The sequence below is a fragment of the Thamnophis elegans genome, chromosome 8 (genome assembly GCF_009769535.1).
Source record: "Thamnophis elegans isolate rThaEle1 chromosome 8, rThaEle1.pri, whole genome shotgun sequence".
NCBI lineage: Eukaryota > Metazoa > Chordata > Lepidosauria > Squamata > Colubridae > Thamnophis > Thamnophis elegans.
Genome location: NC_045548.1, coordinates 34,186,541 through 34,255,416, shown reverse-complemented (window position 1 = coordinate 34,255,416; position 68,876 = coordinate 34,186,541). Strand labels below are relative to the sequence as shown.

The 68,876-nt window shown below is 40.3% G+C and overlaps 1 protein-coding gene across 1 annotated transcript; it reads right to left on the bottom strand.

The window, feature by feature from the left end:
- Positions 1 to 29,285: 29,285 nt before the first annotated feature.
- On the bottom strand, positions 29,286 to 64,650 carry DSG2 (desmoglein 2). Its single transcript, XM_032222546.1, has 15 exons — positions 64,448 to 64,650; positions 56,752 to 56,787; positions 55,768 to 55,896; positions 54,150 to 54,311; positions 53,813 to 53,957; positions 52,863 to 53,029; positions 50,341 to 50,475; positions 50,063 to 50,248; positions 42,297 to 42,559; positions 40,675 to 40,817; positions 38,626 to 38,853; positions 37,334 to 37,561; positions 35,552 to 35,691; positions 34,268 to 34,600; positions 29,286 to 31,137 (listed from the first exon to the last, which is right to left on the bottom strand). Exons 1-15 carry the CDS (start codon positions 64,478 to 64,480, stop codon positions 30,178 to 30,180), a joined length of 3,288 nt encoding a protein of 1,095 aa, XP_032078437.1. The 5' UTR covers positions 64,481 to 64,650; the 3' UTR covers positions 29,286 to 30,177.
- Between the last annotated feature and the right edge of the window lie 4,226 nt (positions 64,651 to 68,876).

The window sequence follows — 68,876 nt, the reverse complement described above, 5'->3', positions numbered from 1 at the left end:
TCCCTATGATCACGGATATCTCTTCTAAATTAGAAATTTGTTTCTTGCCCCAGTATTTTTAACAATAGATTGGGTACAGATGCAATAGATATATAAGGATCCAGGAGCTTATTATTGGATAAATCATGTTCAATTAGATAGCATCCATGTACATTGTATTACAGGCTTCCAATCTTCCTTCCTTCCTTCCGTCTTCCGTCCGTTCCTTCCTTCCTTCCTTCCTCCTCCTCCTCCTCCTCCTCCTCCTCCTCCTCCTCCTCCTCCTCCTCCTCTTCTTTCTCTCCCCCTCCCCCCCTCCCTCCTCCTCACTACACAACACATCTCCCACCTTCTGAGATATGCTGCATTTACTTATCCCAGTAGGAAAGAGGTAAGCAGAAAGTTTAAGTTACTAGCTGAACTTTCCATGGGGAGTTTGTTTCGAAGGGCTTACCATATATTTAAATTACCTTGTGTTTTCGTCCTTAAAGTGGTGGGAATATCTCCTGCCAGTTTTCAGGGGAAAGGGTCTCCTCTGAGAGGCCCTTGCTTTAAGACACAAAGAAGGGCCTTGGCCTGCTTGTGCACTGCTGAGAGAGCACTTCAAGACTGGCATCTTGGGAAGCCAAATGAGGGTAAAGCATTAACAAGGAAAGCCTGGCATTCCTCCCTGCGGAAAGGCAGTGGTACTCATGGAAACAGATTAAATTGCAAATATTCAAACACCAAATGGATAACTGGATTCCAAAGCATTTAAAAATCACACGCTGCTAGTTAAATACAATTTTCTAATAAAGGAACCTCTCTGGAAGTCAGTATTGCTCCCAAAATTAATGATTCATCCTTAAAACCCTGTTTATGTAATGCTATTTCCTGATTACTAGGCATTTGTTTCACACCCTCAAACCGTTACTTTGTTCTCCCATTGACAATTATTTCATGTAATTTGTTGCTTCAATTAATATTTTGCATCTAGATACGCAAATTCAAACAGGTGTTGAAAGAAATGTCCTTCTGGGTTCAGCTCCAAGTGGGGGAAAAGACACTGGAGACATGGAGGCTGCTTGGAAGATGGTTTATTGTTGGACAGGGCCACATGGCTTGAGCCCTGTACAGAAAAGGTGATCACATGCTTCAATGTAGGTGGAGAAGAAGAGAAGGGCTGAGGACAGGGGCTTGCTAGGCTTTTATAACCTGTTCAGTCCCAACCTCTCGTTTCCTGTTCCTGTGTAAGAAAGTATTCTGATTGGTTGTCAGACTCCCATGGTGCCATGCAGGCGGCTACTCTCTAGGCTGTTTTGAATACAGGTATGTATCAGATGCCATGTGGAGAGTTGAGTAATATCCCTTCCCCTCTACAGCTGCAGTGGGGAAGTCTTTATTATGTAAAGTGGGCTAGCCTGGCCTTCTCAATGGCCTATTGACAAAGTGTGGTGGGCAGAAAGCTATAGGCAACTATTCTGTCTTTAAAGCATGTTTCTTTCTTTTCACATCCAGAGAAATATTCTGCCTTTTCAATATTTCCTAGGATATTTCATTTTTCTGGGAGAGGGCTGGATGATAACTTCCCACACAGGCATGCATGAAATTACACTTCTTTAGAACGGAGGTGCTCTTTTTGGAACTTACATGCCATTTTAGTTGTAGATAAATATGTTCTTATTACTTTATTTCATAAAGAAGATTGCAAATCTGAATCCAGAATTTAGAAGTAATCCCCACTAAACAGTGGTGGGTTCCTACCAGTTCGGACCAATTCGGCTGAACCCGTAGTGGTTTGGCGGCCTGCGTCACTGGAACCGGCAGTGACCGAGGCCTGCCATACCCAAGAACTGGTTCTCCATTTTTCATTTTATTGCGTGTGTGTGCAAAGCGTGTGCGCCCAGGACTGAACCAGCAGTAGTGGCTGCCGGAATCCACTCCTGCCACTGAACTCATCATGAGGAAATTTTTAACAGATATTTATAATGCTGATGTTAATAGTTTATATTTAAATTCATGATAACAGTAAATTCACATGATCACATTTGCAGATAACACCAAATTCATGATAACAGTAAATTCAACAAATTTACTCTGAAGTTATTCTCATGTGTGCAGTGGGATGTACTCTGTCAGAGCAACTATTTTCTTGTAACTGTGTTTGAATAGACCGAACGGGCATTTAAGTACCAATAAAGGAGAATATTTGTAGCTCAGGGTTGAAATGAGAGGTCCTTGGTGTTCTTTGAGCTTAGTTGTTCTGTTTACAAATCTAAACAATGAAGTAAAATGTTTTAAATGTAATGATCATTGGTAGAAAGGTTTCCCTAGATTCTTTTAAAGTATAATATTGTCTTTGTTTGTTCTTCCCTGGTCCCAATAAGTTTATTAGACTTAATATTCACTTACTTTAGGTAAATATTGAAATCACTATTTCAGTCTAAGTAGACAAAAGACCTGGAAATGTAAATCAATTTGCATTGTCAGTTGAGTTTATGTTAATCTCATCTTGGAGCCACGTGTTTCTTTCAGAAGTGGGTTATAATTTAAAATATAAATCATTTACGCTTTCACCTAGCAACAGGGACTATATTCTAATATTCATTGAGTAGTGTGATACAGTAAAATGCAACCAAAAATAATTAGTAGGCCAACTAAAAATTCTGCAATCCTACTTCCATCGGGGAAGGAAGCAGGGGTGGTATTCAGCCAGTTCTCTCCGTTTTTTTTACCTGCCCTGACATAATGTGCAAGCAATGCGCATGCGCAGGAGCACGCTCATATTTGCAAACCGGTGGGAAGGTAAGTGCTTCCCAACTCTGGAAGGAAGACATGTGATCCTTTCAGAAATCCTCTTTAGCAATGAACCCTACTACACTCTGTATCTGTGCTATAACTATGGAGCCCTTTACTACAACTTATGATTAAACCCCTCTCCCACATTTAAATATCATTAGATCATTTAATTAGACTATAGCTCTTATTCCCTGGAAGTACGCATAAGTATACATACACTCTGAGATGATTAATAGCAAAATTCTAGTTTGATTTTCCATTCATACAATTATGCTGTGCCAAATTATCCTTTTCATCTTTATGCTTTGTTGAAATAGAAGGTGAATTGGAACTTTGGTGCTGCAGACTTGCACTTTGCTTATTTTTGTGCTTATTAAGATCACAAAGATCTTAGCTTGTGGATATTCCTTGGCATTTCTTCCGGTGTGTTAATGCAAGTACAAATAATCTTGTGAAAAATGTTTGCTTGATTTGTTGTTTTCTCATCCTTCAGTTTCCTTAATGTTGCTTCAAACCCTATATAAATAATGTAACATTGATACATCTTAAATAACTTTTACAAACATGGATAATTCTTTGGTTGGCCTCAGGGAGGGGTTCCGGCTTCTGTACTGCCGGTTCGCTTAGGGATGTATTTTGCGCACGTGCATGCTTTGCATGTGTGCACACTTGATGCATGCTATGTGCGCATGCAACAGGTAGTAAAAAATGATGGTGGTGCTATGGTGTCACCAATAGAACCGGTTCAGGGGCGTGGCTGGCTAGTTCTACTTGCATAATTTTTCAGATACGCACCTTTTTCCCTCAAAAAAGAGGCTGAAATCTGGGTGGGTCTTATACACTGCAATACCGCAGTTTTTGCCTCCTGAAACCCTGCCCCTTCACCTAAATGGTTGTGGATAGCTTGTAGGGGCTTCAGAGAGCTCCTGGCAGCTGGGAAGGGCAGAAATGAGCAAAAAAATGGCCTGTTTTTTGCTTGGTTTTGCCCCTCCCCCCCCACAGTCCCAGGAGCATTCTATAAGCTTCCTAATGCCTTTTTTTTGACAAAAATGGGCCTGTTTCATTAAAATGAGCCATTTTTTGCTTGTTTTTGCCCTACCCCCACCCCCAGTGAACACTGTACAAGCTCCTAAGGGCTATTCATGCCCCTATTTTTGAAAATGGGCCGATTTTGGGAGATTTGCAGAGTGCAAAAACTTTTTTTTAATTTGCCTCTTCAAAACCTTGGTGTGTCTTATACTCCGGTTTGTCTTATACTCCGAAAAATATGGTACTTAGCTGAACCGTCCGAACTGGTAGGAACCCACCTCTGGTTAGCCTGTACCAGAATTCTCCTAGTAGACAGCTCTCAATAGTTACAGCTGTGTGCCTAGATATATTATGTTTTAACCTCAATGTAAATTTTCAATGTAATTTATGAGAAGAGCAAATTTATGTGCACTCACATACAAAGTATATGTAGAAAAAGAACCTCAGGTAATGAAGTCTGGCTATCATTGTTCATTTGTACATAAACTACCCCATTCGTATTTCACTTCTGTCAAAGAGCAAACAGTGTTTAAAGAATCAACAGGATTGTAGTCTTAACAATGACACAATTTTTAGGTTCCAGAATTCAAGGAATACTTGTGCAGAGAAATTTATTTATTTATTTATTTATTTAAAAATAGTTTTTATTAAACATTATTACCTTTAAAAACAGAAATAAAAACACAACAACATAAGAAAAGACAACACATACATAACAATATAAAGTAAATATACAGCCTTTTGTATCGGCATTCATTAGTTATACATTTTTTTAAGAGTAAAACATACAAATACAAATACAATTTTAAACATACAACCCCCCCTCCCCCCCCCCACGGTGACAGTCATTCACAGCCCAACTTTTTTCTTTCCTTCCTCATTGTTAGGTCTCTAAGCCACATCTTCTCATTCAGGGATCTATTACAATATCCATGTTCACTTTTAACTTTCCCCATTTTAAGTCCCTGCTATTCTCCTTGTCGCCCACATATACCATAAGTTCCAGCTAAGATAATGTTCCGTTTCTCCTTTGTCCCTCAGCCAACCCGTCATTCTGTCCATTTCTGCACATTCATAGATCTTTTTAATTATAGCATCTTCCGACGGTATGGTAGTGGATTTCCAAAATTGTGCATAAGTTATTCTTGCGGCCACAATTATATGTAGGCTCAAATGCCATATTGAACTGCTTATGTTTTCTGGTTTAATGCTTAGTAGAAGGTTCTCGGGTCTCCATTCCATGTTTGCCCCGGTAACCTCTTTTAGCCATTTTTTAATCCTTTTCCAATATTTTGTGGCCTCAGTACAGGACCACCAAATATGGTAGAATGTGCCATCCTTTCTTCCACATTTCCAACACAATGGAGATAACCCAGGGAACATCTTGGCTAACCTCGTGGGGGGGGGAAGTGCCACCTATAAACCATCTTGTATATGTTCTCTTTGAATGCTGTAGATATTGTAAGTTTAATGGTCTTACTCCATAGATCCCACCATTTGCCCATTTCAATTTCATAGCCAAAGTTTCTCTCCCATGCTATTAGAAGGCTTTTGTCCATCTCTTCATTAGCATCTTGGCAGGTCAAAAATTGGTAAATCTTCGATTACATTTTCTTGTCTCCACCAAACAAAATCTTATCTAGCCCCTGAGGGTTTGGGTAGATCCCAAAACGTGCCTTATCACTTTTAAACCTGTTTCTAACCTGTAAATATTCCCACCATTCCAGATTCCTGCCCTGCTGCTCTAATTCCATCTTTGTTTTCATGTTGCCATCTTCTGTCATGATGTCTTTATATGTTATGTTTCTTGTCCAATTAAATACACTGGGATGCGTTAAGGCCTCTAATGGTGCCAACCAGCACGGAACCCTAAGATAGTATTTTTTCCTCATCTTTTCCCAGACCCCCATCAAAATCTTCCGAATATAATGTCCCATGAAGTACCTATGGGGGGTGTCTCTTTCTTGCCAGAGGGAGGCATGCCATCCCTGAGGGAGGTCATGTCCCTCTATAGCCAATAGGCGCCTTCTACTCAAAATCACCCAATCCTTCACCCATGTCATAATTGCTGCATTATAGTATGCTTCCCAGTTGGGTACTCCGAAGCCTCCCAGTTCTCTACGTTTTTGCAATATTTGGGCTTTAATTCGTGCTTTCTTGCCTTGCCATATAAATCGAGCCACTGTTGTCTCCAAAGATCCTCTTGCCGCTGCGATCCGCTCCATTTCTATCGCCCCCCCCCTCCGCCCCAGAGAAGCCGGCTGCGAGCGAGTCTCCACGAGCCCCGCTTCCCTCGCCGGACTTTCCGGCAATAGAGGACAGCATTCCGCTCCCGCCGCTTTCTCCCAGAGCTCCGGCAGGCCTTGCGGAGTGCCCAAAATGGGAGGGGGCTTCTTGGAAACCCCCCCCACCCCTCTTCGCCCTTTCCTCCTGGGGCTGCTGGCTGGGAGACGGAACCAGGGCTGCAAACACCCTCCCCACCCCTCTTCGCCTTTCGCCTCCGCGGTTCCTCCTCGCCCCCCACCACCTCCATCCCCAAGTCTGTGTCCGCCAGGCGTCTCGTGTTTATGCCCGCCATAAACGCGAGACGCCTGGTGGACACAGCGGGGGGGACGGAGGAGGCGGAGGGGGGCGAGGTGGCAGCCGGCGAAGAAAGGGGAGAGGAGGAGGAGGAAAGAAAGAGGGGAGCAGGATGGGGGGGAGAGGGCTGCCCCTCTCTTCTCAAACAAACAAGGCTCCCCTCCCTGCGTCTGCTCCTTCCCTCTCTTCTCAAGCAAACTCTCTCTCAAATTGAGAGAGAGTTTGTTTGAGTGAAGTTAAAAAACAGACACACACACACACACACACACAGAGACAATAAAAACAAATGACAATTACATTACAAATAAATTGAATTCCTCCCCCCTGCCCCCTCCCTCTGACCAACATACCTTCCAGCTATGCCAAAATTCCAGATTCGGTCTAGCTAGGCTCCAGGGCCAGGCAGGCTAGGATAGTGGTTCCTAGAGCCACCACGTGCCCTCTGCAGGAAGAGGCCCGAGAACTATGGGCCTCATTTGCATACTAATTTTTTTGCCTTTAACCCTTGGTTAACCCTTAAAAGGCAAAAAAATCCTTATGCAAAGGAGGCCCCGAGTTCTCTGGCCTCCTTCTATACTTAAACACTATGTACACTCCAAATCACTGTAAGTTGAAGTCTGGTAGCAACTACCTTGGCCTTAATTATTTTAGAAAAAATATTTAAAATTCCTTCCTTTTCCTGAGGAGACTGGTGAGGCCCTGCCTCTAGTGAGTGCACGTCCCTGGCCCACATAGTAAGTATTCAGTCTGTTGGTAGCATTTGTGTCTTCTATAAATGTCCTTCTCTTTGCATTTTTGGGGATCTGATGATGCTTTGTTCACAAAGTGGTTTTAAATAATTTCAAATCCTTACTTTCTTTACTCAACGGTTTTTACTCCTCTCTGCAAGTCTGAAAGTAATTTCTTGAATTTTTTTGGTTCTGGGGTTCTGCCTTAATTTACAAATTTTTGTTTTTCCATTCCTATGCAATCAAGGCAGCTCAGCACATATTAAAAAAGGATTACAGCTATTGTTGAGAGATGAAAAGATGGCATTTTCATCTGTGTTTTAATCTGCAGAAGCAAGGGAGGAAAATGTCTGATGTTTCTCAAGGGGAAAAGTTCATAGTTCTGAAGTAATGTCTTGGACTCTTGAAGAAGTTGCCACAGATGCAGTACACTGTTCCAAGATGCTACTTTGGCTCTGCCTTGCATGTTCAATGGTACCTGTGGAGAGGGAAGGATAACCATTTGTCTGAAATGGTATAGGGTCTTCTGCTAGAGCAGGGGTTGGATTAGAAAACCTCCAAGGTCCCTTCCAACTCTGTTATTCTGTAAATAAAAAGTCAAATGAAAAAGAAGCAAGCTTCAATTGGCTGGTCATAATAGCCATCTTGTATTTTTAGCTCTGCCCCTGCAAGGACAGAGGCTTACCAAAACAGTTCCCCTCACCAGACATACAAAAATGATACAGAAATCTCTGATAGACACCAAAGATGAATGCTATTGTATTCTGTACACTTCCACAGTTGAATAAGTCGCTGGATACCCCAAAGATGCTTTTTTTCAAGAGGCAACTGGACTTTCTGGTTTTTCTTTTCTGTTTCACATACAATTGTAACATTTGAGGGCTGTCTACTAGGAGAATTCTGGTACAGGCTAATCAAAACCAGAAAGTCCAGTTGCCTTTTGAAAAAAAAAGCACATTTGTGACAATCATGACCTGGATGACTAATAATCTCCATGGACATTAAACCACATGATAGTTCCACTATTCCAAAAATTCAGCAGGCAGTAACTTCCTTTGTCAAAATAAGTAAATAAATATTGCAATCACTATTTTATGCAATTGGTCTGCAGGCAAAAAATAGAAACTTTAGGCTGACAGAAGAAAACCTAAATTATCCCAGGGTAGTGTTGCCAGATAGCTGAACAGCCAAAGCAGAACAGGGACAATTAGAATAAGGACAAATGTGGGGCATCTGCAACAAGAATTATAGCTAAAAGCTGCAAAAAATTTGCTTGGGCTTACATCAGGGGTGGGTTCCGGCAGTCACTACTGCCACACTGCTCGTGGGCATGCCACGCGTATGCTTGATGTTTACTGCGTGCGCATGTGCAGTGCAATAAAAATTGTTCTGCGAATATGCAGAAGCAAAAAACAAGATGGTGGCACCTATGGCACTGCCTGGAAAACCAGTTCAGGGGCATGGCAGGCCTGCGTTGCTGCCGGTTACAGCAACCCAGGCCACCAAACCACTGGTTTGGCTGAACTGGTCAGAACTGGTAGGAACCCACCACTGGCTTGCATGTGTATGAAATTGCATATACATAGTTTTTCAACTGTGATGTTTTTGCAACAAAGCCTTATTTTCAAGAACATACGCTAGCGATAACATAGAATCAATAATGATAGGTTTTTCAAATTTCACCATAGAAACATATGATGAGTCATGAAATCTACAGATTTTGGCAATCATAGATTTGAAGGGGCTGCCTTTGAGCTGATTGCTGGAATCAGGAAATATATTCAATAACCTAAATCTAGGCTATCAAATTTCTTGATAGATGAAGGAAAGAAAGAAGCAGACCATTTACAAGGTCACAATACATAAATATTTCATTTTTTTAAACATCGAAGACATTCCAAAAGCTGAACAAGGTTTGATTTTAAGGCTATATCTGTCTGATGGAGAACATGAGGATGTCTGGTGACCCTATCCCGGGCAAAAGTATTTCTTTTTTTGTGGAAAAAAAGGAACTGTTAACAAGTGAAATTTGTAATTAGCCAACAGTACTGACTGCCAATTTAATTCAATTTATGATCTGTTAATCTTCTTTAGTTAGTGCTTAGCAACAGACTTACAAATGGAAGCTCAGATGCCAGATTTATTTTTGTTTGTATGCTTCTTGCACTAATCTTAATGAAGAAGATGCTTTGTATGAGCATTTGATACTTATGAGAGCTAGTATATGTATCCCTTGTATTCCCAGAATTAAGAACAAGCTACAAACAAGCTACACAAGCAATCATCTGAGTTTTGACCATGTGACTGTAGGGATGCTGCAACAGTTATAAGTCACTTTTTTTCAGTGCCATTGTAATTTCAAATGGTCAACTAAATTGAACGGTGTAAATTGACAACTACCTGTACTAGAGAAAAGCCAAAACAATTAATAGATTTTTTTTGTACATCACCCTAAAAAATCTATAGATCCAGGTCATTATATTTTACCCACTGAAATGAGTGGAACATACACTATCAGACTTGCTCCAAATATTACATTTTTTTTAGTATTTTAGAGCTGCAGTAAACTTTTGCAATATTTGCTTGAAAGTAATAGCTCTGCCCTATCACAATAGCATCAGAAAGATTCAGATGCAACCTGTTTTTTTGCCTTCATTCTAAGAATGATACAAGAGGAGCAGGGTGGCTTGCTGCTAGCATTACTGCGGTCGGCGTGCAGATGCACATTTGCATCTAAAAAGGTCTGTCCATGCGTAAAACATTAGAAAAGGGAAAAATACATTTCTTCAGTGAAAATCATGATGGCGGCCCCAGAGGAGAACTGGTTCAAGGGTGTGGCAGGCATGGGTCACTGCCAGTTCCAGCAACCCAGCCCGCCAAGTTATTACCGGTTTGGTTGAACCTGTCCAAACCAGTAGGAACCCACTTCTGCAACATTCTTTCTGTTTATTAGAGAAAATATCCTCCCAACTGCAACATTACTGACTGGGTTTATTAGGCGGGTAAGGGCAAAGATGGCAAAAGTTGTACACAGAGAGGCAAGTCTGGAATTGGCTCTTAAAGGGGGAAGCACAGCATGGCCCCACTTCTACACAATGGTCCAATGGGCATCTGCCTTCTAGTTGATGGAACAAGGCAACTCTTGACCTTCTCCCAAGACCTTCTCTTGACCTTCGCCCAGACTCTTGGTGTCCAAAAAGTCAGAAAAAAAGCCAAAAAGCCAAGTTAATTTTTGGAGATCAACCAAATTAACACCCTTTCCCCCAGTTTCCAGAATTTGGTGTTTAAAAATACCAATCTGGCAATCTCTGGTTTGAAATCAATTAATACATGTAATGTGATAAGTGTTAATCCATACACCAATGCAATGATGTGTTTTTCACATTCAATACTATTTTGCAAATTGCCTGCCTGTATTGACAATCCTTAATACCTGCATTTCTTAGCTTTCTTTTCTTTCTGGCCTTTTCTTTTATTTCTTCTACCTTCAGTTGTTCTCTTATGAAAATATTTCATACATTGGATGTGGTGCACCATAAACATTTATGCCAGAATGAATTTGTATACTAAAATTAATGAGTTTAGATGATTCTGCTCAATTTTACCTCAGTCACAAGCACAGCAATTCTTCTTGGATGTATTGTAATATAAGCTTTCAGAGGCACAAAGTCTGAAATACTATTTGCAAAGGCATAAAGTCAGTGTATTAACACTGACTTAACACAAATGACCTTCCAGAGCAAATTCCAAATATATGGCCAGTGAGTTAGAACTAATTTGCAAATCTTAAATAGCGTCACAAGAGAGTCTGAAGCTAACATACAATAGAAAATAATTGTAAATTCTTAAGGATATGTATGTATGTATGTATGTATGTGTATGTATGTATGTATGTATGTATGTATGTATGTGTATGTATGTATATGTATTTATGTATGTGTATGCATGTGTGTGTGTATGTGTGTGTATGTTTGTGTGTATATACATATACATATACATACACATACACATACACATACACATACACATACACATACACATACACATACACATACACATACACATACACATACACATACACACACACACACACACACACACATACACACATACACACAAACATACATACATATAAGATAGGGAATGGAGTGGGTGGGACATGGGGAGGATATAATACAATATATCTCATTAATGTATAAAACATGTTTCTTTTAGAACTCATGACACATGAATCAACTCACTCTCCATTATTTATCCCTCAAAATGTCAAATGCCCTGTAACCTTTTTGACGATTATTTTGAACCTCTTTGTGCTGTTTGATATAATGTTTCCAAATTATTGAACTATCATGTTCATTTCTGTGCTGATGTGCAGTACGGAACCCAAGGGTCTTAACTGGGTAGGCATAGCAAATTGACTAGAAGATATTGTTTGCCAATTAAATTCCCCAGAACCAAGTCTGTTGGAGAAAAATCACCTGATAGGAGGAATGGGAAGGAATTATTCCCAACCTGTTTCCTGCCTAGTAATTGAAAAGAGGGGAAAAACTGCAGTTCAATGGAATCTATGGTTATGTATGTGATTGTGGTTGTATTCTCCACACCATGCTTGTGGATTACATTTTGCTCGGTGAAGTATAGACCAACTGTGGATTTTCTATTTCTTGTTAATATGGTTATGTTTTTTTTAAAAAACTGTTGCTTTGGGAAATACCTAAATCTTAAAATAGAAAGTGGCCAACTTATACAACTGAGGACCAAACTTCATATTTTGGGGATGGTCAAGGGCTGCAGTGGGACATATAGGGGTCACATTCAATTTTTTTTTCTCTTAGGTTTGGAGGTCAGGGAATCTGGATGGCTGCTTTTAGGTTCATGCTACATTTTTAGGTCCAGTTCACAACTATGGGGAACCTTGTAACAATGTTCCGCACTCACGGACTGGAAATTCTGCAGGATAAAGACCATATGTATTGCTGAACTATGTATGCAGATTCATAGAAGTAAGAAAACCACATTGTTCCGTGTTGCAGACAATAAAAAAGATGCAAGGTAAAAACAATGCACTGGATCAGAAAAAGCACACATCTATTTTGTTTGGTTAACAAAGCTCTCAGTAGCTGTTCAGAGAATTCATAAACACAGAGAAGAAAAGTATATTCCCTCCTTGCTGTTATTTTCCAGCAGCTGGCATTTATGGTAGTCTGCCTCTGATTCCGAAAAGGCTAACAATTATCAGGACCAACAGTCATGGATAGCTTTATGCTCTGTGAATTTCTCTAGATCTCCTTTAAAACTGGCCCAAGGTCACCCAGTGGCCTGGTGCCTAAAATGGGGAATAAGAGCCAGAGTTTCTTGCTTTTAGGTCTCATGCCCCTACACCAAACTAATTCCCAAAATTTAATGGAACATCAATTCTTTATAGATTTTTTTGTGTGAGTGGTGGTGCATATTCCATTGAGTCAGTATTGACTTCTGCTTGACAAGTCCTTACAGTTTTCTTTGCAAGATTGCAGAACTACAGCTCATAGTTCCAGCTGATGCCTTAACCATTGCACCAACTGTCTGTCAGCCTCTGCTTTGCTGTTGCTTCGGCTGCCATGAAACGGGGAGGGAGGGCCTGGTATTTGGGAGGGGTTACTAATTGTGCTGGAGGAAGGTTCTTGAGCTCAGCTGCCTGTCAGACTACGCATGCGTAGGAGATTCCTGCCAGGACTACGGCACCGACATTCCATCTTCGTGATGCCTTTGAAGTTATCTCACACCTGACCCTTGGAAGAATATGATTGGACTATAACTGTGATGCCAGGGGTGGGGAATGGGTTATTCTATATATCAGCACTTTCGCGCCTAAATAATCAGTCTTCGCTTCGCTATGCCTTTAATCATTTATAATTAGTAAAAGTACACTTGATTTCTACCCACGGAGTCTCGTGGTCTTCTTTCCTAATTATCTAATGGAGAGGTTCTGACACTGTCTCTCTCACAATATGTTAGAGCACTGTGATACAGTGTTTTAAATATATAAGCAACAGTTTAAAAGAGCCTGGCCCCAATATGTAGATACAGGTAGTCCTTGACTTATGAACACAACTGAGCCCAAAATTTCTGTCGCTAAGCAAGATAGTGGTTAAATGAGTTTTGCCCCATTTTATGATCTTTCTTGCCATAGTTGTGAAGTGAATCACTGCAGTGGTTAAGTTAACGACCACTGCAGGTCGCTAAGTGAGTCTGGCTTCCCCATTGCTTATCAGAAAGTTGCAAAAGGGGGTCACATGATCCCAGAACATTGCAACCCTCATGAACCAGTGGCCAAGCATCTGAATTTTGATCACGTGACCATGGGGACTGCTGCAACTGCCGCAAGTGTGAAAACATGGTCATAAGTCACTTTTCAGTGCTATGGAAGCTTTGACCAGTCTCTAAAGAATAGTTGTAAGTCGAGGACTACCCTATACTTTAACTGCTGTTTCAGACTCCAGTTAAAAGTTTGGAGTCTCTTATTTCAAGTCTTCTCTGTTTTTAAAGGAACTGTGTTCTCTTTCCCTCTCAAAAGTTGTGGAAACAAAGCAAGGTATTAGTGCAGTCCTTTAGTTTCTTTCTTACTTTTCACATTTCTTACATATGTCCAAAGGTGCTTTTTCAAGAGGCCACTGACTTTCTGGTTTTTCTTTGAAAAAGTTTTGTTGGTGGTGGGATTTCCAATTTTTTTTTTTACTACCAGTCTTTTGGAGGGCTTGGTGGGCATGCAGGGGAAGGATACCTGCAAACTCCCCAATCAGCTAGGACTTGGGGAGGCAGCATAGGTTGGGGGCAGGGCCAGCCAGAGGTGGTGTTATGTTCTTGACTTGCGACTGGTCTTAAGTCCTGGACTTTACGACGGCCTCAGGTCCTCGACATATGATGACAGCCGGCAATGCTGAGCGTGGCCTGATGGCTAAGGTGCGGCTGGCCTGAGCGCGGGCTGTGTTCTGCTGATATTATTGGTTGCCTGCTAACAGCTCTAGTATAAATAGCTGCCAAGTAGGGCAAGGTGCTGAATTGTATATAGTGTTGTGACTCTTGTTCTGTTAAATAAAGCTGTTCTAATTTTACCTCAGCCGCTCCACTCATCGTCCCTCTCAGCATTCAACACTGGTGACGAGGATAGGATGTGAAGGTCTTGGCTAGAACAGCTGCAAGAAGAAGGACATTTTTTTTAAAAAATTCCTCTTCTTGAATTTTTTTGTTTTATTACCTCAGTGTTGATAGTAGCTATGGCTTCGCTGCTGCAATTGCGCCTTTTGGCTCGGCCTCTGAATAGGTGGGCCAGGTTTCTCGAATGTTCGAATGTTTTCTAATTGCTAACAATTATCATCAGCTGCCTGAGGACAGAAAATGTAGTTTTTTTTCTCAGTTCATGCAGGGCCAGAGATGTTAATACTGCCAGAGCCCTAGCCTTGCCTCTGCCAGTCCACGCTTTGACTTGGGACACTTTTGATTGTTAAATTGAAAAATCATTATGTGCCTACACCCTCTTGCATAGCCCGTTGATATGCCCTTCTGTCAGTGCGTGCAGAAGGACACGGAGACCTGTAGTCCAATTTTTACATTTCCTCCGTACGCGGGCCATCCAGTGCAGTTCATCGACCTGGATGACTTGCTAGTCGATCAATTTGTTTGCGGGGTACGTGATGTCTGCCTCAAGCGGAAGTTGCTAGCTCGGGCTGATATCACCCTACAGCAGGCAGTGGAGGAGGCCAGAGCCGCAGAACTGTCAGACCGATCCAAGATTCGAGATTCAATGCTGCCAGCGCTGATTGTGCCCCCCACGAACCTGCCCTCATTGATGAACTAGCTATGTTGGATGACCTAGATGAGGACCAGGTTGACCACCTCAGGGCACAAACCCAGAAGGCTGCCTGTCCCAGCCTCTGCCTGTTCTTAAGTGGCCGGCTGCGTGGGTAGCAGCGGCAACCACACTCGGGCAACTTTTAAAGCGGCTACTTGCTGCTGCTGCAATAAGAAGGGTCACCTTGCTCATGTCTGCCCATGCTACCTTACCATCTATGCCTCAAACTACCTACCGACCGGTCCCCACCCGCCAACAACGCTGGCTGATGCTGCAGAGAGATCACTGCTACGCCATTGACAAGCACCACGACACCCCCTACCGTCTCAGTCAGCAAGGCTTTGGCTGACGCAAAGATTTCAGTCCTCAGTGCTTATTGAGGAGGTTGCCATGTACGATGGAGGTGGACTCTGGTTCCTCCCGTTCCCTCCTCTCCTGGAGCACTCTCTCCAAGTCGTGCCCTGTATTTGCCGGTTCTCTGAACCTACTCAAAATTTCAACTTTCTTGTTCTCCAGAATGTGTTAGAACTGAATCTGAATACCACTTCTGGTTGTTGCTTCTCATTGCAAGAAGCTTCCTCAGCTGTTCCAGAAGCTTCTGGATGAGAAGCAAAATGTCTTCAAAGAAAAACCAGAAAGTCAGTTGCTTCTTGAAAAAGCACCTTTGGGAAAACCATGACCTGGATGATTGAGAATCTCCACAGACATTTTTTACAGCTGTATACTGAATGCTGAAATAAAAAGAGGCTTTCAAGTCAGTTTGCAGTAACAATATTTTCATAAGTATGATAATTGCTCCATCTGGTGGTATAAAATAAGAAACACCAATGTGATCCGTATAGAGATTACGATTAGACTGAGACTATATAGGCAGTTTTCAATAAAACAGAATTATGTTTTATAATAGATCTAGTGGTTAAGACACGAGGCCTGAAAACAAGAAACCTTGAGTTCAAGTCCCGCTTTGGAGGGACATCCTCTCTTAACACAACTCACCTCACAGGGTTTTATTGTGGGAAAAATAGGAGGAAGATGTGTTGGATATGTTCACCACTTGGAGTATTTATAAAAAATAAAAGTTGGAATAGAAATAATCAATTAAATAAAAATAATTTGTGCTGTCATCCGCATCTCGTTTGAATGTTTTTCAGTTTTTGATGTATGAGCATTAACAACAGTGACTGATATAAAAGGCCCAGGAGATGGTATTTCCAGCAATTCCTGATATTAATGATTAACTAACACAAGGAACCTTTCAACTTATCATCCCCTTGATTGACAGCAATTGTAAATCAGTAAGCACAATACAAAGGTCGTGCTTACAGCACCTCCACTGATTTCAGAAGACTAAGATGAGATCCAATTGAAAGACTTTGTTTTCCTACAAAATGACTGTGCCAATGATGCAGCATATTTTTAACCACAGAGTTGTGTATAAACATTTCTATTTAGGTATATTCATAACTAGGTCCCTCTCTGCATTTGCAGAGCCAAGGTGGCGCAGTGGTTAGAGTGCAGCACTGCAGGCTACTTCAGCTGACTGTTTAGTTGCAGTTTTGGCGGTTCAAATCTCACCAGCTCAAGGTTGACTCAGCCTTCCATCCTTCCAAGATAGATTGTTGGGGGCAATATGCTGACTCTGTAAAACCGCTTAGAGAGGGCTGAAAGCCCTATGAAGCAGTATATAAGTCTAACTGATATTGCTATTGCTATTTGTATCTACGTGATAGAAAAATATATATGAAAAATTACACCTTTCCCTATCCCAGTTCAGACTGACAGTTCTTTATCTTCTGATACACAGTTCTCTCCCTTTGTTATACCTCTAGACAACAGATTATTTTTGAACCAGAGAATCATAGGCCTGCAAGGGAACTTGGAAGCCTCTATTCCCACTGTGTGTTTAAGACACGAGTCTTATACCAATCTCAAATGGGTTGTCTATTTTGAAAACCTCCAGTGATGGATCACTCACAACTCCAGGAGCAGAAGTGGTATTTCAACCAGTTCTGACAAGTTCTGAAGAACCGGTAGCAGAATTTTGAGTAGTTCAGAGAACCGGCAAATAGGCTGACCTGCCCCCACTGCATCCCAGCTAATCTTTTTGTTGCACTGACCAGGGGGAACGGAGCTGGAAAGCAGGTTAGTGGGGTGTGGGAGGGAATGGGGATTTTGCAGTATCCTTCCCCTGCTAACGCCCACAAAGCCACACCCACAGAACCGGTAGTAATTTTTTTGAATCCCACCACTGCCTAATTCTATTGATTAATTGCTCTTACTGTCAAAACAATTCTCCTTACTTTTAGTTGTACTCTCTTTGAAAAGTTTCCACTCATTATTTCTTGTCCTCCTCTCTGGTGCCTTAGAGAATTAAGTCAAACCCCTCTTTTTTCTGACATCCTTTCCCGTATTGAAAAAGAGTTATGTTTCCTTGATCCTTCTCTTAAATACATACCTGTATTGAGACATACCTAGGTCCCTTCACTGTTCATCATTTATTCTCCAGACCCTCAACTCCTTAGATCAGACTGGACATAGTATTTCCACGTGTGTTCTCCCTAGCATCGTGTAAAGTAGTACTATCACATCTCATCGTCTTGACACTATCCCCTCTGTTGATGTAGCCTAGGATGCACTGCTTTTTTGGCAGATGCAACACCTACTGATTCATACTATGTGGTGTCCATTAAACACCTAGAGTCACTCTCACAGTTAATACGTTGAAGCCAAATACCATCTATTCTATATCAATATATTTCGTTTTTCCTGTCTAAGAACTTCACTCTTCTCACCACTAAACGTGTTCCATAGGACCCAAGGCCTTCTTGATCTTGAGCCTATTCTTGAGTATTGAATGGATCTGTGCTCACCTTCTGGCTATTGTTAACTCCAAACCTTTATTTCTTCCTCTAATCATCTAGTTTCTAGGAATGTGACAAAAACCATTCCTGAAAAAAAAAACCACAAGGGCAATTCTCAAACAAGCAATCCTTTCACAGTTCATCAGAAATAAACATTCTGTAACTGTCCAAGGGACGCGGTGGCTCAGTGGCTAAGACGCTGAGCTTGTCGATTAGAAAGGTCAGCAGTTTGGTGGTTTGAATCCCTAGCGCCACGTAACGGAGTGCGCGCCCGTTACTTGTCTCAGCTTCTGCCAATCTAGCAGTTCGAAAGCATGTAAAAATGCAAGTAGAAAAATAGGGACCACTTTGGTGGGAAGGTAACTGTCAGCCTCTGGTTTGCTGCTGCTTCGGCTGCCATTGAAACGGGGAGGGGGGGCTGGTATTTGGGAGGGGAATCATGATGTGCTGGAGGAAGATTCTAGACGCTGACCTGACCATCTTACTGCGCATGTGGAGGAAGGGAGTTTCCTGCCAAAATTAACTGTCCAGCATTCCATCCTGGTGATGACTTTTGAAGTTATCTCCCACCTGACAGTTGGGTGCATTATAATTGGACTATGGACTGGGGTGCCAAGGGGAGGGGATTGAATTATACATGATATTATTCGCTTTCGCGCCTAATTAACCATATTCAGCTTAGCTTTGCTACTGTTCGTTTATAATTAGTAAAAGTACACTTAATTTCAAACAAATGGAGTTGAGTGGTTTCTTTCCTGATTACTAAATGAAGTCGCAGCTGACAATAAGCTGAATCTCAATTGCACCCATCCCGGAGCTAAAACCTACCGAGGGTGGTGCCCTCACAAGAAGAAAATAAATGTCTTTACATGAAAGCGACCAGGAGGAAGAAGTGGGGGCAGCGGCAGGACCATCTCTGACAGAAAGACTGGCTGAACTGAGAGTGGAAGAACCTGCCGTCCGTCCCAGATGGACTTGGGGTGTGGTACAGAAAGAGGAACCTGAGGAATTACAAGCTGGAGTCACGAGAAGGAGGCCCCAAGAAAAACCAGCGGCTGATTGGAGTGGCATGGAGAAGAAGACTACAAGATCTCCCACGAGGTTCCTTGAAGAAGCATGGACTGAACGTCGAATTCGAGAGAGAGCAGTGGAAAGAGAGCTGACAGAGGAGTTGGAGAAAAGGTACTCAATGCATAGCTTAAGGGAAAGTGGAGGGGCCGAGGGGGGTTGTGCGCAAGAAAACCCAGAACCAGCCTCCCCCCCTGTGGCTAGAGACATTCAAAGAGCAGGAGGGGGGGCAGGTGACGCCGGATGGCAAAGGTTCCACCCTTAAGCGTAAAATATGATGGAGACCCCAAAAGCCTTGGATTGTTTATAATTCAGGTCTGGAATTATATGGAAATATATGGACCTGAATTAGAGACAGATGCAACTAAAGTAAGAATGGTGTTAATGGCCTTGGAGAAGAAAGCAGCCGAATGGATGGTCGGGCTACATAAATGCAATTCCCCTCTCCTGAGGAATTTTGATGAATTTATGGCAGCCATGAGAAGAAGGTTCGATGACCCTTGACCGAGCTCGCGCTCAGCTGAAATTTACGGCTCTTAAACAGGGAAAGAAAACTGTGCCGGATTATGTGCAAGAATTTCAGGAATTATCAGCCTATATGAGGGGGTGGTTGGAAGAGGCCTTGCTGGATCAGTTCGCTGATGGCTTGGATAAGGATGTTTACCAGCAATGCATAAACAGACACCTTCCCCATCATTTAGCAGTTTGGTATGAAAACGCGGCAGACGTGGAATTGGATTTAGCCAGGCTTCGTTGCATGAGAGAGGGAGATGTTGAGAAATCCCCCCCAGCACTTCCTAAACCCCCACCCCCACCCCAGGAGTGAGGGCAGAGGAGGTTTTGCAGGCAAAGCCAAGCCTTTCACTTGTTTCTGCTGTGGAAAGGGGCATCGTGCTGTGAATTGCCGCATCAAATTGGCTCAACCCGCTCCACCCCCCGGAGGGAGGGGAAACCGGAGAGAACTCCAAGCAAGAGGAGGGAAGCTGCTTTTGCTGCTGAGAATGTTTCCCGACGCTTCAAGCCAGAGGAGGAGGGAGGCGTAAGCCCCAGCTCGTCTGACGAATCTGATGATGAAAATTCTCATCGCTGGATAAGTTCCCGAGCTGACCCTATGCTTATCCCAATTGAGCTTAGGGTGCCCTCTTCTGGTGCAACAGAGAAACTTTTAGCTCTGTTAGATTCTGGGTGTTCCTGATGCATGGTAAGCCCTGAAATGGTGGAGAAACTGGGCTTGAAATTGAGGACTTTGAAAATCCCTATTGTTTTTTGCCAAATTGATGGTTCTATTGCGGGAGGCGGCCCTGCTCATTTTTCCACAGAACCCATAGAAATGAGGATGGGTACCCACCAGGAATTAACAACTTTTATTGTGGCACCTGGGATGGACCGGCCCCTTATTTTGGGACTCCCCTGGCTCCGTAGATGGAACCCACGCATTAACTGGAGAGAGGGTTGGTTATGTATTTGAACAACCACACCCCCTGAGGAGAAAGTTGAAACTCCAGACTCTGATACTAATACCCCCACATTGGCAGCCAGGGGGCAGGAGAGAATTGAGAGGGAGGAAAGAATTCCAAAGGAATATTGGGACCTCAGGGATGTTTTTAGTGAGAAATCTTCTGATAAATTACCCCCCCCCCCCACAGACTCACAGACTGCACCATTGATATTTTACCTGGAGTAAAGCTTCCAAAGCCCCAGATATATTCAATGTCCCCTAGAGAAATGGAGGAAATGAGGAAATTCATTGATAAGAACTTGGAAAGGGGTTTCATTGAGCCAGCAAGACCCAAGGTAGCAGCTCCCGTATTGTTCAGAGAAAAGAAAGATGGCTCCCTCAGATTACGTGTGAACTTCAAAAATTTGAACACAATCTCAGCTCAGAACCTCTACCCATTGCCACTGATGAAGGAAATGCTGGCCCAACTGGGGAGGGGCCATATTTTCACTAAGTTGGACTTGAGAGAAGCGTATTATAGAGTCAGAATTAAAGAGGGGGACGAATGGAAAACTGCTTTCAACTGTCCCCTTGGTTGTTTCCAATTTTGTGTAATGCCGATTGGCCTACAGGGGTGCCAGCGGTTTTCATGCAGCTGATTAATGAGGTTTTACGTGACCATCTTTACAAAGGCGTTATCGTCTATTTAGATGATATCCTTATTAACACGGAAACACGTGAAGAACACGTGAATCTGGTTCATACAGTGCTGAAGAAACTCCAGGCAGCTGAACTCTATGCCAAATTATCCAAGTGTGAGCTCCATCAGGAAAAGGTTGATTACCTGGGCTATCGCATCTCCCACAAGGGTATTGAAATGGACCCTGCTAAGGTCAAGGCGGTCACCGAGTGGGAGGCCCCTTGTACAAGCAAGCAATTGCAGAAGTTTTTGGATTTTGCTAATTTCTATCGTCAATTTATTCCCTCCTTTGCTAAGAGCTCTCCCAATAACTAACCTCCTTAAGTCTAAAGGTAGGGCGAAACCCAAACCTAGCAAGCCTCTAGATTGGACTATGGACTGCCAAGCTGCTTTCGAGAAGTTAAAGCGGCTTTTTGCAGAAGAACCAGTCCTCAAACACCTGGACATGGACGCACCTTTTGTGGTCCAAGCTGACGCCAGTGATGTGGCTGTGGGAGCTGTATTACTTCAAGCTAATAGCCAAGGAAAATTACAACCCTGCGCTTACACCTCTCGCAAACTAACCGACACGGAGAGACGTTGGGCCATTTGGGAGAAAGAAGCTTTTGCTGTTTGCTGGGCTTTGGCCACATGGAGCCATTTTCTGGAGGGCGCCAAACACCCTTTTGAGGTATGGACTGACCATAAAAATTTGGAAGCTTTGAGAACACCCAGAAAACTTTCTTCTAAGCAGATGCGCTGGGCTCAGCATTTCAATAGATTTAATTTTACCTTGAAATACATTCCAGGTGGGAAAATTTTTATGGCTGATGCTTTATCCAGGCTTCCCCAATACAACTGTTCTAAGCTCAGTGTGGTCCAGCCTGTCATTCCTGCGACAAGCCTCGCTGCTCCTGTTGGTACTAGAAGTCAAGCAACTTCTAAGATAGAGGTCACTCAGGACTTTCTTTCTAACCTAAAAAAGGCCCTTACTGGAGATGACTGGTTCCGACAGCACATGAATGAATGCAGTATGAGAGATGAGTTGCCTTGGATTGGGACGAAGTTATACGTTCCTGCGTCCCTTAGAACCATTGTTCTTCAACGGGTGCATGACTCCCGGATGGCAGGGCATTTTGGATTCGTCAAGACTCTCCACCTCGTCAAGCGGCAATTTTGGTGGCCCTCTTTGAAAAAGGACATTGAGAAATACTGTATTTTCACGACCATAAGGCGCACCGGATTATAAGCCGCAGTATCAGTTAACGTTAATTTTTCAAACTTTTTCCATATATAAAGCGCACCGGGTTATAAGCCGCACGTTTTTTTTGCAACATTTCTCCCCCCCTGCCTGCATTCCATTTCCTAGCCTGCCTGGCCACTCGTTCATTTCGTTTCCCCCCCTGCCTGCATTCCGTTTCCTAGCCTGCCTGGCCACTCGTTCATTCCGTTTCCCCCCTGCCTGCATTCCGTTTCCTAGCCTGCCTGGCCACTCGTTCATTCCGTTTCCTAGCCTGCCTGCCTGTAAGATAATAAATGACAGTAAAAATATAAAGCATAATTATTCTTTTTCTTTGCCATTCTTATATTATTATTATTCCATTTGGAAGGTTATAAGGTATAGTTTAAAATGCTTTGAAATCCCCATTTCCTCCCCACTCCAGGGGAAGGATACTATGAAATCCCCAAATCCTCCCCACTCCAGGGGAAGGATACTATGAAATCCACATTTCCTCCCCACTCCAGGGGAAGGATACTATGAAATCCCCAATTCCTCCCCACTCCAGGGGAAGGATACTATGAAATCCCCATTTCCTCCCCACTCCAGGGGAAGGATACTATGAAATCCCCATTTCCTCCCCACTCCAGGGGAAGGATACTATGAAATCCACATTTCCTCCCCACTCCAGGGGAAGGATACTATGAAATCCACATTTCCTCCCCACTCCAGGGGAAGGATACTATGAAATCCCCATTCCCTCCCCACTCCAGGGGAAGGATACTATGAAATCCACATTCCCTCCCCACTCCAGGGGAAGGATACTATGAAATCCCCAATTCCTCCCCACTCCAGGGGTAGGATACTGCAAAATCCCCAATTCCTCCCCACTCCAGGGGAAGGATACTATGAAATCCCCAAATCCTCCCCACTCCAGGGGAAGGATACTATGAAATCCACATTTCCTCCCCACTCCAGGGGAAGGATACTATGAAATCCCCAATTCCTCCCCACTCCAGGGGAAGGATACTATGAAATCCACATTTCCTCCCCACTCCAGGGGAAGGATACTATGAAATCCCCAATTCCTCCCCACTCCAGGGGAAGGATACTATGAAATCCACATTTCCTCCCCACTCCAGGGGAAGGATACTGCAAAATCCCCAATTCCTCCCCACTCCAGGGGAAGGATACTATGAAATCCACATTTCCTCCCCACTCCAGGGGAAGGATACTATGAAATCCACATTTCCTCCCCACTCCAGGGGTAGGATACTGCAAAATCCCCAATTCCTCCCCATTCCAGGGGAAGGATACTATGAAATCCCCATTCCCTCCCCACTCCAGGGGTAGGATACTGCAAAATCCCCAATTCCCAAAAATCGGGAGGGAGAGACCCAAGGGACGTGTGCGTGCTTCAAGTTTGAGCGTAAGTAAAATCGGGAGGGAGAGACCCAAGGGACGTGTGCGTGCTTCAAGTTTGAGCGTAAGTAAAATCGGGAGGGAGAGACCCAAGGGACGTGTGCGTGCCTGCTCGCGGTCATTCGCTTGCGAGCTTCAAGTTTGAGCGTAAAATCGGGAGGGAGAGATTTTCGATCTTTTCCATATATAAAGCGCACCGGGTTATAAGCCGCACTGCCGGTTTTTTATCAAATTTTAGGATTTTCAGTGCGGCTTATAGTCGTGAAAATACGGTATGTTGCCAGTTGTCCCATTTGTGCTGCTGCTAAACGCCCTCTGGGTAAGTCCCAGGGGTTACTCCAGGCGGTGGCTCGCCCAGTGGCCCCATGGAAGGAGATCTCCATGGATTTCATTGTCGAACTTCCTGAGAGTCAGGGACACACTGTTATCTGGGTTGTTACTGACTTGTTCTCCAAACAAGTCCATTTCATCCCTTGCTCCAAGATTCCCTCTGCTAAATCTCTTGCTAAGATGTTCATCTCCCATATTTACTGCTTGCATGGGGTGCCCGACCGCATCATTTCGGACAGGGGTGTTCAGTTCACCTCCCTCTTCTGGAAAGAGTTTCTGAAGCGGATTGGCTCTGCCCAGGGGTTAAGCTCCTCCCACCACCCTCAGACTAATGGGGCTTGTGAGAGGATTAATTCTGTACTAGAACAATATTTACGTTGTTTCATCAACTACCAACAGGATGATTGGGTGGATTTGTTGCCTCATGCTGAGGTAGCTTACAATAATTCTGTTCACAGCAGCACTGGTTTTACCCCTTTTCATGTGGTGTACGGCCAGGATTCCTGAGATTGCTCGCAAGCAACCGGAAGTGTCGTCGTTGTCCGAGTGGAGTGATCGCCTTCTGGACATTTGGCCTTTGGCTCTCCAAACACTGGATGCTGCGCACCGCGCTCATAAGAAACAGGCTGATAAAAAACGGACTAAACCCTATGAGTACAAAGTTGGTGATCAAGTTTATTTGTTCACTAGATTTCTTCAAACACCCCAAAAGTCGAAGAAATTGGGCCCCAAATATGTTGGCCCGTTTCCCATTCAAGATCATCAACCCTGTTTCTGTCCGGCTCCAGTTGCCTAAGCATCTCTTTACCCTGTTTTTCATGTTAACCTCCTGAAGCCTGTCTGCACTTCTTCTTTGAGACCACCTCTCCCTCCTCCACCCGCTCCGCTTTTGATTGAGGGTGAGCAACATTTCGAAATCCGTGAAACTTTGGACTCTCGTAGACCAGTGTTTTTCAACCTTTTTTGTGCAAAGGCACACTTTTTTCATGAAAAAAATCACGAGGCACACCACCATTAGAAAATGTTAAAAAAAATTAACTCTGTGCCTATATTGACTATATATAACACAAGGTGTTATATAGCAAATCAGATACTAAGGCCTAATGCCACAGAGGGGAGAGAAATTCATAAGTTTTCAAGATTTCCTGCACTGCTTCAAACATATACACTTAATACCAATGAATCCACAGCTATTATTTGATACAAGAAGATGGGTATGGAGAACGGAAAGAAATTTAAATTAATAAAAAAAGATGCCACTGAAATCATCTGTTTTAAATTATAATCCCTCTTCCTGACAGTGGATCAATAAAAAAAAGATTATGCCCAATTCAAACTGGAAAAATACATTTAGCTCAAAAAAATAAGATCACCATGGTGATGAAAGAACATGGCAAGTATCCCTAGGAATTATCTATCTCCATTTTTATCAAAGGGCTACCAGCGGCTGTGTGCGTGTACGTTACTCCACGTTATAAAAGTTATAAAGTTATAAACCCCATCCAATAGGCAAATAAGGAAATACCTGTTGCTCTGGTCTTTAATGCAATTCTTGCTTAAGGCAGAGCCCTCCTCCTGCCCCAAAAGACGAGGCAAGCCACGTTGAAGCAAACAGCCTCCGCCACAATTTTTTTTTTAAAAAAACCATGCAGTGGCAGAAATGTCAGTTGTAGGAAAGGGGAAGAATGGCTGGAGGGGGAAGGGATTTTATGAATTACCTCTCTCTCTCTCTCTCTCTCTCTCTCACACACACACACATTCTCCCATGCACAGAGCGGGAAAGGCGGGACCAAAGCCCGGCCGCGAGCGAGGGAGCGCGCGGCGAGCAGCGACGCTGGGCTGCTTCCTCCTCCTCCGCCACCGCCTTCACTACCCAGCAGACAAAAGCGAGGGCCGGCCGGCGGGGGCGGCTTTCGCCGCGGCTGTCAGTCCCGGCGAAGGCCGCGCGTTGCTTAGCCGCCGGACCCGCTCCTAGCCCTTCTGGAGAGCGCGGCGCGTTTGCGGGAAGGAAGCCCACCCTGGGTCAGAGAAGGCGACGACATGCATCCCTCCCTGACACTAACACGCGCAACGTGCACATTCCCTCTCTCTCAATTTCTCTTGGCTTGTAGCTGCAGCTGCTCTCAGGCAGGGTCAGCCCAGAGCCTGCAATGACAAGCCCCACCCTGAAGTTGGAACAATGCACCAGCCTTGCGCGGCTCCCTCTTCCTCGAGCTCGTCATCCCCTGGAGAAAATAGGATCGCGCACGTGTGCAATGGCCACGGGGCTTGCCCTAGCTCTGGTTCGGGTGAAAGGGACGAAGTGCTTTTCCTCGACTTTTAGTTTCGCCACGGCGGCGGGAGATTACGCGAATTTGCCCTGAAGGCTCCCAAGACAACAGAGCCGAGTTCAGAAAGCGCATTTTAAAAATGATTTTTTGGGGGAGGGGGGGTGAAATCGTACCGCGCACCTCTCATTTGACTTAAGCGTATTGGTTCTCTGCTATCGCGGTTCGGGTGCTGTCCTCCCCCTCCCTTCTCCTTTCATTGTCGCCCTTCCTCCCTTAACGGTTAGAGATGTCAGAGATATCAGAGATGTCCCGAGGCAAAAACACCCGGCGGGTGTTTTTCCCACGGCACACCTTACACTATGTCACGGCACACTAGTGTGCTGCGGCACAGTGGTTGAAAAACACTGTCGTAGACAGCAAAATCGTGTCCAGTACCTGGTGGCTTGGAAGCATTTTCCCCCTTCTCACACTGAATGGGTTAACGGGTCCCATGTTCGAGCGCCTCGTTCTACTCTGCTTATCCTGACAAGCCCTGATTTTGGACAATCTCCTAATTTTCCTTTTCTTTTGTTTTTTTTCCCCTTCCCTTTTCCCTCTTTAATGTATTGTTATTTGTCTGTTTGTGTTCTTTTTGTTTCTGCAGGTCTGACCGCCCTTTTCTGGAGGAGGGCCGGATGTCAGCCTCTGCTTTGCTGCTGCTTTGGCTGCCATTGAAATGGGGAGGGGGGGGCCCCTGGTATTTGGGAGGGGAATCATGATGTGCTGGAGGAAGATCTTCGCACCTTTTGGCTCTGAATGTCAGTGATGAAATAATAATGTTGTCCCGGGCTTGTAAAACTTTTCAAATTGACTTTAATTCTCCAGGGTGGGGTTTCCATTTCTCCTGCACTCTGTCTCTTTAAATGAATCTTCTTTATAGCTCCCCCCCTCCTTTCTTCCTCTGAGATAGACCAGTCGCCATTTCTCACATTTTCCATTTGTATTTCAGGAACATTCAAACATTCAACGATCTCAGTTTTTCCTTCATATTTTAAAATCAGATGATCCAATTTTCTTTCCAATCTCTGAAAAGAGTCAAAAAGCTCTCGACATGCGGAAAAAAAGAATCTGGAATGAGGCTTCAGACGCCATGTGTCGCAGTTAGAAATTGTAAATAGAAACACGCTGGAAACTGTGCAATCTTATCTGATCGTAAACACAGCCAAGTAATAAAACTGTCAGATCGTGAAGGGCTAATTAGTAGAAAGTTGACTTTACGATCCACTTAAAAAGAGTCAGTGAGGAGGGCTGCCGAAGCGTTCCTTGAAGCATTTAAGAAATAAAGTAGCCACCAACCATAAATCCATTAAAAAAAGACCAATTCGCCGCTAGATTCTTCTATTTTTTGGTTTCAATTAGCTTAAGCTTTTAATGCGGACAGTCTCTCTTGAGTAATAAAATCAGCTTACCAGATGACATCACTTCTGCCATTCTTAGGGGCAACCTGCAGTTTCAGTTAGCACGCAGCTAATCCAGAAAGGAATTGGCACGAGGAGTTAATACCCCCCCCCCCAGAGACTTTGCGGGTGTCTCTGAGGTAATGGGTCTCTCCTCACCTTCACTGTCGTCTCCGGGACAGCTAGCGTCCAAAGAACCTGTCCAAAAATCCTTCGGAATAGAGGAATTTCAGGAATAGCCTGAAACTCCGTCTTCTCACTGCTAAGCCCCGCCTTCTTCCGATCTATGCCATTGATTTCTGAATCACCACCATCTAGCATGTAGGCTATGTTTCAATACAAAACTTTTAGTAGCACCTTACCACTGAAGCTTACCAACTTACAGAGCTTACTAATAATTGGCAAATATTGACAAAAAATTGGATTTAATGTGCATACTAACCCTATGAGTTAAAAGAATTGCAAAGCACATAGGTTTTTTTTGTTTTATTTCAAATTCCATTAAAAAATGCCAGCAATATCCAGCCCATTCCTTGACTACAAAACTAGTATTTAAACAGCAAAGTTATTATATAAAATGACAGCTAAGAATCCCGAAATCATTATTATATTTCAAAATCAAGCAGGTTGCATTCCCATACCAGATGAGAAAAATATGGCAATAACTGTAAGTCCATTGTGGACTACTGAAGTGGCTTAAATTCACTATAATACAGGATCATATACAACAGCCATAGACAAAACCATGGATTTAAGGAAAGAGAAAATGTAAAATAAGCAGATATCTAATTCCTTTTACATGTATGCCTTATTCACTCCCAAAACGTAAACATATGTGTTTATAGTTTCCCCTCATATTATTCAATAGACGTATGTACAAGAATAGCCTATTCAAATATGTTATGGTCATTATTTAGATTAAGCCTTTACAAAGTTTATGAAACAAAAAATATATCTAAGGTACAAAAGTATCAAAGAATTGAATTCTCTCCTTCTCTCAAGACCCAAAGACCATCCTATGTTGGGTACATTTTTTTTAAATTTAATCAGTCTCCAGTGGCTTACCATGTTTCTCTGAAAATAAGACCCAACTGGAAAATAAGCGCTAGCATGGTTTTTCAGGATGCTTGTAATATAAGCCCTGCTCCCAAAATAAGCCCCAGTTAAGATCATCAGCCAGACGGACACATTTAGTACTGTATTTCCCTGAAGACCAAACCAGAAAATAAGTCCTAATGCATCTTTTAGAGCAAAAATTAATATAAGACCCGATCTTACTTTCGGGGAAAGACGATGGCTCAACACAGGAACCCATTTCACATGCAAAGAAAGCAAAAGATGATTTCCATATCTTACAAGTGTATTCCACAGGCTGATTCTTATCTAATAAAACCATACTTCCCAAGAGGGAGGGATCAGCAGACTGGAAGAAAACCCTTGGGAATCATCTTTAGGGAATTCCCCCTTTCACAAAACAGACTGGGCCTGTCCAATGGGGTGTGGAATCCCAACAGATTGTTGGACAGAAAAGGCAACTCAGAATGCAGAACCTTATTTTTTTTTAAAAAAGTAAATTTATTTATTTTTTTGAATGCCAGAAATTTTGAGATAACACAAATGTTAATTTTTTGATGTTATGGTTGTATGATATCTGACATCTGGTGAAAAAAACACACTAGATGGAATTCTGCCTTGCGAAATATATTACCTTGTTCAAATACAATATCTGAACAAACCACACGGATAAACTAATTCATCTCGAAAAGGATATATAAATCCAAGAAATAAAACCCTGTTTCATTCAGTTTCTATTAGTAAAGAATTTATAAAAATCTATAGAACTTATTTTTTTAAAAATGAAATGATATCCATTCTTTTAAAGACTTGGAATGCTCCCTATGTATACAATGAATAACACACCAGTTAAAATTGTAGTTTTAAGGCTGTATCCCGACTGTACTAACTGAAGAATAAACCCCACTGATAGCGAATACTGCACTCTTAAAAATACATTTCTGAAGTCAATTTTACTAAATTGAAATATATTCAAATTTGTTGATACACACACACACACACAGTATTGTTGAAACAATAAACCCCATGAATTCATTAAAAAAATCTATTTAGGTTCATGGTGCAAGCCAGTAGAATTTGCTGCATAATGAATACTGAGCTAACTTCAATTGGATTAGCAACCAGACTAAAAATATATTGATTTTGGAGTCATAGAAAAAAATATGTTGCCCTTTCAATAAACAATATTATTTTCTATCTGTGTCAGCTTGGGGAGTTTCTTTCAGGAACTCTTTAACAGAGCTATCTTATGAATAATTTCTCAAAAATAAATCCTGCTTTACACAATTACACAATGAGGAATTGCACCTAGTATATGGTTTTAAAGTTGCACTCTTGTGGATTGTTAAAAAGCACTGTTAGGAAAGTGAAACACCATATTCAAGCTCTTGAGAAGGCAATCAATAAATCCTCCCTTGCTAAATAGTATATATGAAGTGATGGGTGGAAATCCACCTATGAGCGTGTATATTGTACAGTACTATATTTTTGTTTGACCGTTGAGGACTTGCTTAAGGTTGAACCTGTGGGAAGCACTTCTTGTGGGCTACTTTGGTTAAAGAATGAGTCAGAAATTAAAATCTGTTCCTGCTTCTCATTGTTAGGAAAAGTGCCTGCTTCAGTTGTGGCCCGCCTAACAGGAGTTGGTGTCACTACTCTCTCTGTTATCATTATATTCTGTCCTTCTGACAGATTGGGGATGCTTACAGAAGCCTTTAAGTCAGAACTAGGGACAAGGACTCGCTCCCTTTCCCTCACAACAACATATTTTGAATCTGGGAGGTCTGGGAAGACACCAGCCGGCATGTCTAACATGTCATGCAAGCTAGAAGCAGGTGCAAGGACCCTTTCTGTCACTACCACATTCTCCTTAATCTGAGGTTCACGGATGACTGTTGATGGTACCGTCCCATATGATGTTTCTGTCACTACAACATTGCTGCTGCTGCTAATCATGGGGTCTGGGATTCGCTTCACTGGCTGGAGGTTAGACTTAGATGTAACAGTTGACTCAGTTATTGTTTTCTCAGTCATTGTTTCTGAACCAAAACCTTTCACAGGTTCAGATAGGTTGTAGGCAGCCCCTGATGAATAAGTATGTTCGGCATTCACCACATTCTGCTGTTGGGAGTATGGCAGACCGGATCCATTCATTGAACGATTAGTTGTATCTTTCTGGGTATGAGAGCTGAACTGCTCTGTTTTTAGGCCTGTGGGTTTGCCCATACAGATCTCAGCCAGAGTTTTAAATTTGTCTCCCAAGTCATCCAAGAAATGTTCATCAAAGTCACCATCAATAAAGCTACAGCAGCCAACTGAACCATGAGGGGAATCGTGCTCTTCCTCCTGGGAGTAAATGAGTAGGCAATCTTTGGCAAGATGCATTTCATCCTCATCAGCAAAAGCATCAGCTTTCTAAAATATGGAAGAAAAGAATAGTAATGAACACTCACATTTCAGAAGTTACCATTTTTTAAATCTAAAGTGTTTATACCATATTACATTAGAATTACATAATATTTTCATATTACAGAGCTGCTAACATTCATAAGCTGAACACTTTAACCCAGAGCTATTCTATGTGGATGAAAAGAACAAGGTTCTCCACATTCATATTTTGGTAGCAGAAATCCAGGACAGTAGGTTTAAAAAGATCAGCTTTAGTCCCTTGCATCATTACCTCATAAGCTTTCCCTCTTTTTCCCCTCAAGCAATCTCCTTAGATGTATTAATGGTAGAACATATATTAGGCTGGTGATAGTGGAAGTTTTAGGACTGAAATGTAGTATTCTGTTTTCCTGAAAATAAGACATCCTCAGATAATAAGCCCACTTGGGCTTTTGAGCCCATGCGCTAAAATAAGCCCTCTCCTGAAAATAAGCCCTCCCTGAAAATATTGCAACACAGCAGCAGTCATGAGGTGACCATGCTCATCGCCTCCTGCATCTCAAAAATAATAAGACCTCCCCAAAAATAAGGCCAAGCGCTTTTGGAGGTCAAAAGAAAATAAGACCTGTCTTATTTTCAGGAAAACATGGTAAATTTTACTCATCTATAATCAACAAAACATTAATTAGTAAGTTGCCTTTATTTTATATGTCTAAAATATTTCTGGTAATCATGATAATCAGTGATTATTATTATGTTGGAGATGAGGGGGGAAGAGAATGCTTTGAGAGGCTCCTTCAGCTTGATTTTGTTCAAATGCTTTGGGCTACTACTCTGACCTGACCTAGTTAGAAAGATCAATGGGAGACCACCAAGTATGATAAACAGGAAAAAGTGGCTGAAAAGACCATGGAGTGGTTGTTGTAGAAACCTGAAGAACTTGACAACTAGAAGAGTTGAGGAGCGACAAGAAGAGTGGGATTCCTATGCCTACAGAACTCAAACATTCATTTTGGTCTCTATCCAATGCTGGACAGAGTAAGACTACTGAGAAAACCATGAATTTTGGACATGTTTATGTTAATTTTCTAACTGAACTCAAAATGATAAAAACAGTGGGCAATCAAAAACCATTTAAAAATACTGGAGTAAGACATGGAGGGGAGAGACAGATTTACATGCAGTACACCTCAGATGTACATAGCTGCCAACAATAAAGAATAGCAAAAACTTCATACCCATCTTGAGCCCTCTCAGAATTACTTGGTTAACTGTTGAAGAAAAATAATTACTGGATCAAAGCTTTAGGATTTGAATTATAAGGAATTATGGTTGTATGAAACATGAGGGGAGAAATTGGAAATTTGATAAGCTTTAACAAGAGGCTTAATCTGCCTCTTTTGTAAATATAACAAAGGATAATTATCCAGGTTTTTGATTTTTATATCTATATCTCTTTTAATTATTTTGACGTCATCTGATTTCTTTTATATGTTTAGTGTAGCATCTTTTTTGGTATCATTTGTGTAGATGTGATGTTTAAATCCCCTTTCAGATAAGTGTCCGTCTTGCTGGTAAAGCTTGTTCCTCTTCCATACAACTTTTAAACAGTCTATGTATAGAGTAGACACCTTTAACTTCAAATTAACTTTTAACTTTAACAACAACTTTTGTTGTTCAAACATGCCCTTCAACATGTACAATGTTAAACTATTTTGCTTCATTCTGTATTAATAAATCAAATTTAAGTGTTCTTTTCCTTCAATTTTAATCTTTAGTTCCTTCTGGTTCCTTCTAATGTCCAACCCTCAAAAATTCATCCTATCAAATAATTCAAAACAAAAACATTTTTTCATAGGGAGTATTCTTATAATTAATTCCAAAATCTTATTTCAAATTTCTCTGGACATTTAATTCATTTGTAACTATCTAACATCAAAGATCTAATTATCATTTTGTTGTTTATTAGCCCAAAATGTTCCAAAATATCTTAAACCTGTGTTTAAAACATCTTTTTGCCAAAGATTTAAGAAAATACCTGTTTTTTCCACACTTGTTTATTTAAAGGTTGCTGTTAGCTAAAAAGCAGTTATCAAGCAATTTCCAAAAGTGATTAGAAAAGGAAGTAAGTGAATCCAGTGTCCAAAATGGCTATTCACTTGTGTCTCAGAGCTCTGAATTCATTGGAGACTACGGCTTTGCAGTCTTCTTGTGTGGAGGAACTGTCTGGATCACTTGTGGGGGATCTCAAGTCCTCTCCTATCTGGAGAGAATTAATGAAGGCCCACTGGTTCCACTTTTAATGTAGCTGTTTTTGGTTTACCATTTTTCTCCTTGAAGTCCAGAAATTTGTGAACTATTTTGGAAAAGGCAATACTTTCAACCAATCAGAAGACGTGGCAATATGTGTGATTTTGTGTTTATATTATAATATTGAGTTCATTAGTACCCCAGAGACTACTGATAAATATATACCATGTATATATTTTTCTTCTTGTTCCCAGTTTGTATTTTTTTTAAAAAAATTGGCTTTTAAAGATTGTTTGAAATAAGGCAATATGGGAGAAAAAATGAACAACTGATATATCTTTAGGAGAAATACTGACAGTTACAATTGCAACTAAAGTTATTGTTATAAAAAAGAAATGAATCAAAGGCAATGGAGGCAGGATTTGTATATTGGGATTTGTATATTCGTGTATATCAGTATGTGTCTGATATAGTTACACTGATTGCTTTCTGGAAATATGGAGAACTGTAACTCTTTTGAAAATCCATGAAAGTGTCCTCCAGCATATGCAGCAAAATAGTTACACTACAAAGGGGAAAGAAATGCCGCCACCAGCCCTAATTATCCTCTTGCTCCCCACTTCCTCAAAAGCATGCAAAGCCAGGCTGAATGTTTCAAGCCCATTCCTCATCCTTCCCCACCCTCTCTCTGTCTTCCCAAACAGATTTCTTAATGAATCCAGCTGGCCTCCCTCAGGAATTGGCTTACAGTTTCCCAAATGGAAAGAAGACGCCTCTCCCTGCAACAGTACATACTCAAAATCTATAATGATAAATTCCACAAGATTAATAACATCCATGCGACTATATAGCATCAAAGGATAGAAAGTGTTGATCAATAGAGTTAATTCAAAAAGTAGACTCTTACCTCATTGAAGTAACCCCGTAAAAATTCTTCATTCATGATCATGCCAGTATCCATGGCTAAAGTTCTGCCAGCTCCTAGCAGCATTGTCCCACCTGCTGTCAAGCCCGCCCCTGGGGCTGAGGCATTTATAAATTCTGCCTCAGAAAAAAGAGCTTCTCGGTCTTCTCGCCATCTCGAGATCGTGTTGCTGCTCATGTTCTGCTCCTTGATTGTACAGGAGAAGCTGTTCCCTGCTGCTGCTGCTGCTGCTGCTGCTGTTCCTGCTCCCACGACTACTTCTCCACTGCTCATATATTTTTCTGATCCGGAGGAAGTAAGGAGGTCCAGGATTGCCTAATATCAAAGGTGACAATTAAAAAGCAAAGATGGGCGTTGAAGAAGCAGCACTGAAATCATAACAGAAATAGCTTTGCTGGATTGCTAGGTGAATTTGATATTTACATGGGTTGGTACTTGTTACACTGAGAAACAGGAAACGTTTATAATACACCAGCAGGAAATTCAGGATTTTAAACTGTGGCTACAATGTAGGACTGTATTACTATTTTATTATTGTATTACTAATGTGCAGGAGAACTGTATTACCATTATCCTTCACATCTTTCCTGCGGTATTACTTACTCCTGTTGGTATCTTATCACTATCACTTTATTGGTTGCATTTTATGATTTATGATTGCATCTCATGATTTATTATTTTGTTGCTTGTATGTACGTATACTGAGAGCTTACGCATTGTAGACAAATTCCTTGTGCATCCAATAACACTTAAAGAATACCCTATATTATGTGTTCCTCTCAAGCACCTTCTAAAACCATGTTTGGAGAATAGCAGAAAGAATTTTTGTTTTGGAAAAGCACACCTTTTTGAAGGTACTCCTGAAAAAAAGAGAGAATCACTTTCTCACATGCTGCTTATATGTTGATCTGAAACCAATAGGACGTTCTTATACATCATGATTCAGCAGTAAGGTTGATTTGATTTGAGTTCCCAATAAGTGTGATTATGGCTGCAATCTAAATCCAGTGATTTAAATGGGACTTGGTCAACACATTTATGGCTGCAGGCCTGGGAAATTCACATTGCTCTAGCTCAGTAGGTTTTTCAATCTTGGCAACCTTAAGATGCTGGCTGAGGAATTCTGGGAATTGAAGTCCACACATCTTAAAGATGCTGACTTTGAAAAAAACTGCCCTAGATGTATTAATCCTTTTAATTTCCTCTTCCTGTTCACAAGGAATGGGAAACTGAAGTAAGGAAAAGAAAAGGCAAAATACAATATACCTTATTTTCAGGTGCTGCTCCTTCACTGTTCCAGTTACGCAACATTTCTTCACTGTTATCAGGTATAGCTACAAATCCTTTTCTACCACTTGATCCAAAGCCTGACCCAAAGCCACAGGCCAGCAGTAAGAGAGGCACGACTGCAAAGGAATACAGTGCAACAGTAAGCAACAAAGATCAAATGCTATGGGAAAAAATATTGAGGTCTTCTGCATCTGCAATCTGATCCATCTCAAATATTTCACAATCAGAACAAAATTATTACAATTTCCCGGAGAGATAGGTCACTTAAAAGGTAAAGGTTCCCTTTGCACATATGTGCTAGTCATTCCCAACTCTAGGGGGTGGTGCTCATCTCTGTTTCAAAGCTGAAGTGCCAGTGCTGTCCGAAGATGTCTCTGTGGTCATGTGGCCAGCATGACTAAACGCCGAAGGTGCATGGAACGCTATTACCTACCCACCAAAGATTTTTACTACTGTTTTTCTACTTGTATTTTTTATATGCTTTTGAACTTCTAGGTTGGCAGAAACTGGGACAAGTAACTGGAACTCATCTGTTACGTGGCACGAGGGATTCGAACTGCTGAACTGCCAACCTTTCTGATCAACAAGTTCGGCACATGATAAACAGGCAGCTTTCCAGCTCAACCCTGATCTTTCTTTTCTACCAATTCAACAATTTTTAACATTCCAATGAGAACAGAACATCAAGCACTATTATCAGAAAAAAACCTCTATTTTTTATCTTGCTTGTTTTTAAGTGAGTTTTATATATTCAGCTTTGCACACGTTCCAAAAGGGTAAGATATAGAATATGTTGCTAAGTGTAAAAACAAGCACCTTGAAGCCCTAATGTTTTCAAAAAGTAAGTAAATATATTTATATTTAGTAGTAGCAAGATTAGGTCAGGCCTGAGTGTGTATATCAGAGGTGGTATTCAGCACTGGTAGCGGAAATTTTGAGTAATTCAGAGAACCGGTAAATACCACCTCTGACTGGCCCCACTCCCATCTATTCTCTGCCTCCTGAGTCCCAGCTGAGGGACTGGGGAATGGGGATTGTGCAGTAACTTTTCCCTGGAGTGTGGAGGGAATGGAGATTTTACAATATCCTTCCTCTGCCACACCCACCAAGCCATGTCATGCCCACCAAGCCACGCCCACAGAACCAGCAGTAAAATTTTTTGAATCCCATCACTGGTGTATATACATGTATACTTAAACACATTCTACCCTAACCTGACCTATGGAAGTTTGGAAGCTTCTTAACTGCCAGTAACTTAAGAAGAAAGCCAAGGAAAATTTGAACAACAAGCAAAGTGAAAGTGGAATACCAGCTCCTAAACAGACAGGTAGAAGAAGAAAAACACCCAACCCCCCTAATATTTTAATGCCCTTTTAAATGTTTCCTTCCACATTATATGCAACACATTAAAAATTTGAATTTCTTAAAAAAAATTATTTTAGTAGAAATTAATTATGGTTGGATAATGTCTACAGTCTTTCTTTTTCAAATGAAGTGAACGATTTGCAACCTCTCATCTGAAGGAGACTTTGTGTCAGAGTTCTGCTTAGTGCCAATCATGCCTTTAGATCAGGGGTGTCCAACCTTGGCAACTTCCTTGTGGCCTTTAACTCTGAGAATTCCCGAGTCACCATGGTGAATTCTGGGAGTTGAAGTCCCCAAGTCTTAAAGTTGTCAAGGTTGAACAGTCTTGCTCTCAACAGTAGAGCAGGTTGGACACCCAGTTCTAGACATTATGAAATAACGTTAAAAGCTTACTGAGTAGCAGCAACAATGCCAAGATCATGAGCGCAACTGCAGCGGGTCCCAGGAAAACAGAGGAGTTGACAATTCTACCCTGGCAACCAGTGCCATCCTTGCAATCACAAACGTTCACTTCCAGTACTTGTTGGTCAGGACAGCTGAAACCTTGTTTATCTTTTATTAAAAGAGGAATTCTGTATATGCCAGGTGTCACATCCTCGAGTATCAGCTGAGCTCTGGATCCTTTGTAGGGAAGAAGAAAAACAACAACGTTCAGCAAGGAAAGGAATGAAATCAGAAGCCTTGCTACTTTTAGGGTTACCATTCTGATAGTTAAAGCAGTCTTTCCCAACCTTGCAAGACTTTAACTCCCGGGATTCCTGACCATTGATAGGAATTCTGGGAGCTGATCTAAAACACACCCAAATTAGGAGAGGCTCCTTTAAAAGAAAGCATTCTTATTAGGAGACAATTCTATATTTCTAGTGTCTGTCACGACTGCACAATGTTTTGGAAAACTGCAAATTCTGAACAAAGCAAGAATTTTCTAGGACATTGACACATTACTTGGTAATCCCACTGCCACAATATATTGATGGTAGTTCAATCTATTTAAGGCAATTCAGTTAATCAAGAGGAGTTTAGATTTCCTAGCTGTGGAGCTTGAAGGTTTTGGGCTGCCCTCCTAAGCCTAAAGGTAAAGGTTTCCCTCACACATATGTGCTAGTCGTTCCCGACTCTAGGGGGCAATGCTCATCTCCGTTTCAAAGCCAAAGAGCCAGTGCTATCCAAGACGTCTCCATGGTCATGTGGCTGGCATGACTAAATGCCAAAAGTGCATGGAGTACTGTTACCTTTCCATCAAGATGGTCTTTCTTTTTCTATTTGCATTTTTACATGCTTTCGAACTCCTAGGTTGGCAGAAGCTTGGACAAGTAATGGGAGCTCACTCCATTATGTGGTACTAGGGATTTAAATTGCCGACCTTTCTGATTGACAAGATCACCGTCTTAGCACTGAGACACCACGTCCCTTCCCCTAAGCCTACTTCCATTTTATTTTGCAACTGGTGCTAAACATGTTACCCCATTTCATTCATATATATTAGAAACAATCCCTCCACTTGTTTGCAATTGAATCTGATCTAATCAACAATGAAGCAGCACCATATTTCTCCCCTGACTTTGACTGCTAATTCTTGAAACCAAGAATTGAAGCAGAAACCAAACCACAAGCTCTGCTCTCATAAAATCTGTAGCTTCAGAGCTATTCCAATCTCTATAATATGTGGCATGACTTATACTTACCAACTATCAGGCCAATTCTCCATTTGTCTGATATTCTTTCAGGTTCATCAATGATCTTGAAAGTGAAAGGACCACCATTTGGATGTCTATCTCGATCCTCAACAGTGATATTAATATACTTTGTATCAGTACAGACATTTGTTTTTTGATTCACCAGAATTGGGCAGTAATCATTCTTGTCTTCAATCTGAATAACGATGGTACCTGTAGCTGTTTTTGGAGGGTAGTCTGCAAAGCACAGAAGGCATATCTATTTTTATACAAACTGCTGATTAATTGGAAACTTGTTTGCTTCTTTAAGCATGTAAGGTAAAGGTTCTCCTTGCACATATGTGCTAATTGTTCCTGTCTCTAAGGGGCGGTGCCCATCTCCATTTCAAAGCCAAAGAGCCATCACTGTCCAAGACATCTCTGTGAACATGTGGCCGACATGACTAAATGCCGAAGGCACACGGAACGCTGTTACCGTCCCACCAAAGGTGTTTCCTATTTTTCTATTTGTATTTTTACATGCTTTTGAACTGCTAGGTTGGCAAAAGTTGGGACAAGTAATGGGAGCTGCCTCCATTACGCGGCGCTAGGGATTCGAACTGCCGACCTTTTTGATTGACAAGCTCAGCGTCTTAGCCACTGAGCCACCATGTCCCTTTCTTTAAGCACGCACAAGATTTTAAATGTGAACTTGGTGGTTGAATTATGAGAAGTTTACAATTTGTTAGTTTGCATGTATTTGAATTGAATGTAAAATACAATTCATACCCATGAACATTTTGGGGGTCACTGCTGTACAAGTAGTCTTCAACCTATGACTGTAATCAGTGGTGTATTAACCATTAAGCAGACTAAGCATGTGCTTAGGGCACCAGGCCCAAAGGGGGCACCACAAAGTTGAGAAAGAAAAAAAACCTAATGAAGATTTGTACAGTATGTACAAAGGAGGGGCACCAAGATTTGTCAATGCTTAGGGCACCAATGAGCCTTAATCTGCCACTGACTGTAATGGAGCCTGCAAATGGTGACACCCGTTAAGTGAGGCAGCGTTCCTTAATGGACTTTGCTTAACATTCATAAGGGTGAATGACCGCATGGGTACTTCAGCCACTGTAGGTTTGAAACAGGATTGTATGTAGCTTTTGGGGGGGAGGGGGTTGTTGCAAACTCAAGTGGCTATTAAGTGACTAATCATACCTGCAATGTTACTTTACTCTTGAGTCTCTGTCGTTAATCAGACAATAAGTCAAAAATCAGATTGGATTGTGGTCAGTGTTAGATTTGTAGCTCTCACTGTATAATGCACAAGCTTTACTACAGCCTCTGCTCCTGCATCCACTTAGTACCAAGAACGTGCCAGATATTCCACATAACATAAAAGGTATATGACTGCATTATGGATTTATTCAAAAGGAAAATATCTTGGCGTTCCAATAAGCAAAATATTGTGATCCTGATTGTGCATGATGTGAAAAACCAGTCTGCTGTGGTCCTCACGGAAGGGATTCACCTGGTAACGCAGTGGCAGATGACCAATAAACTCCAAACCTGCCTTGTTTGTAAGACAATAGTTATTCTGCCAGCATCCTTGCCTCTTTTGTGGACACTGGATGGCGTGAGACACAGCATAGATGGAGAGTGGCATTTATATTTTTCTCAATCATTTTCTGCACTTATTTATTTAGAAATCTACATATTCACCAAGAATGGAAAGAAAAAAATGCTCATAAAAGAAATGGAAAGCTTGAAGAAATTTCATACTGCAAATCACTCTAAGCATTGATTTCTCTGCAAGTAGCTAGACAAGAATACGGGGTACTATTGATCATTAAAAGATATAGTCTCCTACTTGCTTTCTAACTATTGCAAGCAGTTTTGGTGGATTCTGGAATTTAATAAAAATGAACTGATGTGAATTTGGCATGAGTGACATGGTGATACTTTTCAAGAAAAAATAGAAAAATGTAGTTAAATTATTTATTGTGTATTCCACCAGATCTTACAACTCTTGGTAATTAAGAACCATTATAAAGTACAACAAAAATATTCACTACGTACCAGTACTTATGGCCAAAATTGTTGCAGTGTAAGTACCATTGATGACATAGTGTGATTCATAGTCTAGGACTTTACGTAGTCTGATCTCAGCTGTTTTAGCATCTATTATCAACCAATTTGCAGTATCGCTTCCTTTGGCATACCTGTGTAAAATTTAAATATATGTGAAAATGAACATACAAATCTGAGATCAAGCATACATATGGAAATTATATACTTCTTAAGAGACATAAAAACTTTTTATACATCTACATACTATATTTCTATTCATAGTTAATAAATAACAGTCAAATAATTGTTAATAAATAACAGTCACATTTTAATACATTTATTCTTGGTGTATTTCTAGTTGTGCCCTGTTCAAATCTCTGGCCAATCCACATAACAAGGACAGTTTAATTGGAAAACCTATCAGAGGTTGGCCCAATAAATCATTTCTGAATTGTTCCTTTGCACTATTATAGTTTGTTCAACAAACAATGTGCAAAACCATGCTTTAAGATGACATGTGAACATCAACGTTTCCAGTATTTATTTATCAAATCATACTTATATAGCTACCCATTTCACAAGAAGCAACTCTGGGAAGCCATATAAATATGCATATACCTACGTCATATTGATACTGAATGTTTATAAGTATAAGTATAATCTTTATTGTCATTGTACTTAAATACAATGAAATTGGTTTTAACCTCATTGGTGCAAAATTATAGCAGAAACGAAAAAAAGAAAGAAAAAGAAAAAAACTAGCGTGTGCATGAGTGATTGTGGTTGAATTTAAAAGTCTGACAGCTCAAGGATAGAAACCTATTTAAACCTATTTGTTTGCTGGATATACTTTGGTGTCTTCTGCCCAATGGTAGTAGTGCAAAGAGACATTGACCAGGGTGTGAATCATCTCTGAGTATCTTCCTTACTCTACTAAAGCAGCGAGATCTGGCGATGTCATCCAGTGGTGTCAGAGGCAACCAATGGTTTCTGGTACCGAATTGATCACTCTCTATAGTGCCTTCCTGTCCGCAGCTGTTAAACCAGCATACCATACTGTAATGGAATATGTGAGGACACTTTCTATGATGGACCGATAGAAAGAGGTCATCAGCCATTGTTCCACCTGATTTTTTCGCAGGACTTTAAGGAAATGAAGTCTCTGTTGGGCCTCTCCAATCACCAGAGGCGTGTTGTTTTTGCAGGTGAGATCTTGACTAATAAGCACTCCCTAGAATTTAAAAGAGGAAACCCTCTCCACACAGTCCCCCTCAATATACAGTGGGGCAGGTTCCTCTCTGTGCTTCCGGAAATGTAGTCTTACTTGTATTTAGATGTAAGTTGTTTCTTGAGCACCATGCCAATATTATTATTATCCAAAGCTGTCACTGAAAACACATTTAAAACAAAAGGCACTGGAAAGTATAAGGCATAAATTGCATCTCTCTTTTCGGCATAAACAAAAGGATGAGCAATGTTGGAACATGACAATAGTGAATTTATGTGTCTGGCATATTGACACCACATAGGAACAGTAACCTTGACTGTAGTGAGCTGCCCAGAGTCATTGGAAGTTGAGAGGCCTGTAAGTTTACTAATAAACAAACAAACAAACACACAAAAAGTCTTACGTGATGCGTTGTGCTATTTTTTGAGTGTCTTCATCATAAGCTTGATAGCTTCCAATAATCTGGTTTATTTTCATTGTTTCCATTGTCTTAATCACTAACGTTTGGGGCTTAAATACGGGGCCTTCCCTCACATTTTCCACATTAATTTTGACGGAAATTGGTTTTACTTGGGAAACTTGACTGATAATTGATTTGTGATACGCTGCTTTGTTAGAAACTACTATCTTCAAGTCCATTGTCTGTAATTCTTCATAATTTATTTTCTGCAGAGAGAATGAAAAAAAAATCGTAATTTAGAATGCAATTTCAATTTACCCACTTGCATATCTTTCTGGACTCTTGATGGAAGGTTACTATTGCAACTTCAATATTATATGCTATGAAATATCCTTGAAAATCCATTCAGAGTCAAGAGTCCTGTCAATAAAAAAAGAGAGCAGAAGAGACTCTTGAGTTTTCATGTCACTGTATCAAATGGAGATCGAGGCACAGAAGAGGACACAAAATATCAAGATCCTATGTTAAAAAACAGATACATCTGATCATCTAAACAGGTACGTAACCAGGACTTCCTGGGAGGAGCCTGCTGATGGTGGCAGCTTAAAAATTAGCTGTTCCCGAATTCCTGGTTACGTACCTGTTTAGATGATCATTCATCTGACGTCTTAACAGGTTTTCTTATCCTTCAGGCAAGAAGGAAAGAAGAATAGTTTTGCTGGCAAATGCCCTTTGATTTTTGCAGCTTTTGTGTCTGCAGAGAGAGGGGGGCCAGCCCAAAGCAGAACGGCGTCCGTGCTGGGAACTTCAAACTGCCTTGTGCGGTACAAAGTAGGTCTCCCTCCCTCAGTTCAAAGCTTTGATTTATATATTTCGCTGCTGATAAAGCAATTCTAATGGGGGAACAAATGAAAACTGGTATATATAGGCAGCGACGCCTTGTTGAAAAATGAAGGAATAAGATCTCTGTTTGAAGGTATGAAATGCAAGGTTAACAATGAATAGAAGTATACTTTCTGGGGGAAAATAATGCTAATGTTAACTGAATATATATTGTAGAATGAAAATGAGGCCTTTAGTTATATTAGATGAAATATCTGAGACGGTAAATATTATTTGAAGATGCAGATGTTAAAACAACTGTAACCAAACGACATGCTGCATGTGATGATGGTTTATTTTTTTTTCCCTTCTTTTTTGGACTTTTTTGTCCTTTTTGTCCTTTTTGACTTCCCCCTCCTCCCCCCCCCCTTTTTAAACCCTAGCTTATTGTGGTGTTTATTAAATATACAACAGAGAGATATGGGATGTATAAACGTAGTAGGGATGCACCTGTGATCAAATGACATATTGTATGTGATGATGGGGTTTCCCCCCCCCCTTTTTTCTTCTTCTCCTTTTCCCATTGGTGTCTATGTAATAAAAAATAAAAAATAAACATGCCAAAAAAAAAAGCTTTGATTTATTTGATTTTATCACGAGTTGAATCCGTCCACGTGGAAATTAATTGCTTACCAAGATTTTAGCTCCTTTTGTTTTTTTACAAGAGCTTCCTCTGAAAATCTATTTACTTAGAGGCTTTTAAGATGGCGCCAAGCAGGCGGGACTCTCTGGTAATAATGATTATTTTCTTAAACTTTTTGTTAAATGCTACAGAACTCTAAAATTTCAAAGGAGCGTCCTTATCACCTGTTTTACAATCGGCCAGCAGAAGCTTTCTAATTAGTTTCACTTTTACAAGACTTCCATTCTCTCATTAATCTTGCTTATCTGGAATTTAAATGGTGATGAATCTGCTGAAGTGTCTTGTTACAATGCTTACTTTCTGAAAGTTTTGCCAAGCCTCAAATTTCAAAGTAAAGGGAGAAATTCAGCGTCTTTACTTATAGCTGCATAGTCAGACAGCAGAGTTTTATTAATTGCTGGGAGATAAATTTTGGAATGGCCTCAAAACCAAATCCTAATTTGAAACCGTCGCCCTCTATTCCCAGGGGCCCATCCTCAGTGCCTGCCACAAGGTTGCAGCCTCCGCTCCCTACTGGGGATTTGTTAACGAAAGAATTCTTCTTGAATGAACTAAGTATGGCTCTTAACGCACAGACAATTAAAATGGAAGATAAACTTAGAGATCTTAAGGAGGAGATAAAACAGGAGAGAAAAGAGGAGAGAAAAGAGGAAATAAAAGAAATAAAAGAGGAAATTAAAGGTGAAATAAAAGGACTTAAACAGGAGTTGTATGAGAAAATCGATGCCAGGGTTGTTAAAATTAAAGATGAAATGCTGAGACTTGTAACTGTATTGACAGAACATGTTTCCGGAATTGAAGATAGTCTAGAGTATCTTAATGAGGCCAATACCAACCTGACATTGAAAACAGAGGCGGTGGAACAAAAAGTGGAAAATGCTGAAAAATTATTATGATACAGTATAGACAAATGGAGTTCGCATTAAGAGTAAGGGGGCTGCGTGAGGAGAAACAGGAGAACCTGAAACAGATTCTATCAGAAGCCTTTGACCACTTGGTGGGAAGACCAGGGACCAATCTTGACTGGCAAATTGACAAAGTTTATTGCGTTAACTCTTGGGTGGCAAAGCAGAAGCAACTTCCTCGAGACATCGTTATATACTTCACTACAAGAGAGCTTAGAAATATGGTACTACAAGAGTCTTATAACACTAAGCTTCAAATTGGCAGTCAGGATGTGATTGTTTTGAAAGAGATACCACCTCAAATGTTAAGAGCCAGGAGAGACTACGCTTTTTTAGTTGAAGAACTCAGAAATCGTCAGATACAGTATAGATGGGACACACCATTTGGCATTATATTTACATTTGATAGGCAAAGATATCGCCTCAACTCTGTATGGAAAGCCCGAGATTTTTATCATAATATTTTGAAGGCTGGATATCCTGCATCATCTGGACCTGGAGAAAGACCACAAGAAGGACAGGACAGACAGCAAATTACACAACCACTAGATAAGATGGAGCATCTCTCTCTTCTAGAAGCGCAAGGTGTTATGGAACAAAGACCTGGACGCATGATTACTAGACGAATGGAGAAACAAGCTAAAAAGCAACAACATCAACAATCACCAGCCATCGATCAAGGAGCTACAATAACAAGTCTGGAAGCAGTGGGAGGAGCTAGGCCTAAGGTTAAACAGGACATGCAGGAAGCTCTAAAAGTGCTTCAGCCAACCAAAGATGACAACTAAGATTTTAACATGGAATGTCAATGGACTGAATTCCCCACAGAAGAGAAAGAAAATATTTCACTATCTCAAACAGTTTAAGAATGACATAATTTGTTTGCAAGAAACTCATATCAAATCAACTGATCAAAAATATTTGATTAACTCAAAACTTGGTCAACATTTTGTAGCTTCTGCTATGGAAAAGAAGAATGGTATAGTTGTATACTTAAGAAAAGACATGAAAGCTGAATTAATTGAAGCAGATCCCTTCGGAAGATATATTGCTTTAGACCTAATCCTAGAAGGGAAAAAGACATTACTTTTGGGAATTTATGCCCCTAATCAACAGCAAGATGGATTCTACAGAAATCTTCATGCCAAATTAGTACAGTGGGACTATAGTTCCTGTATACTATTGGGTGATTGGAATGGAGTGATAGACACTAAGAGAGGTAGACACTTCTCGCCCAAATACTAAGATGTGAGCAAAGTTACCCAAACCCTTTTTTGACATCATGGATGACTTTGAATTGAGAGATATTTGGCGAGAAAGAAATGCAGAGGAACATGATTTCACTTTCTTCTCTGATAGGCATCAATCCCTTTCAAGGATTGATTTTATACTAATCACTAATGATTTGCTTTCTAGGGTCAAGAAGACAAAGATTGCGGCTAGGGTCCTTTCGGACCATAACCCAGTTTGGATGGAATTGGGAAGGGTAGTGCAGGCAAGAAGGTCTTGGAGATTGAATGAAAACTTATTTAGATATGAAAAGTATATTAATGATTGTAAAAAATTGTTATCAGAATATTTCGTTTTGAATATGAATAAGGGTACATCTATGGAATTCGTATGGGATGCAAGCAAAGCGTATATGAGAGGAGTGCTGATGAATATAAATAAAACACATAGATATAAACAAGGGTTAAAATGAAAAGAACTGGAAGAGGAAATTAACAGAAAAGAGTTGGAGTTAACAATGAATCCAGGCGATACAAAGTTTAAGGAAGCTATCACCATATTAAAATCTCAATTTGACATGTTGATCTCTGACCAGGTAGCTACTAATTTATTATATGCAAAACACAATACCTTTTGTAACGCAAACAAACCTGGCAGATGGTTAGCTTATCAGATTAGGAAAAAAAGGAAAACTCGAAATATATCTAAACTGATTTACAGAGGGAAGGAGGTGTTTCAACAGGAAGAGATTCAAAAGGTATTTTGGGAATTTTTTACAGAATTGTATAAAGAGGATAAAATTAATGGTCTAGATATAGACAAATATTTAGATAAAGAAAAAATACCTTCAGTTAGAGAAGAACACAGGCAAAAATTGAATCAACCAATAACCTCGGGGGAAATCTTGCAGGTAATTAAGCAATTAAAGTTAGGGAAAGCACCAGGTACAGATGGTTTGACAGCGGTTTACTATAAAAATTTACAGTTAGAAATGGTAGAACCTCTTAGAGAATTATTTAATAAGATTCAAACGGAAGATAAAGTGCCTCCATCCTGGAAGACAGCGTTCATATCTTTGATACCCAAAGAAGATCAAGATACTACCCAACCAAAAAATTATAGACCTATCTCATTACTTAATGTAGATTATAAAATTTTTACTAAAATACTAGCAAATAGGTTAATGCTGGTTATTCAACAATTGATACACACTGACCAAACAGGTTTTATACAGGGGAGACAGATGAAAAGTAATGTCAGATTAATTATTAATGCATTAGAATATTTGGGAAAGAACAACCAGATCCCTGCTGCGTTCATATTCCTGGATGCTGAGAAGGCCTTTGATCGAGTTAATTGGCAATTTCTGTTGAAGATACTGCAAAAAATGCAGATAGGAGATAATTTTTTACAGTCAATTAAAGCAATATATCAACAGCAAACAGCACAAATTATAGTCAATGGAAGTTTAACAGACTCCTTTCAAATTGGAAAAGGTACAAGACAGGGCTGTCCTTTGTCCCCGCTATTGTTTCTTATAACTTTGGAAGTATTGTTGAATAAAATACGGGGCTTGGATGGTCTAAAAGGGATCACGATTAGGCAGCAAGAATACAGAGTGCGCGCTTTTGCGGATGATTTGGTCATAATATTGGAACAACCGCAAGAATCCAGTAGGATTTTAATGAATACGATTAATCAATATGGTCAAGTATCTGGTTTTAAAATAAATTTAGGAAAAACTAAAATATTGGCTATAAATATGAATACTAAACAAAAGGAAGAACTAGGAGGGACACTAGGATGTGAAGTGGTCAAAAAAGTTAAATATCTTGGAGTCAATATTTTAACCTCAAACGGGAAATTATATAAGCATAATTATGAACCACTTTGGCATAGTATACAGATAGAGATGAAAAAAATGGGAGAAATTGCACTTATCTTTGCTGGGCAGGATAGCAGCAGTGAAAATGAACATCTTACCAAAATTTTTATTTCTCTTTCAAATGTTACCTATACTTAAAAAAGATGCGAATCTTTTAGAATGGCAGAAGGGTATCAACAAATTTGTATGGGCAGGAAAGAAGCCGAGGGTAAAGATGAAAATAATGCAAGATGCACGGGAGAGAGGAGGCTTGAAATTACCTAACCTAAAATTATATTATGATGCAGTGGCGCTATCTGTAATTAGTGATTGGACTCATTTAACTAATGATAGAATATTGAATATCAAGGGATACGATCTGGTATATGGTTGGCATGCTTACTTGTTGTTCAACAAAAAATTGGATAGGAAGTTTAAAAGTCATATTTTAAGAAATGCTTTACTGCGGGTCTGGAAAAAATAACAATATAAATTAAATGACAAAATACCCATGTGGGCAATTCCTAGACATACAATTGAAAATATGAACATAGCACAAAAACAGGATAGAACTACCTATAGACAGCTTCTCATTTTGGAAAGGGGGGGTACTACAACTAAAATCTTTGGAGGTATTAAAAGAGGAGAAGGTAGTTCAAACATGGTTCCAGTATGGGCAATTACAGGCCAGGTGGAAAATAGATAAAAAAATTGGTTTTATTCAAGCTGAAGATAATTTGTTTAAACAAATAAGAGATCAAGGCTTAATGCATATAAAGAGGATATACAATGTTCTAATACAGATGGATTCGGAAACAGAATTAGTTAAAGATTGTATGATAAAGTGGGCTCAAAATATTGAAGAACCAATAATGTTGGATACATGGGAAAGAATATGGGTAACAAATGTGAAATTCACACAAGCTCAAAATCTGAGAGAAAAATTTTATAAGATGTTCTATAGATGGCATTTAGATCCTAAAAAGCTGGCTTCTATGTATCCGAATGTACAGCCTAAATGTTGGAGGTGTGGTTCTTTCGATGCTACATATTATCATATATGGTGGACCTGCCAAAAGGTTAAGGCATTTTGGATAAAAATATGGTGGATTATGCAAAATATCTTTAAAAGAAGGATAAAGTTTACTCCTCAGTTATTTTTACTAGGTATATGTACTGACTTTACAGTGGTAGAGACTAACTTGATTCTGCACCTAATAACGGCAGCAAGACTGTTGGTGGCGCAATACTGGAAGAAGGAAGACTTGCCTACAACTCAAGAATGGACATTGAAAGTCACAAATTTAGCCGAGATGGCTAAAATATCGGCATATCTTAAAGATCATTCAAATGAGAGATGTAAACGAGACTGGAAAAAATGGATTGACTATATACAAAATAAATACGGGACCAAGGAATTCCAGTTAGCCTATGCTTAAGATCAGAAATGATTTAAATTGTTTAAAGTTAGCTCAGCAAGAAGAAGCTAAGGTCAATGCAGAATGTCATTAATTTCTTTGTTTCTTTTTTCTCAATAGATTTTAGACTGTGTTTGTTAAAAATCCATACCGTGTACGGGTTCTGGGAAGTCGGGGGGGGGGGAAGGAGGAGGGGGGTTGGGGGGGTGGAGGGAGGGAGGGGCATATAAAAATTGTACTTCAATGTTTTACTGATTGAGGAATGATGAAATATTTGTGTTTTAAAAGAAATAAAACTTTGAATTAAAAACAAAACAAAACAGATACATCAAGCAATTGAGTTAGGAACCTTTATTCACCCTCATTCTTGGGCATACGAAAACAGGGCATGTCTCAACCTCTTGTTAACTGACTCAGCTTGACAATGGTTATAAAAAAAGCCTGATGTTATATTATCCCACAGTTTTAAAGTAAAACAATGATTGTAATGCAATTTGTGGAACAGAGAACAAATTGTTTAAAATTATTATGAAGTACGAGAAGCTGAACTAATGGATGCTCTTTGTGGGTATGTGTTGTAGGTGGGCGTGCAGAATGCAACTGTTTTATGTGCAAAACATTCTACCATACTATAAAATCTCATCATAATGGAAACAGGGCAGAGAGGTGGTTACAATGAGATGATAGGAATCTGTGCAGAAATACTCATACAGAACATATCAGTGTGCCATTGTGCTGTATGCTGTCACTGTTCTCTTCTTTTGCTAGGTACTGTCACTGGATTGAGGTCAATGTGGCATGCATACTGCCTCTCCCCATCCACTAACCTTAATCAGAGTAAGAATTCCTTGGTTGGTTCGTGAATCTGTTTCTATACGGAAGTAGCCTCCTTCATTGCCAGATACAATCCTAAAGTTTGCCAGCCAGTTATCAGTAAATTGTTCATCGGCATCAAAGACGTCCAGGCGCATGATTTCCACATTAGCTATATTTTCCTTTACACTTCCTTCATACTGTAAATAAATAAGCCTTTTATAATGATACATCTTTCTGATCATAATTGAAGAAACCCGCACAAATAATAGCAAGCACACTTTTTACTCACCACAGTCTTGTTGAGTTTAGGGATGTTGTCATTAACATCCAGAATCTTGATCTGTACAGTAGTCACTTGACGATTCCCATATTCTTTTAAATCACAGTCTTTTGCTTCCACAACCAAGGAATAACCACTATGTAGCTGCAGAATAGTCAAATAGCATGAAAGTTAGGATATAGAAAAACAACAAAAGGTTGAATGCTATCCCCTATAGCTGCAAAAAGAATTGTACCCCCAACCTGGGGAACCTTAAAGAGTGAGTGGGACCCAATATCACCCCAGAGATTGCTGAATTACAACTACCAGTATCTGTAACTTCTGGCCACATTTGGAGGCCACACTTTTCTCACGCATTGTTTTTGAAGCTTATGGTGGGAAGTGCAGAAACTTAACACCTCCTACTTTCTGCCAGAACACACAGAGAAAATCATGGTGCCTGAGAGTGGAGGTAATTGGAGTATTCTGAACCGCAGTAGCAAAAAGCAGAAGACTAGAAAGCAGAAGGTCAGAGAAACAAAGATGCAAAAGTGTAAGCCATTGATACATTGTGGGTATCAAGATAAGATAAGGACATTGTCTTTTTCTAAGCATCCGAAATAAAAAAAAGGCTCTCAACCATATTGAGACTTTGCAGGAGAGTGACAATACAAGTCTATCATAAAAGACTGCATCTCCACTATGTATAAATATTTCATAAACATTCAGTATGCTCCTAAGAGCCTAGATCCAGCCAAAATGAAATGAGGTTTTGAAAAAATATACCAATATTAGATTATGCATGTTTGTGTATGCATACACACACACACACACACACACACACACACACACACACACACACGTTTTTGTAGATTTTCACGGGTGTAGGTATGCTGGTCTTATTGAATTCGGGTCTTTTCCCGTGTAAGATTGAGATTGTCTTGGCAACGTTTCGGCGAGGTCTCACTTGCCATCTTCAGGCTGGTGTTTTCGGCTTCGTGTTTGTGTGAGTAAAGCGTGGTCAGAGCTGCCATCTTTCTATAAATCTTGGTGGGTGGGTGTGGACTGCTGGCTTTGTTTCAGTAAGTGGATTGATTGGCTGTGTGGTTGTATCATGATTGGTAGATTGGTGCTGATTGGTGCTGGCTGTGTGTCCATTGTTGTTTTGCGTTGTAACAGCCTGGGTGGTGGGTGGGGCTCGTTTGTTGACTAGGGCTGGTTTCCAGATGTCTGGTAGGCGGGAGGTATCATCACATTTATTTGTGTTGTGGGAGTGTTTCTCTATTTCGATAGCTTCCATAATTATTCTCTTGTTGAAGTGTTCAGTTTTGGAGATTAATTTGGTTCCTTCAAAATTAATTTCATGTCCTGTAGCTTTAAGGTGCTGGAAAAGGGAGGAAGTTTTTTTCTTTTTTTCTTACTGCGCTCTTGTGTTCTGCGATGCATGCATTTATTCTCCTATTAGTCTGCCCTATGTATGTACGAAATACCATGCAAAATCTGCCCTGCAACATACATAGGACAGAAAAAACTTCCTCCATTTTCCAGCACCTTAAAGCTACAGGACATGAAATTAATTTTGAAGGAACCAAATTAATCTCCAAAACTGAACACTTCAATAAGAGAATAATTATGGAAGCTATCAAAATAGAGAAACACTCCCACAACATGAATAAATGTGATGACAGACTACCAGACATCTGGAAACCAGCCCTAGTCAACAAACGAGCCCCACCCACCACCCAGGCCGTTACAACACAAAACAACAACAGACACACAGCCAGCACCAATCAAACAATCATGATACAAGCACACAGCCAATCAATCCACTTACTGAACCAAAGCCAGCACTCCACACACCCCCACCAAGTTTTAAGAAAGATGGCAGCTCCAACCACACTTTACTCACACAAACACAAAGCCGAAAACAAGCAAGGCAGTTATTAAGTGAGTTATGACTCAACAAATGATCTTTGTTTGCCACAATTGTTAAGCAAATCACTGCAATTGTTAAGTGAATCGTGCAGTCGTTAAGCGAATCTGGCTTCCCGCATTGACTTTGCTTGTCAGAGGTTGGCTGGGAAGTTTCAAATGGTAATCACATGACCCCAGAACAGTGCAACTGTCACAATCACTTTTTAAAGCACTGTTGTAGCTTGGAGTGGTCACTAAACAAATGGTTATAAGTCAAGGACTATCAGTACTAATATGATGTATTGGCTTATTAACAGTTTCTATATCTTTAGATTATTTATTTTTAAACTGAAGGTAAGATAGTGAGTGACATTTAGCTTACTGGGAATGACCAAGAAGGCAATTGCAATTTCTCCTTTTACATGCAGCATTCCCAACTTCCTGAAAAACTGTTCCTTGGAACTGGAAGATAATCCGGGCCAGGAAGAGAAGAAGGGGATTAATGGAGAATGGTTGCTCCTCTCGTTTCATAAAGAAATGTTCATGAAATCTTAGCATCTTCCATCCTTTTACTAACTCAATAAGAAACTAGATAAATAAGAAACCCTTGAAAGAATATGATGAGAGAAAGGAAGTACCTCTCTGTCAAGCTGGAATGTTGCTGTCTTAACTTCACCTGTTTCTTGCTTAATGACAAATGCATTAGGGTCATTAGGTTCTTGGGAAACAATCCTAAAAGCAATTTTGGAGTTGAGTGTATTGGGCTCATCTGCATCAGTTGCATTTACCTTCAGCACAAGAGTACCTAAGAAGAGTAAGCATTTTACAAGGGTATATCAAACAGCAACAACCAAGAATGCACATTTTCTTCCTGACCACTCACTAACTATCCTGCTTTTAAAAATGGTCATAAGCATAACTTCGAATAGTGACGGAATGAACTATTGTAAGTTGAGGACTACCAGTGTTGGTGTGATGCATATCACTGCAAGTTCCTAAATGAAAAGCAGATTATATAAACCCAAACAAATATTCAGTGGCAGAATAGGCACACGAAATACATGGAAAGGGAAGGTATGTTTATACCATCCCAATAATAGAGGTGGTGATCACCATAAAAAATTATCCTAAGCAGAAATTTACATCAAACTGTTATGATTCTACCCAAATTCACTGCAATATTTTGCCTTTTTAATTACTACATAGTAAGGAGAACAAAGTTATGGGGTAAAGTACATGTTGTCTCTAATCCAGACTATTTTGAAATTATCATAAAATTAAAACCAAGATTTTTTTTGGCTCCTAGACCTTATATTTTGGCTGTCAATAAAACATGGATTCACAAGTATTTAATTATATTTTCTAATATCCCACCCCAACAATACTATAAAGTAAAAGTCTATGATATTTCTACTCTATTGTAATATTTTAATCAATAGAATATTTAATCAATAAAATACTACACAAATATTTGTGACAAGGGCCCAGAGGCAACAGGGGGGAAGGAATGGATTCAAAATAATTGTATAGGGAAAAGAATATGAATGCTAAATCTGAATGAAAACATACATAACTGTCTAGAACGTACCCACTTCACACAATTCTTCAACAGAACCACTAAAACCTGTTTGTGAAAACACTGGGCTATTGTCATTTATATCCCGAACTTTAATCCGCAAATCCAGTGGCCTTTCCAGATTTTCACCTCTTTGATTCATGGCATAGCCTTTCAGCTGAAAGAATATTAATGAGAAGTCCACATGATTAATTTCATTCAATTCATTCAATTAATAGAAGAATATAAATAATTATCCTGAATGATGCTGTTTACTCTTTTCCGCTGGCTCATTAAGAAAAATAAATTTCTATAAACAAAAAATCAAGAGCCGATAACGGATATGAATCTATCACTTTCATCTGCTTACATGAAACATTGGTGTTTGTTCCCGATCGACTATTCCTGTTATGTTCAATTCTCCAGTTTTCCCATTAATCACGAATAAATGATATGGTGGTTCTGTGACTCCTTGGCCAGAAATGGTGTAAGTAATAATTTCTCCTGGTTCAACATCTTTGTCAGACCGAATCTATATGGAATAGGAGAGAAGAAACAATATTTATTGTCTCTGAAACTGAAAACAAATGTGTTTTAATCTTTAAAAAAATAATTATCAAGAAAACTAAAATGACATAAATCTTTAAGTAAAGATGTGCAAAACTTTTTATTCTGGGAATGTAACATTCCGAGAAAAACTTTGTTTTTCCTCTGGACCATCCCAATCTATTCACTTCAAGGTTGGTCCAGCAATTACCTGAATGTAAATCTTCTGGAAGAAGTGCTTTGCATTGCTCTGGATGTGGAGTACTTAATTACCAAATCAATAAATTATACAAATATCAAAAATGACTTAATTTCATACCCAAGCTAAGTGTTTGTATGAACCAGCCTTTATAAACTTAAAGTATACAATACTTTAAGAGATAGGCAGAAATTTAAAACTATATGCAATAGATCTAACCAGGAAACAAAAGTCACAGCTTATTCTCCAATAGATGGATCATTACATGTAGAAAATATATAATGGCTGCCCACAAAACTAAATGGAGAACACAAAGAATCTCATGGAGCCTCCTTTGTGCATGTGCAAAACAGAGAGTCTTAAATGAAATAGTATAAATTTGTCTATGTACTGATGTTCTCTTGTGATCTACTATTCAGGATCTAGCTAATAATGAAATGAAATAAATAATCTAGCTAAATAATTACATTTCTGATTCTCATAGAGCCTTGATGGTGAACCTATGGCACTGGTGGCATGCAGAGCCCTCACTGCAAGCATGCGAGCTGTCGCCCCTGCTTGGCTCCACTGCGCATGCGAGCTGTCGCCCCTGCTTGGTTCCACTGCGCATGCACCTCCTACCGGCCAGCTGATTTTCAGATCTCTGACATGCATGCACAGGGCGCATGTGGGAGATGTGTGTGCATTCTCAGGGGGCAGGGCAGTCACGTGAGCATGTGCAGAAGGCAGGGGGGAGCACAAGTGGGGCACAGGGGATATGGCATGGTCCTCCTGCAGCCTGTTTTTGCTCCCAGGAGGCTGCAGGGATGCCTACTAGGTCCAAAATGGGGTGTGTGTGTGTGTCATGCACTCATGTGCAAGGAAGTGATGTGCAAGGGGGGGTGTCGCACACACATTGCATTATGGGTGCGGGGCGTGCACGCTTTCGGCAAGTGACAACACTGTCATAGAGGTAGGCAAAAACATTTTTAGTTAAGCTCGATTTTGTCAAAATTTTTGAAAATGGCAAATACATTGAATCTCTTTAATAAGATTACTGTATTATAATTTAGTTATACTAAATAATAATTATTGCCATTTTGATTTTTTCCAGTAATGAAGCAAAATTGTACAACCGATATTATATGGCCGTTTTACTCAATCTGACAGCTTCTATGCTTGACAGGATTGCAACTCCAGTCCAAGTTGAGGAAAGCTATTAAGGACAAAACAAAAGACATATTTGTTTTCAAGCCTGACTTACCTTAGCAATTGGGTTCTTCTGGGAATTGTCACGCTCTTCCCAGATCTCGGAAGGTGGGACAATCCATTCTCGCTTTTGCCTGATTAGGCTCTTCTGATGGAATACTTGCTCTTGCCTTCCGCCAAGAATCTGTGAGGAAATTCAGTTTTATTTGCAACACTTTCTTATTGCCATACTGGCAAACCAAAATCGGGAAGCCGACCCTTTTAAATGCATTCTTATTTTTCATATAAATATCCTAGTGCAGGGGTGTCCAAACTTGGGAACTTTAAGACTTGTGGACTTCAACTCCCAGAATTCCCCAGCCAGCCACCCCTCTCCTAGTGGGATTCGTAACAGAAAATACAATGGCAAGTTTCAACATAAGCAACAGCACAATATTTGCATAATAAGGACTATCATTATTTCTAATACAAAATGTATGCTCTGAAAAACCATAAGCACTTATAGGAAGGAAAAAATTCTTGTTGATCCTATGCCACTGTCCCTATTTCATCTAGGAAATTGTAAAAAAATTTGTTTTAATCTATGATTTCTGCAACATTTTACTATTTGCTGAAAAAGGTACTTTTTCAAGAAGCAACTGGACTTTTTGATTTTTCTTTTAAGATGTTTGGATTCTTATCCAAGAAGTTTCGTCAGCTCTGACTGGATGATGTGGAATAGAAGAAATTATACTCCTTGCACACAGCTGGTCATTTGTCATGAATATAAACCCTTCCATTCCCCACCATCCAGTCAGAGCCGAAGAAGCTTCTTGGATAAGAAGAGAAATGCCTTCAAAGAAAAAATAGAAAGTCTAGTTGCTTCTTCAAAAAGCACATTTCCTGGATGACTGAGAATCTCCATACACATTCTATACGTCATATATACACTTGACAAATGTTGGAAATAAATTACTTAAGAACATTTTGCTTAAACCTTTAAAAACCTTCTTAGTAATATACATAAACAGAAAATCCCTTAAAATTGATAGTCTCTTACCTCCCAATGAAGTCCGTTTCCAAAGATTATATAACTCTGCAATAAACAGATACAAAATTAAAAATATATCTAGCCTCCCAATATAAAGCACTAAAAAAATTAAAACACAGCAGTATTTTGGCATCAGTGAAATTTGGTTAAAATAGTGCACGTTACTCCACCCAGACAACATTAAGCATACTTAATTATTTTTAAAATAATGAAATGGATGCATGTATAAAACCAAATCAGCGTTAGGTTTTCACATTTAATATGGTCAGAAAATGGAGTAAACGCTGGAATTTCATAGATGTGAATACAAACGAAACATGAAAACAATTAAAACGGCATTAATGGGTCAATGTTGTTGGGTTTGCCTTTTAGGTAAGTGCTAATAGAATAGAAAAGCAAATACAAATTTTCAAAGATGATCCGGGCATGTAGTAGCCCAGTGATGGTGAACCTTTTTGGCACCAAGTGCCCAAACCGGAATGTGCATGATGATTTCATGTGTGCACCTGCTTCTTGTGCAAATGGAGTTTCATGCCCTCTCTTCTGCTTGTGCAACCTGGTTCCCAATGAACCGGTAGGTGGCCAAAGATTGGAGGTTGGGGACCGCTGACTTAAATTGTTACTGGCTTTTAGAAGATGGACCCCCACCCCACTTAACAGCAATATAAGGATTGTTGCAGGAGAGCGGGGGGAAGGTAAATTTCCTCATATGTACTGTCCAAATGTATTCATATTTTGCATGACCTCAGTTGGTATTACTTGTTTAGAAAGATATAGGGGTTAATATAGCTTCAGTAATGCCAATCAAGAGCAACGACTTCAGGCCCTTTGAAACAACCAGCAAGCTGGGGGCCATTTTGAACTTGGGGGGGGGAGACTTCATTCCAGGGTACAGCTACGTGATAGAGAAGGTTTACTTCTGGGGTCATTCTGATAGATGGCACTGCTTATATGAAAGAACCCAGAGCACAACTTGCCAAATAAATTGGCTAGATAAATACTGCAGGAAAGATGCTCCCGAAAATGAACACATTATTTAGGCTTTCCAATCAAATAAGAAACAACAATGTATATATGTTCATTCTCCAAATACTCCAGGTCCTTCTACTTAAGAGTTTGATGTGCATCCAGCTAAGCATTCACCCAGTATGTGCCTTATAGAATCAATAGAGCTGAAATATCTTTCTCTGTGTTGCAAATATAGTTCCAATCCCCTATGAAAATAGCATCCTCCTATGTGCAGATGTGATGCTCCAAAAGTAGAAATAGGTATGCACTTTCCCCTTGTTAATACATCCTAGTTATATTCAATTCTGAAGCTTAAGTGTGTATTTGCAATGAATCATGTAGCCATCCATCTCTGAACCCAATGAACTCCCTATAGTTGATGTTGCAACTAAAATTCCTTTGGGCATGCAGACTATTACATTGGGACTGACCACCCAATATTTCTAGAAGGCACCAGGCTGGAAAACAGTGATATCATTACTTCTGCAATGCATGGAAGTCATAGATCTTACTGAACACAGTCAACTGACTCATCACAAATACCTCTTAAACTAACTTTCTTCAGTGTGGTGTTCTTCAAATACAGTGTGTGGAAAACTTAGTTTTCATTGGTTAGAAGCCATCAGGTTGAGAATGTTTGTCTAAAATGTAGAGCTGAAAAACTTCAGGTTGCCAAAGAATAGTGGGAAAGATTCAGGTTTCTGTATCTGCTATTAGCTAGTGGTCATTCAGAGTTCTGCCAAAAATTGCTTTAAGTGGCTTACAAATAAAAAAAAAGTTTATGGAGGTACAATTAAAAAACAACATGAGATGACTACAAAAAAATCAATAAATTCCACAGATGAACAAATATAAGGTGCTCCACAACCAAATACCGTATGCTTTATAGCATGATTGTGAAAATGATTAAAAATATAACAGAAATATTCATAATTTCTTTGCAGCTTGGAGAGAATTCTAATACTTCACCAAGACAATAACATGTACTACATAATTAAACATAATGAAAACAATCACGTATGAAAGACAGCCACCTTCAAAGGAAAGGTAATTAGAACGCCAAATTGCATTGGTACATCCATGTACCAATCCATTCATTGGCTAGATGTTGTTTTCAAAAACAAACTTGATACAATGAATGATTAAAATTAATTTCCTGAAATATTTAGCCTATTCTGAAAACGATCGCATCTACTTATAGATACAAACCATTTTCTTTTCACAAAAGATTTATTTACATGTGTCCGAAACACACTTACATAGAGAAAACAATGATCCAGAAATCCAGGCCAATGATCCATAAGCCTATGCATGGTCATACTGTGACAAGGTCCTTGAATTCAATGCATATTGAAGTATTATGCATATGGACAGATCTATTTAGCCCAATTTCCTTTATGTAAGGTAGGATACATGAAGGTTCCACCACAAAACCGCGGACGACAAAATCGCGGTCGACGAAAGCGCGCATTTGACGTCATCACAGCGCGACGAAAACATCGCGCTGTGATGGAAAAATGTAAAAATAAAGCGAAAACCTTACCCTAACCCCCCCAAAACCTCACCCTAACCCTAACCCTAACCCTAACCCTTAATCTAAGCCTAAATCTAACCCTAAACCTAACCCTTAACCTAACACTAAACCTAACGCTAACCTTTAACGTAAAATTTAACGTAACCCTAACGCTCTAAACCTAACCCTAACCCTTAACCTAACCCTAACCCTAACCCTAACCCTTACCTTTATGTGAATCGGCTTGCTTTAATTTTATTGTTATTTCAATTTTTAATTTTTTTCGTCGCGCTGTGATGACATCAAATGCGCGCTTTCGTCGATCGCGCTTTTGTGGACCGCGGTTTTGACAGGTCACGTACATGAAGTCCTTGTTATCTGCAGTGACTTCACTTTGAAGCAAGGAAGCACACTGCAGTGTGCAATCATTTTTTTCTGCAGTCATCTTGTTCATGTCTCTACATGTATTTGCATAAAGAGTGTCTTTCCCTCTCTTCCAGGGTGGGCATTTCCAAGAACAGCTTCCAATGGAGAGTGAAAGCTGTTTGGTGCAGATATTCTATATTATCCTCTGTGACAAAAAGCAGGCAAAATAAAAATACTCTGGTAGGCTTCTGAGACTGGTAGAACTTGTTTGACCATAGTTCCTAAGTGACCCAGCAGTTCAGGAAATTAATTCACATTTGCAGGTGTTTTCATTTAAGTCTAAATACATGGTGGCACTTCTTTACAATGGGCAGTCATTACCACTAAAAGATTCAAAATATCTCCAAGCATTCCGAGAGACAGGAATACCTTTGTAATTCTAGATAATTACTCCTATAGCTCTGAATTTGAAAAATGGCTTAAATTGCATTTCTCCATATGCTTGTTTTGGAAATAAGTCCTATTTAAGTCAGAGAGAATAAGTATGTAGATCAGTGTGTAAACTGCCTATGGCAACTATATATATTATTTAATAGCAGTGAACAGATGGAAAGAATGGGAAGCAGAATACAAAACAAAACAAGTCAGAGGAGGGGAACTGAGACTAAAAAGAAATCATATATTTGCACCCTCAGTTTAAAATTCCCCTCGTCACACCATTTGGTTTTCCTATTTCAGTTGGTTCTGAAGAAAAAGTTTGCAATATGAGGAAAAAACAAGCCTTGTTTATTTATATGCAGTGATAACCTTTAGTGTGGAAAAATCTGGGGCTCAAGCATGAGAGGAGGAAGTATAATTAGATTAAGGTGGAGTTTCATTCCTTCAGGAGTATTATGGAAAAGTGTTCTTTATTCAAAACAAAATTAATCATCCTTGGATCTAACAAGGCTGGCAAAGACAATATAATGAAATTAACAACCTTTTGAACTCAGGGAAGAAAAATCTGGACTTCTGTTTTTTGTTTTCCAATTTCTAACATTAACAGATGTGAGAAGCCTCCAGTGATAAAGCTCCCACAACTTCTGAAGGCAAAAATGAAGTTAAAACATTTCAAATTCCCAACCAAGAGTTCCTTTAGTATACTGGGTGTTGAAAAGTAGCAACCAGTAAGACCCCCAAAACCTGAGATATTCTAGAAACAAAATATTGATCAGCAAACAATGTGTAAAGAATTGGTGAATCTAAAAGAAGTTTTCTACTAGCTTCTTTATCTATTCAGGAATTAGGAAAATGCTTGATAAAGAGGTAATACATCTTAAAGGCAACTGAATTTTGTACTGGGGAAACAATGGGCTTAACCCTTATGCCATTTTTCTATTAAAATCCTACCCATTCTCTCTCTCTCTCTCTCTCTCACGCGCACGCGCACACACACATACTTTTAGCTCTATCTTTTTCCCCCAACAAGATTAAATGCTGCTTATAAGGAGGGACTTTCAATAACAAAAAATTATAACTGAGTAATATATAGTTCAACTTTTAGGTAAAAATCATCTACAGTTGATATTAATTTTGCTCATAAAAACATGCAAGGAGGACAAGAACTAGCAAAATGGTTCTATCTTTCTAGCTATTTCAATGGCTCTTGCATGTTCAAAATGAAGCTAGATGCCTCTTCTGAATGTAGAAGGCTCCCTGTGTAATGCTGAATCTGGATTTCAACATTTTGCAAAATACCTTCACAACTGGTTCCCCATTTCAGATATTACTCTAAATTAAAACGAACAAGGAAACCAATATGGGATGATCACTCTATCTCTTCACTTCTTAATGCTGAAGTTAGACTGAAAATATCTGAATAGGACTCAAGTCAGTTGCATTTCAGGACTTTCGAAGACCTTCCGAAACTTAGCATCCATCTGGTCTAATAACTATTTTATAAAGGTGGCTACTCAGATGCTTTGTGTTAGTCCACTAATGCTTTTGTTGCCCCTCAAATAACCTTGAGAAACATTGCTCCTTAATGCATTTTATTTAGCTGCCATGACGAATATCCCTGATAGAGCTGATTCTCCATTAATTCAACTGATTCACTTTAAATTCCTTTTAAGGGAAAAGTTGACACCATACCCCATAGTAGCACATTCCAAAACGTCTATGTTGTGTAAAGAAGCATTCCTTTCTGTCTCTCCTGAATTTACTACCAGTCAGTTTCATGGAAAGATTGAAAATTCTAGTACCGTGAGAAGGAGCTGTAGTAATGATAAGAAGCCATCTTTCTTCATATTGTATATGGCTTTTATATATTCCTCCCAGAGTTATTGAGAGTTGGGTGGCATGGAACTTAAATAAATTATTAGCTTCCTTGATCTGTTCCATTCACTGTATTGGATTATAATATATCCCATTATTTTTGGTATAGCTCTGCTAGCATACTAAAAATATTTTAGACTGTCTTGGAGGATTCAAAATTAGGCAGACTACTGTGAGGTACTACTCAGATCTTTCTCTTAATAAAGTGAGTTTCCTCATAAAGGAGTTATTCTTTTTCTAAATCTTTTGTTGTTCCTTTTGTTTTGAGATTCTCTGAAAACAATTCTCTTAATTTTATTTGTAACTTGCATTAAATTTGCTTGTTTTGTTCACAGACAATGCAATTCCATATATTTATTCAAGTTATACGGCTGCCCAATTCATCATTGTGACTTTGGGCATCTTACAACAGTTAAAAACACAACAATGAAAAAAAACCACCATAACTACGAGTCAAGGTATATGCAAGTAGACACAATCAAATCTCAGTAGGCAATCCTCATAGATTGGATGCTCTCAGTGAGCTAACTGAAAATCTACTCAACTCCGTTCAGAGTCTGAAACAATAAGACATTTTCCTTTGGTCAAATTTTGGTCTTTCTATTTAAATATAAAGTGTTAGCTTTTAACTCAGCAACTTTTACATTTTGGAAATTAAACTTCTGCAATAGAATTTAACATAGAATTATTCTTTTTTCATTGCTGTGAGTTTCATAAAAAAATTTAATTGCAGATCTTCATGATGGCATAAAAATATGAGAAGGAAATGAAAATGACTGATGATAAAATTTCTCTAATAAGCCCACAATAGCTTTCGTTGATCAGCTTTTTTTTTTAAAGAAAAAAAGGTAATTATTAGCTAGAAGAGAAGGACAGGCAGTGTCACAGAGAAAAAAGGAGGGGGGAACAAAAATTGGTGACTTGCCACAAATTTTTCTCTTTCTTAACTTTTAATGTCATGGACACTTAAAAAAAAATTAGTTACCAAGGTTGAGAAACACTGATCTTTCTGGGACAGATATGCTGGGCATGAAGGCCAAAATCTGAATGGCACTCAGGGGGGGAAGGTTGATCAAAACAATGCTGAAGGAAGGATACTATTTCTTTGAAAATGCCTGCTGTTTGAAAGATTGGGAAAATTCTACTTGTCAATATAAATGAAGCATTATGTCTCTTTCCCTGGGGATGGAGATGTTACCACAATGGAAAATAACAGGTAATGAACCTGTCTGCACCTTATTATCACGGAAAGTTTTGTCACCAATTATCTTTACAACTGTCTGGTAATTCTACAAAAATTCTATTGGCTGCCATCCCACACAGAAGTTTCTTAATCGCAATAGCAGCCCTGCCAAACCAGGGTGGATAGAAACCTTCAAAAACTGCCAAGAGGATTCAAAAACAGCTGTCCCCTATAAAGAAGAAGGCTAGAGTTAATTCTGCTTTCAATATGTGTGTGTGTATATCCTTCCTATCAGGATGATCTCACCTTATTTATAAATACAATTTCATGCCAATTGTCACATTCTATCTATCACCCTTTCCACTATTACTTTGACATATTTTGCATGGTTTTATCACAAGTCAGCCTAGGATTACTGGGGTGTATTTGAAATATTACTCCAACAACCATACCACAAAAGATTCTGGGAATTCTCTTCCCCAGTCATCTAGAGGGCACCAGATCCCAGTGCAGCCTGACAGTCTTGGTAGAAGGGGGAGTTCTAGCAGCCGATTCAAGGGCTGGAAGTCTGGTGGCCATCCCCAGAGCAAGGAACAACTATTCTCTGGAGCAGTGTTTCTCAATCTCAGAATCTTTAAATTGGGTGGACTTCAACTCCCAGAATTCCCCAACCAATGTGGTAGCTGGGGAATTCTGGGATTAAAATCCACATATCTTAAAAGTTGTTGAGATTGAGAAACAGATCTCCAGAACTTCATTAGAATCCAAATTGATTTTCTAAAACAAAACTATTAAAATGTAAGCAGAACTTGAACCTATGAGCACAACTTTCCAGATTTCCCCCTGCAAACCAAACCACTTAAAAAGCCAGTCCAGATTGAAGTTAGCTGCTTCCAAGAAAGCGCATTATATATATATATGTATAAAATGGCAGCCTCAACAAGTTTCTCGCAATACCAAACACCTCCAGACCTTCGCGCGAGTTTTTTTCCCCCGAAAGGCACTTTAAAAAAAATCCTCTTTGCACACTGCGATAAGCGAGATTAGCATCGCGAGTGAACCTCCTGAGGTTCAGGCGTTGGGTTCGCAGGGCGTGGCGCGGCTGCTCGGCTGAAAGAGGAGCGGCTGTTCGGACCGGCGCCCCCATTCAGCCTACGATTCGCCCGCAGCGGAGAGCGCACTGGTTCCTGCGGTTCCTTTTCCAAACTCAGGGTCTTCCTATCGCCCCTTTTCTTTCCTCGGCGGGCATCTGAGGCATCTCCCCTTCCCAAGAGCCGGAGCGAGTTGACCGTCGGGAGCAACAGGTGGGCTTCCAAACTCACCGAGAGTATCCACAGGCCGAGGTATCCAGCCATGGTGCAGCCCCTGCGTCCTGAACTTTCGCGTCCTGAACTCCGGGTCGACTGCAGCAACCCTTTCCGCTCACCTCTCCGGAAGGGAAATAAGGGACTCCGCTTGGAGCGCCTGGACTCTGGGTGGCGGCTTAACCCAACCCCTTTCCTGCTGGCGGGGAATAATGAAAACAGGGCTGGTTACCAGCGGCAGGTGGGGCGGGGGAGAAGGAAGAGGAACAGCCGCGGGGCGGAGAATACCGGTCTGGAAGGGCACACTAGGTGGATGCGGGAGTCCCGCCCGCCCTTTGAGTCAGGTTTCTGCGGAACTGAGAAGGGCGGGCGAGGGCAGGGGGGGGGGGGAATTGACTTTTGTCTTTTAGGATGAAAGGGAAAAGAAAGAAAGCGGCCCTTTTTCTGGATATAAAGTGCGAGGCTTCAATGCAACCTGAGTTCCTTTTGCTCCAGCACGGCCTGTTGCTGCTTGGCGGCAGCCAACTCTTCCTCGATTGTTGGGGGCAATGCTCACTCTGTAAACTGCTTAGAGAGGACTGTAAAGAAGTCCAAATGCTATTGATCTCCTGCTATCCAGTGGTTCTCAACCTTTTTTTTTTTGGCCATATCCTACCTAAGCATGTCTAAAATCCTGATGCCTGCCCTGTGACATATAATTCTTACTTTACTCAATATGTGTACTCATGTAGAGGAAGCCTAAAAGGCCATTAACTTGGTTAAACAAGGTTCAAATTGCCCGCATTAAAAATTGAATTGCCCCCCTGTGGGTCCTGGGACCCACGTTGGCGACCACTGTGCTATACTCTTGTTCCGGTGGAATTCCCGATTGCTTCCCTTCCCTGTCCTCAATCGCCTTGAATTTCAGCTCCATGGGGAGTTTGGAGCCATCTTATTGCTTTATGTAGGTTTATCCGCTTGCCTTGAGCATACTTTCCTATCCCGCCCCTCTCTCTCTGTGTTGTCGGTTGATCCCACAGAAAATGATATGCCCAGAAGGTGCTGACCCAGAAACAAGCATGCTCCTCTCCCCTTTGTCGGGAACTCAAAACAGTGTAACACGCAAACCGGGAAAATGGAGAAAGGAAAGGGAATTATAAAAGTTTTTCTTTTTTTACAACATGGCAGCTTCGTTTTCAGATTATAGATTATAAATTATGGTTTTTAGTACCAGCTGCATCTTGCAAAGGTTAACACTTGTGGGCCATGGCTAAGGTGACCAGATGTCCTGATTTCAGCGGGACGGTCACACTTTATAACAATTTGTCCCATGCCCTGGAGTGTTTTTAAAAAGTCCCGATTTTCTGGCTTCATGTTGAAAGCCCAGTGGATTTGCTTAAGAAATCCTAACTGGGGCAAGACAAAAGTCACCCTGTCTAACCTCTCTCTCTCTGTCTCAGTACTTTCATTGAAGATATTAAAACTTAAAAGCAAGAAAACGGACCCCCCTTGCGCCCCTTTTACCTCATTTTATAAGAAAAAATGACCTAGTACCATAGAGCTCCAGGAAATATGTGGCTAGAGAGGTCATGAGTGTTACTTCCTGGATTTTCCGGAGGGGAGGGGAACGGAGGTTGGAGGTCGGCTCATGTGAAAAAAATGGTGGCAAAGTTTCTTTGAAAAATATTTTCCTGACTAATTTCACCATTTCAATTTGCTCAGTTCTTTGTATTAACATCTGCATCATTCTTGGTTGACTTGGAGTGCAAGCCTGCTGGTAAGTGAGCTGGGTTTTTTTCTTTATTTTTTAATGTATTTTAAAATAATATTTTAAATTTCCAGTAAGGAAAAGTAATGAGTTCACTGATTACACACAGTGGAATTAGGAAATAAATATGATGAAATAAATTTTCATATTTAGTGATTTTAGCTGACCTAGGATTCTGATGGAATAGTATTTGCTAATCCTTATAAACCTATCCTTTCAAAATGGAATGACAGCCTTTCCCTGGGGCACTCCAAATTTGCTGAACCTTCCTCCAACTTCAGATGGGACCTGAGGTCCAACCCAACTGAAAGACACTCAATTACAGTAGTTTGGCTGGTGATTCATCCTAGCAATACTAATAGCACTTAGACTTACTGTATATACTCGAGTATAAGCCTAGTTTTTCAGCCCACTTTTTGGGCTGAAAAAAGCCGCCTCGGCTTATACTCGAGTCAGTGAAAAATTTGCCCGAAATGGAGGAGAAAAAGGGGCGGGGCCATGCCGCTGGGTGACACTCGTGAATGGCCCAGTGCCCCTGTGAGTTTCCCCTCCCTCTGTGTCAGTTTGCCGCGCAGCGCGCACCGCACCATCCCCCCTCCTCACGTTCTAATGTAATGCAGGGCTGTCTTACGATTCCCCTTCCTCCCCCTCCTGCCGCTCTGCAACGATGTCCCACCTCCTCCTTGTTATGGCAAGCAGCCACATAGTGATGTCCCACCTCCTCTGGTACAGTGATCCAATGATAGGAATCACTGTGCTGTGTGTCATAGGAGGCGGGACATCGCTCCCGCGGCTGCACGGGACATCATCATCACAGCGGGACATCAGCATCATGAGGTGAGTGAAGTATTTCATTGAATACACCGCTAGTTTACTGTTTTTCTTTGAAATAAATATTCAAAAACATTATTGGTATCTATTTTTATTTTTGAAATTTACCGGTAGCTGCTGCATTTCCCACCCTAGGCTTATACTCGAGTCAATAACTTTTCCAGTTTTTTGTGGTAAAATTAGGTGCCTCGGCTTATATTCGGGTCGGCCTATACTCGAGTATATACGGTATATACCACCCCATAGCACTTTACATCACTCTCTGGGCAGTTTACAATATCAGCATATTGCTCCCATCAATCTGAGTCCTCATTTCATTGACCTCAGAAGGAAAGAAGGCTGAGTCAACCTTGAGCCCCATCAGGATTGAACTCCAGTCTGTGGACAGAATTTGCCTGCAATACTACATTCTAACCACTGCACCACCAGAGCTCCTCATCATAATTCATCCTGCACACACACACACACACTCCATAATATAATAGAAATAATGAAGCATCACCAGTCATGATATTGTCAATATTTTATGCAAGTTTATAGCTGCATTATTTACATTAGGGAATTCATATATAATAGCAAGCTTTCAAGCTTCACTTTTATACAGGACCAGGCAATCTGCAGGTCTCCTATAAGGCCTAATTCACATTACTGTGGCATCCCAAACCTTTCCCCACCACTCAAGATTGTGCCACCAAAATTCAAAGGCCATTAGCTTAATTTTGGTGTTTCTCTCTTTAGTATTAAACAGAACTGAGAGGAGGAATTATATATAATTTTGTTAATATTCTTGAGTTTTGTTTTAAGTTTCTTTTCAACTTTGTTTTGTTATTTATTAGATATTTTTGTTATGTACTATTTAAAAGGCAACATTATTTTTGCCTTTGAAATTGCCTTTCAATGTTTTCTCCTCTGGCTCCAAGTGGGTCCAAAACTTTAGACCTTCCCTCTTCAGTGGCATTATTGTATGTGGCCTTCAATGGCAAATATCTGTGGCCTCCCTGCTTCCAAAAATGCTCTTTCTCCATGCTTTCTTGTTATATCACCAATCAATCACTGTATGATTACTTTCATTGTTTTGCAGAGAAAATAAAGACATGTACATGTGCTTTCAGGACTCAAAGCAACCTTCAAAACAATGCAAGCAGAATTAAATGCATTTAAATGTGGTTAAAAGATAAAATGACCAAAACTTAATCAGCTAGGAAGGCAGAACTTTCAAAATATACCAAGTTAGAACTTTATCCCAAAGTAATCCCTGATTTTAAACTGAGCAGAATCAAATACTAAATGACTCAATCAAGGTAGAATCTTCCCAAACATGTAAATGAGTTAATTGTATATACAGGCCTATGCATGATTAATGTGTTGTCTTTGGCTTAGTCAACTCAACTTGGGAGTGGAATTTGTGAACGGAGTCTGAGAAAGTTTCACAAGTAAGAATTGCTTCTTCAATATTCAGCTGTGTAACTTCACCATTAAGCCTCTAGTTGAGAGGCAATAGATAATGGAAAATTAGGCTTCATCATTGTGCAAAAGATTTTTAGATTTTATCATTGACTCATTAAGGTGCAAGGACATAGTTATGTTTAAAATTATTTTTAAAATACATTTTAGAATTCATTTTTGTAAACAAAATTAACAAACATTTGGGAAAAAAAGCACACAAAACAAAAGGCCCACGCAATCTTGGTGTTACATGTTACATTCAAGGATAAGATAGAGGGCAGAGGTCCACATACACTGAGCCCCTAGCCATTATCAAATAAACCTTAGTTATTAAGACCTAAGCTTGATTTTAAAGACATATGACATTGATATACTCTAGGTAAGTCTGTATGTAGATATAACATTACATCTACAAAGAGCAAG

Coding starts and splice junctions, on each gene's coding strand:
- DSG2 (XM_032222546.1), bottom strand. CDS start 64,480: ATGGCTGGATACCTCGGCCTGTGGATACTCTCG. Junction 55,897..56,751: donor GAAACGGACTTCATTGGGAG/GTAAGAGACTAT, acceptor ATTTCCTCACAG/ATTCTTGGCGGAAGGCAAGA. Junction 31,138..34,267: donor TACGGGGTTACTTCAATGAG/GTAAGAGTCTAC, acceptor TCCATATTTTAG/AAAGCTGATGCTTTTGCTGA.